At 43.1% G+C, this 72,089-nt stretch overlaps 2 protein-coding genes and 1 long non-coding RNA gene across 6 annotated transcripts; all 3 read right to left on the bottom strand.

The window, feature by feature from the left end:
* Nucleotides 1-8,738: 8,738 nt before the first annotated feature.
* Nucleotides 8,739-9,941, bottom strand: LOC127339593 (3'-5' exonuclease-like). Its single transcript, XM_051365427.2, has one exon. The coding sequence runs from the start codon at nucleotides 9,632-9,634 to the stop codon at nucleotides 8,957-8,959; it is 678 nt and encodes a 225-aa protein (XP_051221387.1). The 5' UTR covers nucleotides 9,635-9,941; the 3' UTR covers nucleotides 8,739-8,956.
* A 1,165-nt stretch (nucleotides 9,942-11,106) lies between these two features.
* LOC127342264 (uncharacterized) lies at nucleotides 11,107-19,021 on the bottom strand. Of its 4 annotated transcripts, XR_011755342.1 has the most exons (8): nucleotides 18,740-19,021; nucleotides 18,504-18,658; nucleotides 17,025-17,418; nucleotides 16,727-16,876; nucleotides 15,893-15,960; nucleotides 12,789-14,996; nucleotides 12,242-12,688; nucleotides 11,107-11,362 (listed from the first exon to the last, which is right to left on the bottom strand). It is a non-coding gene; the product is annotated as an uncharacterized lncRNA (long non-coding RNA). The 4 variants fall into 4 exon arrangements; XR_007876469.1 differs by lacking the exon at nucleotides 12,242-12,688; XR_007876466.1 differs by having other exon boundaries at nucleotides 11,107-12,454.
* Nucleotides 19,022-20,523: 1,502 nt separating this feature from the next.
* On the bottom strand, nucleotides 20,524-22,602 carry LOC127339594 (MEIOTIC F-BOX protein MOF-like). The gene is made up of 2 exons (XM_051365428.2): nucleotides 21,631-22,602; nucleotides 20,524-20,894 (listed from the first exon to the last, which is right to left on the bottom strand). The coding sequence occupies exons 1-2, from the start codon at nucleotides 22,600-22,602 to the stop codon at nucleotides 20,733-20,735; spliced, it is 1,134 nt and encodes a 377-aa protein (XP_051221388.1). The 3' UTR covers nucleotides 20,524-20,732.
* Nucleotides 22,603-72,089: the final 49,487 nt, after the last annotated feature.

Genomic DNA, 72,089 nt, shown 5'->3' on the forward strand with positions numbered 1-72,089 from the left:
TGCTGCACTAGCCAATTAAACCAAAAGTCTTGAAACCTCTTGGCTCTGATACCATGAAAGATTGCTGCACTAGTCAATTGAATCAAAAGTCCAAACTGATTGAAAGAGACTAGGCAGTGTATTTATATTCAACAGCACCGGATCGAGCGTTTGGGAGACGTGTTTTGTTCGTGCCGCGTTTGGGGAACGTCGCTCCCCAGCCGCGTCCCCCAAACGGCGCCCCCAAACTTTTTTTATAGAGTTTTCGAAAACATAACCATTTATTAAATATTGCATACAAATAAATATGTTTGCCGAGATTGTTTTAAAATTAAAATACAAGAAACAATAAAACAACTAAATAAATGTAATAAATGGGGCTAGATCAAGGTGGCACAGCATTTGTTGATAATCCTTTGATCCTCCACATATGCTCAACGAGATCATGTTGAAGTTGCTCGTGAATATTGCTGTCACGGTGCATGGCAGGAAATCAGCAAAATCTGCAGGCAATTCATGATCAACCTCCACAAGAGAGCCCTGACAGTCATAGGGACCAACATGTGTCCTGACATGATTCTTGCGATCGAAACGCCGGCAAATCCATCGGCGGCGGAGGGGTGGCAGGCGCGGGAGGGAAGGCGCGACGAAAAATAAAAGACACGAACCAACGGTTATGAAAATAGTCACCGACAGGTGGGAGCCCGCCTCACTTTTCGCGCTGTCCGGCGTGTCCCGAGCGTCCCCTATATAGCGGGGACAGACTCGAAGCACCGGACACCGTATTGGATCCCGAACAAAAAAAAAACTTTGGAGCAACTTTTTTTATCCGACGCGGACGCTTTGGAGGTGCTCTTATCATCACAAACATCGAGGAGGCAAAAGCGGTAATCAACAAGTGGAAGGAAACAAACGAGCTCGTGGTAGCAGAGGTGGAACAGGGTCCAGGAAGGGAGGAGGCTCTCGAAGGTTCTTCTTTCCACCGTCTAATCTTGCTTTGTCTTTTTATTGGTTACTAGCAAAAAAGCCCGTGCATTGCACCGGGATCAACAAATGCCGCACATCGCCGCCCCCTTCCTCGCGCCGCCAGCAGAAGCTGGTGATGGATCTCGGCGGGTCCAAGATCCAACAGCCGCCGCCACCACCATCCATCGCCGGAGGCCGTGGAGGAGGAGCCGCCGCCGCACATCCAGGGACGCCCTAGACACGGTGCACGCCGAAGCCGGAGGCTGCCGCCCCAGCCATCACCGCCGATCGCCGCCTCCAACAACCCCCCGAGCACTTTGGAGTCGGGGCCCGCCGCCACCGTGGCCAGCGCCGACGATAGTGGCGGAGGGGGAGAAATGGAGGGAGGGGCGGCGGAAGGAGGGAGATCGGCCCCCCGGCGGCACCCTGGGGAGCGCCACGGGAGGGAGATGTCTTTTGTTTATCATAAAGCATCAAAGGAAGAAACAGATTGACTGCCTCATCTAGATGGAGCATTGATTCTAAGAGCCAATCTCTGGATCTCAGTTGTTCTTACCGGCCATTCAGCATGGATTTGATGTTTGAACTCTTATATTTGGTCCCTAAAGCACAAACTGTCTAGGCCGGGGGCATTCAAAAAGTCTTTACAACCAAAGCTCGAGGACAATTTCCCGGACAAAAGAATGCGGCACCAATTTTAGTTCCGCCACGGCTCCATGCAGGCATAGGCTTCACTGCTTCAGCGAAGGGAGCATTTGTACAAAACTACAGATAGCAGTTTTGCCCCAGGTGGTTCCAAAACCGACCAATTTTGGTGCCATACTTGCAGGGTAATCAGGTCGAACGCGTCTCCATCCACGAGCAGGTTGCCCCTGCTGGTGCTGCACTGGACCAGCGTGAGCGGGAACCGGCACCAGAGCGGCAAGGACACCACGTCGTTGCACCCCTCCGCCCCTTGTTTTGCTGTCAGGCGGCGCGACCTCCATCCCCACGCTCAACCGGCATCGGCGGCAGCGGTGAGGGGACAATAGGGCTGAAACTGAAACTCTAGCTCGTGCTCCTCTACCAAGACGTCGAGGGCCTCCTTGGCTTTGCATGCCCTGCGCCGGAGATGGACGCCACGTTCGAGGCCATGGTGCGCGCTGACCGCTGACGCACGGTTTGAGGTGCTCGTGCCGGCGCAGAGGTCATCTTCATGGTCGCCGTCGTCATAGACTTGATCGTTGACATCCTCGTTCCTATGTTGGCAACATGGCCGCCGAACCAAGACCGGAGGTCGCAACCTGCACCGGAATAGCTGGAGGCGCCCGGCGCGATCTTGGCATGGCGCTGCCTCAAACTATGGTCGCGGAGGCCATCTTGAAGCTTGACGCCATCGCTGCCGGTGGCGACGAGAGGTCCGGTAGCGCTATCAGCAGCTACCACGTCGACGTCGCTGATGGCGGCAGCAGCTAGCACGTACAAGACATCGTCACCAATGGCGTCCATGGGCAGGTGTAGGTCTCCGTTGCCTTTGATTTCGGCGAGAGAAGGTCTCCGTCCTTCGCTTGACGGGATCGCATCGATCAACTCGTCTACTTATATACACACCAAAAGGGCACGTACAAACTACAAAAGGTCATGGGTAGCTAGTTACCTCCTGGTTAGCTAGGCTGTTTTGATTCGAACGGGCTCCTGCTTGCACGTTATCTCCGCGGGGAGAATTTCTTCGTTTCCTGTCAAATCCAATCCGCATGAGTCTTGTCAAGTCGCTCTTTTTTTTGAACTGTTTGATGAAGTCGCTCTTGATAAATCAAATGCGTGCAGGATCGAAGGGTAGGTGGAGTCACGGCCTAGCTATGAGGATCGTGGGCTGGGGTTGTTGGGTGTGCAGGGGGATTTATTTAGTCCGTATATATAGATGAATCAAGTTCAACTCATGGACGATTCTAATCCAACTCGGTCGGGAACAAAGAAGTTGATCGATCTACTCAGCTCGGTAACCACGATGGACGAAACCCATCTAGGCAGGACGGACCAAACGGACCAAACCGCGGAAACGCTTCTCCCTTTATTATTAGGTCGTGATTTGTTTCGTCCGTCCACCGCTTAGCTAGAAAAAAACCTTTCCCGCGTACAGAGTCCTATCCAGATACAAATCAAAACTGTCTAGCTAGCCCACCTTGGCACGGACCTATCCATGATCGATTAAAGATTTACGTGAGAACAAACCGTACGTATCAGATTCGGTCTCCAGATCAAATTGCACGTATGGTGCTGATATATACACCGCCCTCGGCCCTCCAACACAGGAACTCGAATAGCAAAATCCTCCGATCGTGATGAACTTCAAGACGTGCCTCGCCGTGTGGAAACCCGACAGCCATCAAGAAAGACGTCCACTTCCCCAACAGCGCCCACCGCTGCAGAAGTATGTCGACGGTGCCTGCGCCATGTTCTTTTCGGCCTCGCACGACGGTGTGTTCTAGGCAGAGTCAGAGGCGTCCGTCCACTGTAAATCCATAATACCGATTCAACAAGCGAGGCAGCGGTTTCTATACCTGCCAAGATGCAGATCTTTGTGACTCTGATGCTGAAATCGATGCCGATGAAGCTGACGCCGATGAACTGAAGCGCCGAAGCTGACACCCCCGCCGACAACCTCAACAACAATATCGGCAACTAAGCCTACCCCCGGCCTCCCCTCTGACCTCACGGAAGGCAAGAACGACAGGTGGAATGAATTGTAAATGGGTCCAAAAGCTTCCTTTGGGACGTCATCGGGCGCCCGCGACGTGCTCTGCCTGATGGATGCGATCCATCAAGTCTGACGACGCTTCAGTTCATCGTCGACGTTGCCGAGGCGCCACCCACATCGCCTGCGGATGTGTCGCGTCTGACCTCCCTATGCCGATATTCATCACCCTTGGCTTAACGTAATGCTCTATGTGGCGGCGAATATCCAGGAGATTACGGCCATTTTCGTACGCCGGTCAGATGTTTCAATCGTACATCATCATAGTTCCTACATCAGCGTAGTTCCTAAAACAATTCCAGGTCAATCTGGTATAAGCTTTTATAGTGGGCATGTTCCAAGCTTCAACCCATGGTTCCATATATAGGCGACTACACGTCAGATCATGTACACGAGGTTGACCATGATGACAACCAATACCCGTCCTAACCTACAATGAAGACTACGGGGCGATGGAGGTCCTTCCGGTCTTGAGCTGGTCATTCGTTCCTTCCCTGGTGCCTTGGATCGGAGCCCCAAATCCCAAGAGAAGTTGCGAGGTCAAGCTCGCCGTCATGCTGGCGGGCCTCCATGACAATGGTGGAGGATTGCTCAGCTATGGTCGAGACCAAGTACGCCGGCATATATCGGGATAATTGCTTGCTCGGTGGTGTGTCCTATGCCGCTCGTCCGCGCGCCGTGAGATTTCATGAGCGCCTCACAGTCGCAACTTGCCGCCACGACAGGCTGGATCCCGCCGTGGTTAAGATGGAAGAGCGTCCCTAAGATTTCATCGTCTTGGGTACGTGTGCTCATTACGCATGCGGAATTGGAGTTCAGCGGGGGTGTAGCATGTGTATAGAAATTCCATCACGTAGGTGTGGGTACGAGTTCAGCTGTGGGGACTGCTTCCAAGACAAGATCACAAGATCAACGTGAGTAGGTAAAAAGATGGCATATCAACTTATCAAGATAGGCATTTATAGATAGTTCTATAGTTGTTTTTACGAAAAGATATACTTCCATTGTTGTTTGGCTACCCGCAACACTCTTTAGGCCGTGAGCTACTATATGCATGATGTCTTAAACGGGAACTTGGAATTTTCCTTGTGAGCCTTATTTTATTACGATTTAATATATTTGTTGTTTATTCATTTTTCATGTAATTTAGCCAATTTTAAAATCAATCACTTAATTGTAGTATAATCAGAATTGCATGATATACATGATATGTGCACTTCTAGAAGATCCTGATGAACCGCATAGAAGATTAATAATTAGGTCCTAAGTTTTGTTTTGCTTACAAGAGGATTGATGTACAGTGCAAGACAGAAACTAAATTCAAAGCAAAACCAAAGTGAAATACTATAATATGTTTCGAGTGCTATAAATTAAATATTACTTTATTAGTTTGTGAGCACATATTAAATGAAATTATTTTTAAATCCGTTGCAACGCACGGGCACTTTTACTAGTACACACCAAAAGGGCACGTACAAACTACAAAAGGTCATGGGTAGCTAGTTACCTCCTGGTTAGCTAGGCTGTTTTGATTCGAACGGGCTCCTGCTTGCACGTTATCTCCGCGGGGAGAATTTCTTCGTTTCCTGTCAAATCCAATCCGCATGAGTCTTGTCAAGTCGCTCTTTTTTTTGAACTGTTTGATGAAGTCGCTCTTGATAAATCAAATGCGTGCAGGATCGAAGGGTAGGTGGAGTCACGGCCTAGCTATGAGGATCGTGGGCAGGGGTTTTTGGGTGTGCAGGGGGATTTATTTAGTCCATATATATAGATGAATCAAGTTCAACTCATGGACGATTCTAATCCAACTCGGTCGGGAACAAAGAAGTTGATCGATCTACTCAGCTCGGTAACCACGATGGACGAAACCCATCTAGGCAGGACGGACCAAACGGACCAAACCGCGGAAACGCTTCTCCCTTTATTATTAGGTATAGATGAATTCCAGCTATTCCTAGCAGTGGCTCTTCTCCCAGTTTGTCGAATCAAGGAAGTTTTTCTTTTACGGTTTCACCATCAGTAGACATATTTCAACCTGTCTTGGATATTTGATGGTCACACTCCAAACCTGCGTTGTAGGAGCAATTTAGGCTAACATGATTGGTTGCACGGCCACTCGCGACAGGGATCCAGTCAAAGGTTTGCTGTTTTGTTCAGTCTATTTTATGACTGAATGGTTTTAGTGGTGAATCTGTGGAACACACTTTTAGCGGTTGTCAAAATCATATGCAAGGATCTTATAACTGTTGTTAGTATGTTACCAGTCAATATCTAAAATCTTTTCTAGAATCATCTGATGGTCTTCTGTTGAATGTATTCAATTTTCTGGTACGAATAGACAAGACAATTCTGAATCACACATTTGTTAGCTCTGTATGTTTGTAACAATTTTTGTCCTGCTCATATGGTTACCTTTGAAAGTACATTCTCATGTTGCGCCGATATTTTAAAAATAATAATTTCCGTTATAAAGATTCCTACTAAATTGTGTATTTGTGTGACACGTTAACTTTTGTTTTCTATGTGTTTTGTTACACTTTTTTCAGTACAGAGCACGCATGTGTGATCGGCCTCGGTATATTTATGTATATTTCCTTTACATTTGATCTTCAAATTATTGCCACCGTTGAACTTCCAAATAATATTTTATCTCTACCGTAAGAGTTTTCAAACATGACATTGTTTGACTGAGAATTAAGCTAATTTTAGCCACACCTATAGATGGTAACAACTAACAAATACAGAACACGTAACCTCAACATGTACCACTCTAAGAGCTTCTCTAACCGATTCCTTATAATCGGTTAGAGGAGTAAAAGGCGGTCGAAACCGCACCTAACCAATCCCTTATACAGTTAGAGGAGTAAAAATTAAAAGAGTAGGTCGCCGAAACTGCAAAATCGGTTAGAGGAGGCCAACCCAACAGCTCTACATCGCTGGAATCGTTCGCCGCGTTGAAGGTTTTTTTAAGAAAGAGGTTGGGGATAAAAAAAGGTGCAGTGAAAAGCAACACGTCCGTGACAAAGGCCGACGGCCAAGGTCAATTTGGCTGTGGGCATGGTTGCTCGTCCTCCCCTTGTTTCGGTCGGTGTTCAGCGGGAGACAAAGTCGACGATAGCGGCAAAGATGCTCGATGAGCAGGAAGATAACAAAAGCAAGAGGAAGGTTGCGATGACACCCAAGGTTACTCCTAATCCACCGGCGTTTCCAGCCACCTCCACGTGTCGTCGCACAACGCGTGCAGCCGCCACTGGGATCAATGTCAGCTAAATGATTGATGGAAGGCAGAGAGGTAAAATTTTCCCTCCATTTCTTTGGCCACCGATGCACCCATAGATGGTAAAAATAACTAACTAATACAGGAGCATAGTAAATGAAAGTAAGCCTGAACCAATTACCTGGAGACGTGCCACTCTAAGGGCCGTGAAGCCAAACAAACATGAACCACCTAAGAGCATCTTCAATAGACGCGTGAAAGGCGTCTGTATGGTAAAAACCGTCAGTTTAGCGCGCCGAAATAATTCGCTCTAACCGACGTGCGGTGCGTTAATTTTTTCCCAGCGCGTGAAATTGCGGTCCAGCGCGCTGGATATTTGGTGTCCGCGGCACCACGCGTGGTAAAGGAAAAGGCAATCGCGCGAAGTTCAATTGCCGCTCTGAAACTTCCGCGCGCCGCTCCGCCGCCGCCGAAATCTCCACCCTTTCTCCTCCGACGGATTCGCGGCGCCTACCAGGCGACTTCGACGTGGAAAACGACGAGGCGCCTCTTCCCTGCGGCCGTCGCGCATCCAGGCGTCCGAATCGCCGCTCCACCATCGCCAAATCACCGCCGGGACTTCGATGTATCCAGAGCACCCGGAAGGTGCTCGAAGGTATGCGCCGGCCTTCTTTGAATTAGATTTTTTAGTTCGTTTGTTGAATTTGTTGCGCTTCATGGATAGTTGAGGTCTTCATACGATTCATCCGATGAAGAATGGGATATTCAAGAAGAAGAAGAGATGGCAATGCTATGGGCTATGCACGCAAAGAAGAGGCCGAATCATGGTGGTTCCGTTCTTGGTCGACAGAAATTGTGGCGGGATAGGATAGAAGGACACGAGAAGCTGATGCATAGCTATTTTGCGAAGAATGCCACATTTCTAGAGAGCTATTTTCGTCGTTGTTTTCGGAAGAGCATCAACTTGTTCAAGAGAATTGCAGAGAAGCTCAAGAAGTACGACATGTTCCTTGAGCAACCGAGGAATGCCGCCGGAGAACTAGGGCATAGTATAGAGCAAAAATTCACCGCTGCTTTGCGTATGTTGGCATATGGGATATACCAAGTGATCTAGTTGATGACCATTTAGCGATGGGAAAGAGCCAAGCTATTAAGTGTGTCAAGCGCTTTGCCGTTGCAATGGTGAAGGTGTTCGGCGAGGTTTATTTGCAAGCACCCAATGACGCTGATACGACAAGGCTTCTTGAGTTCAATAAAAATCGTGAATTTCCAGGTACGTTTGGTTCCATCGATTGCATGCATTGAAGTTGGAAGGATTATCCCGCCGCATGGCATGAGTTCAAAGGCCACAAAAAGGATTCCACCATAATCCTTGAAGTTGTAGCTGACTACAAATTTTGGATTTGGCATGCTGCCAGGTACGTTGAACGACATCAACATTGTCCAACGATCACCTTTGAAGCGATTTGCCAACGCGCGCTAAACTTGTATAACTGTTTTACCGCGTGGCCTTGGAGTCTTGGAGATGCTCTAATAAACGACACGTTGAATACATAGTTAGACATTAGAGCTTTGAGTATTATATATGCCTGTCTTGGATATATGCTTACGCTGATTTAAATTAATTGTTGCAGGTTATGCAAAATGTACGTTGCCTAAATTTATTTAGATTCACCGAACCTACGATAACTAATTTATATCAAATAATTTAGATTAAAGGGAGTGCATGTGTCAAAAGAAAATCAAGTGTTGGACAAAAAGTATGCAAGGATCGAAATTAATCCATCAAGGCAAATACCACTGCAAAAAGGATACTAATGTCGATGCGGAATAATAATCTAGCACATCAAGTAAAACAAGGATGTCTGAACAAAATAGAAAGCATCCAGACGCAACAAACATAAAAGCTATTTAGACTGCAATGCTAGCAACCAGACATGCTCATCACATAAGAGAAACTATTACAGCAACGACGGGGCTGCAAATTGGATTTTCTGACACGTGAAATCACTTGAACCTTGATCGCTGCATGCTGTGAGTCTGGCTTCTACGCGTCCGATTCAGAAGCAGAGTCCCTGTCCACATCGGGTGTCCGGCTTGAGTCCCAGCCGAACCCCGATGTAATGCGAGATGCAGGCGTCGATGGAGGCGTATATCACCTGATTCTTCGACAGCGTGCGGCGGTGCCACTTGCTGATGCCCACCCAATTCATCTTCCTCACGCCGCACCACCCAAGGACCTGATCCGCCATGCGCTCCATGGAGGCATTGCCCATGCCCGTCACGAGGCGAAGCTCTTGCGGGCGCGCCACCTCCAGGCCGTGGTAGTCCCTCAGCTTGCGGCAGTCGGAACCGATGTTGTACGCGACGAAGCCCACACGCGCGTCGTCGAGGAAGCGCCGGAGAATGGCAGGCACGGCACCGCCGGCCTGCGCGATCTGGAACACGAGGCACCGGCGCCCGCAGCAGAGCTGCAGCGTGCCCGGCCGCGGCTCAGCGCCCAGACGGCGGAAGGAAGGGGTCCACTGCATGCCCATGCCGACGGTGAATCCGGCGCCGGAGCGAAGGCGACGGGTTTTGCGCCACAATGTTGAGTACACCCACCGGCGCGCGACGCCCGGGTTTGCGGTCACGGTGGTGTTGACCGTGGCGTAGCCGGCGACACGCACCTCGTAGATACGGTGCTTCGGGGAGGAGCGGATGACGCGCGCGGACACGGCGGCAGTTCTGGCGACCATGGCTCGGTAGTTGCCAAGGACGGATGAAGATCTAGCTAGGTTGGGGAGCGCGGCTGGAGTCGATGGTTTCCTTCACGGAGGGAGGTGATTGCAACCACGGTACGTGTATACATGCTGTTCAAAGACTAGACGGAGTGCAGAGGTGTCCGTTTCTGACAAGGAAAAGGCTTGATGCGATCGCGCACGGGCGCGCCATTGTCAATCCCTTGAACCGCGCGTACGTCAGCGGGCCTGCCGCACGCACGCCTTGCACTGCACCCACGCTTCGTAGTGTCTGTCCGTCTGAAAGACAGGAGGATATGGCGTGGTTAGAGCAAAGCACCAGTCACAATCCGAGCAAACACGCGCAGCTAGCTACACTACTAGCCTAGCAAGAGTCATTTTCCACATCCTCGATTGACTACACCTACATGCACGCAAGCTACTCATTCATTGTTGCAAGCTAATCTGCAGGTGCATCGGTGCGAATTTTGCAGCAATACGTATAATACTATAGTTGTATTCCTTAATTATTCCTTCACAGTAGTCAGCCCAGTGCTGCTCCTAGATGCACTAGTATTGCCCAATAATATCTAGAAAATCATTCCGTTTCAGAAAATCGGATCAGGAATATGCTGAAATCCTACTACACTGTAATGAAAGAACATCCAGGAAAAGGAGAGACAGAGAGAAGCTACAGTAGCTTGTGAAAAATATCACTGTACCAGCAAGTACATACTGTAGCATACTACATGACCATGACTAGGGGCCAAGCGGCTGTCCAAACATGTCATTGCCTCCCAACCTTTTCTGATCGTACGAGCTCTAGAGAGGAAAAACTAGGGCGATTTGTACTGTGTTGTGCCTGTGCGACGGCTCAAAGGCTATTTATAAATACACATTTTCTTGTTTGTTATCGTGCAAGTTCTGAGATCTGGAACCCAACAATAGCCAAACCAATGTGCCAAATATCGGCTAGTCATTTGGCTTGAAACCAAACTAGATTTAGATGTGCGCCTTAGCGCACGACCCCGTGGTACTCATGTCACTGGAAATTTTGTGCAAAGACGATAAAATCCATTGTATATGATTAAGATTAGTGACAATGTCCTGAATGTTAATGAGAATGTAATTGTACATGTAACAACATTCTGAAATTAGGTCATCTAACACAATCGTGAGAATATGTTTGATGGAGGGCATATGAGTTCCTACTTCCTACTTCCTAGGTATATAGCCGATGGAGTTCCTAGGTACATTGTGGTCTTTTATTGGCTGCTGACACAGATCATTGGTGGGTCAAAATATTAACCATGAAATTAAACTTTCCAAAAAAATGTAGCAATTATGCAAAAACGGTCAGAAACTAATCAATAAGCTTAGCTTAGAAAACCCTTTTTGCACATGAACAGTTTACCAGCCATATACTATTTATAACAAAAGACTGAAACACCTTATAAAGCAACTCAATGAAAGGTAGGCAACATTCCATCTTAAGCTATGCACTTAATTATAATCCGAAGAAAACATCAAACACAACTATCAACTCCCTTTTAGTTACAGCAACTAAAACCTTAGGCAGTTTGCAAAAAAACAAATGTAAGAATAGACTCAAACCAACCAATCTACGTAACAGATGAAGGAGGCAACCCAAAATATAACTGAGTATTTATCATCTTTCTGCACATATTGATGAATGAGCCAGTCATTCAATCCATGCTCTTATCATCTGAACCGGAGACCATGGCACTACATATCACAAAGAACAATGATACAAACTGTGTTAATGTAAAACCTTCACATAATTATTAGATTGTAATATGGAAACTACAAAGCCCACTATATATATTTCTAAATAAACCACTTGGCTACAAAACAAAAGCTCACAAACAAAGGTACGGGGCCATGCTTTAATGCATACTGGAGATACAAACCTTGCTACTTGACAATTAGGAACACATTTTCTAAGAAATAGTTTTATGGCAGGTCAACGAAACTATGATGCTGGAATTTGACACTCATTCGATAACACATATCTCAGGCCCATACATATTTTCCTGTTATGTATAAAGGGGTCTAGAAAGGAGTTAATTCTTCCATCCTAAATAAATATAATAACAAATCTTAGAAGTGCGCTTTGGCGCATGATCCCGTCAAGCTCATGCCGATATTTATTTTGCATAAGATATGATTGCACTTTTTTAGTTTTACGAAAGTAGCTTATGAACTGCAGTACACTATAAAAATTAGCTTTGAAAATAAAAACCTGTGCCAAGTAGACTTCAAAGAGCTTTGGTATTTTCAATAAAAGCCCCTTCTATTCAAGGAAAGGAATAATCTCTTCAATATATAAGCACAAGGCCTAAAACCATTGGTCAAGGTTACCTTGTTTCAAGTTGAATACAAAAACTATGCGACTTTGCAATATCAAATAAAGAACCATGCTAAACATAATTATCCCATTACAAGGAAGGTTATACTGGGGAACTAATACAATCTATTCTAATCAATGAATGGAAACTTGACCACATGATATATCAATCACTAACACCTATAGATAACCTAAGAAATAAATAATCCAGCCATACAATCACAATGCACCATTGTAAACAACACAATTAGCTATACCGTCTATAAGACATCCATCAGAGAAATAATCTAGGGCCTCACGCTTCAAATATTCGCTTCTTCTTCATCTGACTCTAGCAGCTAGTCATCTTCAGAGAACTCGGGGTCAAATAAATAAGCACATGTAGAACACTTCATTTAGAAGTGTGCCTTGCAGCGCAAACCCCATACATTCCTAACTGATAAACGTTTTGTAGAACACTTCATAGTAAGCTGACAGAACAAAGAGAATATGGTAATTCACGTGCCCTTCTTAACTTGTAAACTACTATGTGGATCAACAGTAGCAGCCATTTTTTTACAATACAATCATGAAAATGAAACATGAGTAAACAAAAGTTACGTAATACTGTAGTTTATAGGTGGTCAGACTACTCACAAAAACAGAATTCAGATATAATTTACATAGAAATGGTATCTGACATGACAAATAGGCTGCCCTGCCCACTACAAAGGAAATACAGATTAATGTAAAAGAGTTGTGCGTGAGTTCAGATTGAGAAAATGCTTGTATTTTCTGCAATGAACAGTAGCAGATTAGTAATACCTTTTTGTTGTCTCCATGATTTGCATCTGTGTTAGGTGGAACGACTCCAGCAGCCTGCTAACCTGTAGGAACGGATATTTAAAAGGCTACAACAAAATAATACGAGTACAAAGGACCTATAGTTCAGATGAAAATATAGCTTTCTTGTTAATGGCCAGCGCTGGTGCAAATAATAACTGAGTAGCATATTCCGGCTGAAGTGACGAGCTAGCACAGATAATTTCTTTCTAGGAAACAAAATTTCCAGAAGCAGAACGGTTGGTCATTTATGCATTGATTATAGCTTTCTTTCGATGTTGTACAAGTTGCACAAATAACGACAAAGTGGCATATCATCGATGGGAAATGATTGAGTTTCTAATTCTATCGAGGAATCAAAATCTGTAGTAGCTTTGGAAATAAACCGACATGGAGTCAATTATTGGTGGTCGCCGACCACCGAGCTTACATATGACTTTCCAAAAAAACTGAGCTATCATCAACCATTATCCAAAGAGAAAAAAATCACAAATATGAGTAGCATCTTGTATCTGTAAAAACAAGCACACTCCTTCATTTCAATGGAATGCTTGTGCAACCTGAACCAGTTTACATTACCAAATAGACAGGTTAGTTTCCTTTAGGACTGATTAACTGCAGATACTTATTTGGGTGCCCTCAACAAATTACTATGACCATATCTAGGAGTAGCTCAACTCAAGTGGGTAGTAAGCAGTGGCAATATCCAGTTACTAAAACAATTAAGAGTAGGTATATATGATAGAATCTGAATCCATTATTAGAAGGTACAAAAGCTACTTGAAAGATAGAATTGTTTGAGAGTAACTAAGTATTCTGCTTTCTGTAGATCAAAAGGACCCTTGTAATATAAATCAAGGCTTGCCACGCACTAAGGTAGGTATAGACCGAAAGTGGTGGACCGAGTGTTTCCGGTACATATCTTGTAGTCGAAACGATGGATGAAATCAGAAGCAAATGAATCTAACATACTGAAACCAACAAATAGGAATAACTTCAACATGCCATAGCCAAATAAAACATGCCGTAGCTGAGTTAACAGGGAGAGCATATTATGCATAATGATCAGTGCATGTTTGTACAATAATAGTCCACATAATAAGATGAGGGGTGGCCTCTCTACTGGATAAGTACATCCAAACATTTTCTGTCAGCCTGTGATGTTTGACACATCCCATAACAAGGACCCAAGAATGGGGGACAAAAGAATAAACAATGTAACAGAAGACCCCACTACATAGCATAGCATGGGGTAAGGAAGTTCAAATATATTGTAGTGTTTATCTAGGACACATGAATTTTATGTAGGTAAAAGGCAATGAAAAGCCGTTCTAGTTGGTTATCATGACGGCAGACAGGCTACAAAACAATTGCATTGAGAATATCTTAGTGGACACATGTACTTCTAGAACAGGATATGTATAGATATATGGGTTAACAGATAGGTTGATAGTACCTCGTAGGTTTTTTGTGTTTCTCTACATATCCGGGTTCATGCAACGGCGGAGATGGTTCATATGGTTGACAGAAACACTACGGTTCTTATGCTTCATATGGTTACTAGAAACACTGCGGTTTTGAGGTACAGACTAAAATGAGACCAAGTATAAGAACTGAGATAGGGGGCGTGTTTTGATGAACAATGCCCAACTTTCCAAAGGGTGACTTTTTAGGCTTATTGCTTTGTAAACCAGTGGGTGGGTAATGAGGTTTTGGACTTTTGGTTGATTAGCACTTGGAGAAAAAGCAGGAAGAAGGATGAATGCAATGGGCTTGGAAACCAAACTTAAATGAATCTGAATATAACACAATAAAATATGAACTTATAACCAATAAATAGCAATTACTTCCAACTCTACAATTCACACCAATTGGGAGGCAAATGATGACTCCAACTCAAATATTCTGATGAAAACATGCTAACATAAGAACTTAATTTGATCAAAGCTAATATGTTTCCCAGCAATCCAGTAGCAGTTTCAAAAGAAACAATGCCAACTTTATGGTTTATCCTTCCTATGGATAGAACTGATTCACAATAGCAGCCACATCAAATCATAAGGAATACTTCATTACTTCAAGGGAAGGGTTTATCTAAGATAAAGGATTGAACCTTTTTTTTCTCGGTTGGCTCTTCAAACAACCTTGGTGCTACGAAAGCAATGAAAACCTAGTGTTATTTGGTATTTTCTGCAATATAAGCATAATTTATGAGTTGAAAATATCTTTCTCCCATCAGCATGTGCACATGGGTATATACACACGGAGCGTATATATCCAGAATTTATTAAAGCAATAAAGAAAACATTGTAGATATGTATTTAATAACCAAAGCTAGAAAAAAAATTCAGCTGATAGTTATTGGAATGCATATATGATTATGAACACATCCATAGTAAGGTTCAAATATAAACAAAAAAACACAATAGTTGCAAGGAAGGAACAAAACTGGATCATAACAAGTGAGAGCCAATCAACACCTGAAGACAAAGAAACAAAAAAGTAGGTGCTTGCCTAGAGCTTGGAGTTCGATATGGCCGAGGCAATTTAGCCATGGAGGGTATAAATGCTAATTAAATACTAATATTGGTTTCGTAAAACTAAGAAAAGAACCATAGGGATGTATAAATGCAATTAACTACCACATAACTTTTCATTGAATGTGTCATTATCTTTAGAAAATGTGTGTCACCCTCAATGACCAAGCCCTTGATCATTCCCACGTCAATAAAATAAATGAGGGGATTTAACGTGTTGTTCTTCTAACCTTTTCCATGCAATTTAGAAACCAGTAGTTCTCACTAACTTCAACGATCCTATTACAAGGAAGAAATTATTTGCAAAGAAGAACCAAGTTCATTACTCAACTTTGCCATTAATTACGGAAAGAAGGTTCTTTATAAGGCACCAAATAATAACATATGGTAGTACTAATAAATGTTAGAAAACAATTTTGGGTATGTGAACAAACAAATACATCAGGATAGTGATGCACTAGCATCAAAAAATGCACAGGTACATCCAGAACAGTAATATCTGCAGGCTAGCACTTAGTAATAAGAGGATTTATTTTCCAAACCACTTACGCTTGGATTAAAGAAGCAATATGCTGCCCTATTTGTTGCGCCCATGCCTTCTTTCAAGTGCTCGATGACTGAATGGCAAAAAACAACATATACTTGTATTAGAATTTGAGATAGGCAGAACAAATGAGTTCAAAACGTTGGAAACATGAAGAAGTTGGCTTGTAGCTTGCTTAGCTACTGATACATGCTTCCTAGCCTCCCAACTTCCAATTCCAACTAAATGTTAGCAAGATCAGCAGGTAAAGCAGCAACAAAATCAACCATCAACCAAGCACATAGCCCTGCAGCAAGCAAGCACACACGCACACTAGCAAGCACACACGGTCACACACAACAAGCAACCATGACGAGAGCGGAAGAGGAATATGTCCATGGTTACGCAGTAACCAGGGATAGATGCAACCGGAAGAACTAAATGTTATTACTATTGCTTGGATTCTGCAACACCAAAATCGTTACTTAATATGACGTGGGCTTAGCCCAGTGATTGGGGTCGCAGTGACGCACCCTAACAACCAGAGTTTGATTCCTGCCAGGGACGAATTACTGGAATTGTCACAGCAAGTCCCGCTTCTACTATATCAATAGTGTTCGTTACTTAATATGGATAAATTTACATTAGAAAAAAGATGGATACAATTACTTAGACAACATAATGTGAACTTCCATCCTACGGTATAAAGAAGAGATGAGACTACTGACATGCTTAGATGTCTCTTTTTGAAAAGAAAAATGCTACCCCAAAATGTACGAAAACAAATGACGACCATTTGATAAACCCTTTATTGATATAATTGATAATTTCAAAGTTGCAGTTCAAAAAGGAACTCATACCTTAAGATGGGAAGAAAGAACAGTGAGACTGTATGAATGGCCAATCGCCTCATAATTGAACATACAATTATCAGTCTGAGTTGCTTGTATCCAGAATGCAGAAAACAATTGATTTGTTTGATCTTGAGTCAGAGGGACGATCTTGGTTTCCTGGAAGATACAATTAAAATGGCAATCATGATTAAATAGATGCATATCCCTCTACGTGGTCTCACCTGACCCAAAATAAACATCACCAGAAAACAAAGGACAAATGTAGGTGAATTGGTGCTGAAATACTCTTGGGGGCAGGGGGTACCTCTGCAGAATTAGCTAGTGTTGCCCATCGATCAATAAAGAAGAAGACCAATTTTGAAAATATTCCGGACTTTTCCAGGCCCAAACATGTTTATTATCCTCCTCTTGCATGTTTCTTTCTATTCCGTTACCGTGCACTGTATTTCCAGGATTATCTGAAAATAAAAACTATTTATCTCTCCTTAACTTATCAAGTAGAGCAGTAGCTCATGCAAATACTGATGTAGCTCGAGACTGCCACATTTTTGTTTCATATAGGTATTCTGAATCACCCCTGTGATGGCTTGGACCTCGGACAATAACAGAAGAAAATATGTGATGCACCTCACACGAGTATCTGTATCTAGATGTTCCATGGATTTCAGCATCTGCTGGATGAGTGCTTATGGAAACACCTACTAAGAAGAGTTAAATTAAAATGTTAGTAGATAATGGCAGAAGTGGCCCACTGATGACTATTCAAAGATAAGCATTTTAGCAAGGATGGAAAGTAAGCACTAGTTAATTATTTGAAGTGTACAAGAGGTACACCGTTTCTGAACTTGTTTGTAGCCATATTTTTCAGTTAATTTATTCGATGAGCTGATTGAATAAATTTAGAACTGACCATAAGTTTGTTTGAAGATAGATTGTGTGGCAAAGTATCAGCAAACTTCCAATAATTGCTCTAGCAATAGCAGGCATAGAAGACACATTCTCCAACGTAATTGCCGTCATTACTGGATCCAAGATTCAAAAATACAATGGTCTCTAAATGATCACTGCCTTCTATGACGGAATGGCAAGCATGTCCACCCAATGCTACAAAAATCAGTATGATAATTAAACACTACTTGCAGAGTTTTTCTCAAGTCAAATCCAATGCAAATGGCATGTCATTGGTCTATTCGACATCTTTCAAACAAAAAGACGGTGAAAGAGGATATCCATATCATTTGCATGATGAATCACCGAGAATTACCCGAGGGAAAATCCTAATAGCATACATCCATCAATTGACTTGTTAGTGAAAACCATGTTACCCTCCTTCTGATCATATAGACATCACATGCAAAAAAAAGGTAGATCATGGATTCCTAATCAGAGAACCGAACCTTAAACTACACGAAATCTCAATGACAAGCTATCCTTCTCATCATGATACCTATTATCTCCATCATAAATTACCCCTATATACACTGAGATAAAATCTTCAGCGAATCTATTCCTTAAATGTGTTTTAATATAAATAAGTCCACCTACAAAATGAAAAACCCAGTATAGGCTGACTGCCTTCCATATCATTAGGAGGAAAAAAATAGACCTCAATTCAAGCAGCAGGTGTAATAAAAGCAACAGTTTTAAGTATAAACAAGTCTCATGCGCAGAATTAATTTTCATGCAAATCAACCACCATAATAGTGTTTTTTATTACTCTTTCCAAACAACACGAAGTTAACCAGCGAACAAGGAAAATAATGTACATAACGGAGTGATATACAAGAGGATTTTAGCATGGTCGGTCATGTCGCTCCACCTCACTCCTTTCAAGCCATCCACCATTCACGACGATGCAGCCATCCGCACACCATCTCCTTGTCGCGGATGCACAGGCAACATGCGTTCTTGAGATGCAGCCAACGGACAGAGCAATGCCTGCAGTGAACACGGTAAGGTCATGCATCAAATTGTCAAGGAAAATCTAGAAGGGGTAAGTCCAAATGATCGAAAGCTCACCACAACCAGTATCAAATTGGGGAGTGTCCATCATTTATCATCTCGCCATCCCCACGGAGATGCAACGCCACATGCTGAAGTGTTCCGACTGAGAACTCACGGTCTGCCTTCTCGTGTAGTGCGGCTGCAGCCCATATAAAACCTGCAAAGCAGTGAGACGACATTCAGATCCTAGTGGTGCACATGGTTTCCAATAAACTGGGAATAAGATTGCACTTTTAGGCAACAGGGTGACTGGGTGAGCATCATCAGCCATCCAGGACCATGCGACCAACTATCTTCCCCAACAGGGTGACTGGGTGAGCATCATCAGCCCTTGCACGCCTGGTGGCATGTCTGTGGATCGCTGTGAGGCCCCCGTTGGGGGGCATCATATATACCTTCAGATGGAAGCCAAAGGGTTTACCAAAATTTTGGCAGGAACTATGGGCTACAATCCAAACACCCATGAGTTGCCAATACTTTGGCTATGTCATGTATTTGGTCATGCCAATATTTTGGTAGGGCTAGAGGGGGCACAATCCAAACAGCCCCCTAAACTTCTCTCATTAGTTCACGTTATGTAGCTAACAAAATCTATACCTAATAATAAAGGAGCTAAGGTTTCTGCCAAATTTTTCGTCCAACTTTTCATTAGACCGTTTTGCCCTCCCACCAAATCGCATAATACGTCAAATTGCCACCATACCGGTTCGTCGTTTCTTTTCTCCCAAATCGTCCCTCTGTTCTCTCCTCCCCATCTTCCGCCCCGATCCGCAGAGCCCTCAGAAGAAACAGACCAGATCGATTGAGAGATCCCTGCCTCTCCTCCCGCTGGACAGGATAAGTTGGCAGGCGAAGTACAATATTTCGTTTCGATTAGGAGCCGTCGGACTCAGGACGGGCGGTGGCGCCCCATCACGCCGTTACCCATCAGTCGATCTCCGGCGGGATCCCTCGGCGCGCAGCTGGTTTCCGGTGCCCCGCACAACGGCAGGTCCCTCTTTCCCGCCGACGCCATATCCACAGCGCCGCCCCTCTTCCATCACTCCCGCAGTACCCCCTCACGCGCCGCCGAGCTCCTGATTCAACGGGCTCACCTCGTGCACCCGAGATGTCCCTGCAGTCGTGTGGTTAATGTGGCGCCGCACGGACACGGCGTGGCATGGTGCCCTGCGCGGCTCCAGCCTCCAGGTCCAATCTTCTCGATGCAGCAGCTCCTGTAGGGGATTCTGCGAATTTCCAGTCTATAGCACCACCAAGACCACTAAGCTTCCATCGCAAAGAGAGGAAGATACCACCGGCAGCAGATCCCATCATTTTTGACCTCCTGCTGGACGCCACAAGTGCAGATTCAGACCATGTTTCTTTTTTCCAAATTATGTTCCACTTATACATGTATCTTCCTCGCTTAGAGATGATTTTTTTATATGGTCTAATCAATATTTTGATGACTATAGTTTATGAGAAATTCGATTTGGCATGGCATGACGTTCTTTGCTAGGTAAGGAACTAAATTTGCCATTTCAAAATGCTGAGAAGAAATTATTTCAGTAAATAATTCCCTTGTCTGATTGTATGGTCGTGATCGATCTAGATCCAGCATTCCAAGTTGTTTGATATCTTAGAAAACAAGTAATTCATTCTATTCAGATCCCCGTACTTAGTCCGATCAAATTTATTCTATTCTACACAATATTACTCAATGTTTTGACCCGCTGCCATTGTGACGGCTGCATTCTCTCGGAGATTCCTAACAAAACCTTAGCAAGGTGTGGCTCATCTTTCGGCCACCTTGTGATTTCTATTGATTTCAGCTTTTCGCACCAGAAAACATATGGTTTTGCGGCGAAATCTTTTGTAGGTCGTTGGTCTCTCTTCCCCCTCTTCTTGACCGGAGGACCTAAAAACTGGGGTTCATATACAATGCTCAGTGCATGTGAGAGTACATAGTTAGAGCCAAAGTAAAGAATGAATTCTAAGAACCGATTAATGAAAGTGCCATGAACGTTAATCATACCGTGCAGTGGTGCAACCCAAGCTTCTCCAAGTCAGATGTGTTCTGGAAGATGCCCGGTAGCGCCTGGAACTCCACTCCAAGATCACATCGTTCTAAGATCAAGGTCTTCAAGCGATGGAGAACTGGAAACTCTTGGGATTCCTCCTCTAGCAACGCCTGGAAGATGTATGCATTAAACGTTGATAATTTCATATATACAGTGGTGAGGGATAAGAAATTATGAAGAATGCATGGAAGGAGAGAAATTTGTAGCTGAACTTTTGTTTTTGACAAAATTGCAACAAAAAATATAGAAAAAAGAGTGTAGGACAACGCTGGCATGTCTAGATCTCATTCGAATTAGATTTAACTGAATCTCAGTCAGGTGGCGTCATCTAAGTCTCAGTTACAACCTAGCTACTTGCAATCATGTGCAACTCTTAGGCTAGCACAAATCTCGAAGCAAATTCAACGGTGTAACTAGGAAAATCTCAATTGCAACCTATTTACAACTAAAAAAAATCTCAATTGCAACAAATTTGCAACTAGGAAATCGCAGCCCACTTAAAAATGTCATATCAACACGAATCATGAGTAAAATTCAGTGGCTACAGAGTCGACTCAGATTTAAATTTCAGATATTAAAATCTTATATTATGCGGGCTATACAAAATAGCAACAAAAATAAAATAAATGTGAATATTAAAATCATTAGATTTTATCTTATCTATTTTTTCTCTAATAGCATAACATATTAAGTTTTGCACTACAATGTGTAGGTATTGTTTAACACATTATCGAAAAAGGTATTGTTTAACAAGAAATTAGTACACAAAAAAGCTGTAGAAGAATTTTGCCCTACACGTGCTTAAAAAAACCCGTGGCATGCATTGTTCATGGCGTGCGTACTGACCGTCGTTGTGAATCCTGCCAGATGTAGTTTGACAGAGTTTGGGAGGAGCGCCAGGAATGCACGCATGGACGTCAAGAACTCGAGCTTTCCCTTCTTCCGCCGTCGCTCGCTCCGCTGCAAATGGTGGCTGGTGTCCGTTAGCCGGATCAACGCCTCCCTGACCAACGCGAGCGGCTCCGCCCCGGTGGCCAATCCCGCGACCACGCAGTGACGGTTCAGCCCGCCGTAGGCGAGTTCAAGGCGCAGGCGGACAAGGAGGGGAGCTGTGATCCTGAGGTTGGCGGAGGCGAGGTGGTCTCGGAGTTGGACGAGTGCAAGGTTCCGTAGAGTGGGTGATGCGATGCAGACGAGATCGTCCATCATCCGGAAGTTCTCTATGTGGAGGTCCTCGAGCACAGGGCAGTACGTGCCGAGGTCCTCCAAGAAGGTGGCCGACATGCCAACTCCGACGAGGTGCAGTTTGGTCAGGCGCCGGGTGAAGCCGGCAGCACACAAGCCAGCAGCCGACACGTCGGGCTGCGGCCGGGAGCCGTCCAAACAGGACCAGTGCGGCTGCCAGCTGACGGTGACGTCGTGGGCGGTGCGGATGTCGACGGCTGCCGGGCAACGTCGGAGCCCGCGACGGATCCACCTGCCGGAGCAGCTGTAGGTGACCCTCTGGCTGACCAGGTTCAGGCCAAAGGCGTCGAGATGCGGCGTCTCCGTCGGGATCGACGCCGGGAGGACGTGGTCGGCGAAGTCCTCGAAGCGCTCCCACTGCTCGCCGGCGAACTCCGACTCGTTGACGATGACGTTGCCGCGGAGCACGTCGCGCCAGAGGTGCCTCCACCGGCGCGACAGGAGGCTCGTCTGCACGGTCTGCCGTGACCCGAGGCGAGAGAGTATGTCGTGGAGGAGGCAGTCCGGCAGATCGCCCAGCCGGTCGGTGGCATCGTCGTGCTGCTCGACGCGGCGGCGCTTGCTGGAGTCCATGCCGATCTGATCGAGTGACCTCCGGCGGCTGGGTTTATCTATATCTATCTTTACTATTATCTTTACTATTATATTGCAGTTGGGGATTAGAATTTATTTCCTACCAATTGGATTGACATAAATCAAGGAAACATCCTAAGGAAAAAAGAAGTAAATATGTATTGCATCAATGAACGTCTCTGGTTGATATCCTCACCCATGCGTAAGAAAAGCTGCCATATCTTCAAATTAGCAATTACTCCTTTCCTATCAAAGAGAGTTTTCATAAGTAAAGGAATTGATGGCGCTAGCACATAAATCCCTGAATTTTTGCAACCATTATCTCGGCAATCAATCTTGGAAATCTTTCTCGACAATAATCATGTAAATCAATGTTTGAGGGGCGGTTCAAGGCCCTGACACAATTTTCATTTACCACTTGCCTTTTTACCGCCGCAGTCAACGTCGTGGGATTAGAAGGGTTCATCTTCTTTTTGGCGGCGGCCATGACTGAAGGCCTCATGCAAGAGAATCCATAGCAGCGCTCCATGGGAAAGACGACAGACAACAAAGTTGATAGCGAATTGATGAGGTGAAGGTGGTGGAGCGGGGCCGTGTCATCGCCGGCGGCCGCGTCGGGGCTTGGCCGAGGATGGAGCAACACCACAAAAAGCTGGAGGTGTGCACGGAGTCGCCTCGAGGAGCAGTCCCCAGGGTGTGACGATGAGCTCTGAAGGCGCTTCAACCACCTGCTCGCCCAGTACAGGCCTCACGCACACGATCCTTTTCGATGCAGTGGTGCCGTGAGACGTGCTCGGTGGCCTTTTTTGGATTGATCTCTATTTGCTATTTTAGGTTTGCAGTTACCCGGTTAATCATTGAATGTGATTGTGGAGAGGGCGTCACCTACTCACGCACAAGCGGCTTTAATTTGGAGTTGGACAAGGATCTAGCATGGCGGCCGGCTTTCGTGGTACGATGTGTTCATTAGAAGGTACGAGTCATTTCTCGGTTTGTTGAGGCTTCAGTTTTTCAATGGAGATTTTCTTCTTCTTTTCTCCATCCGATCAACACTAAAGCTTACTGAACTAAGAAGAAGCCTGCGTGGGAGTCCCATCACCATGTATTTGAGATTTGAGAATGCCACGAACTGTTAAGCATTCTCCGTATTTACTTGATTGATGGAAGACTTGCACCAGTAACTTCTTTTATATTCTAAAAATGAGGTAAATGGTAGATGTGGGGTTGATTCCTATGTCGTTTTTCAGAATGAGTTATCAGAAGTATTTTAGGAATACCAACACATAGCACTATTTGATTGGTTTTAATCACTTGACGTAGAAACTGAGTACGAGAGAGTTTCAGATCTCCCATTAGCTAACAGTGTCGGTGCTTTTTTGAGTTGTGCATTTGTTTTTTAACTGTGAAGTAGGTGCAATCAAATGTAAGGACCTACTACTGTTGTTCATTATCCTTATTTGAGAGTCTTGATTCATTAATGCTTCCAATTCTTGATGGAATTATACTGATGTGGATTGCGCGCTTCAAGGTTGTTCAACAGGCAACAAATATACTTGTGCCTTTCACTTTATTAAATATTTTCGCAGTTTGGGGAATTGCTAATATCTTTCCTCATGGCTGTGTATTGCAAAATAGTGGAACACAAACGCAGCGACCAATGCTGGAACACCGTCTTCAAATATCATGATTTTATTTTTCTTTATGTCTGCATATATATGTAGCTTTTTATGGATATACATGAGTATTACTCAATATCAATTTCAATCTTGGATTATTGAAAAGATAAATATGTGCCGTCAAGTTCTCAACTTTGGAGTTTGATTGCACTTTCATGCGCTATTGAAGAATCCAGGTTTTATAAGGGATACATACAATTCCTTCTCTTTTGCTTATCTTAACATCCCTTATAGATAGATTATTAGGGGTAACCTAAATTTATGGCATCCCGATCTCTTATTATTTTCTAACTTGAGGGGTGTGAGTTTCCTTTTGTCTTATCTGAGTTAGGTTTGGCTCTGCAGTGACTTGGAGTGCAGTTGATGTCAATTCATTAAATATGACAAAACAACTTATTGTACTCGTATGTGCACCATATAATAACGGAAAACCTCAAACGGAGGCTGAGCTACACGTAGCTCTTTATTTGCAAACACTTAGAATTTTTGAGTCAAAGTTTTGAAAAATTCAAAACATCATATATGTATATAATGGCTGCCGACAAGTATACAACCCTATATATGGTTTCTACTACCATACAAAGATAAGACCATCTTCTTATTTCCACCTTAGCACGTGAAGCTTGTATTCGAGTATTTAATATTCACAATAGTACTATAATATATAGCTAAGCCAATTTGCGAGTGTGTTGGATCTTTGAATGGGTGTTTGCGGATAATTAAGATTTAGTTGTTAGCATGTGGATCTAATTTGCTTTGTTGTTTAAAACCGTGAGTGAAGAAGAACACCCCTGCAAAAAAAAAAAAAAGAACACCCAGGCATGTTGACATCACTATTAATTTATCGTGGTTTTTTGTATTATATAGTTCACTATTCTCAAGTGTAGAATGTGAATACGTCTTTCCAAGGCAGAGGCCACAGGTTAGCAAGACATAGCTAGGGTGCATACATGGCAAATGTGATATCTTTCAGTTCTTTCCTCTCATGGATTTTCACCATCCAACCATTTCTATTTCTGGTAAGGTAGCCAACAAGTTATGCAGAAATTATTTTTATTTGCAAAAAATTGTCGGGTGTACCTATAAGAAAATTTTCAACACGAACTAAGTATTACTTTTCCTGATGCATAATTCTTTTTTTAAGCGGTGATGCATAATTCTTGTGGTTGAAAGACTTGTGTTTTTAAGCTGAGAAAGATATAGATTAAATGAAGTATCTATAGTAGACCACAATAAAATTATGTACCTATGTTCTTAAAGTAACGCAACATGTATTTTATTCTTCAAAACGAGTGATGCAAATTAAGATTGCCGCACACCCTCGCGCTCCCTGGTAGCTAGCTGGGAGGATTGCCGCACACCCTCGCGCTCCCTAGTAGCTAGCTGGGCCGCGGCCCAACATCAGGTAATTCGTTTTTTCTTTTTCGTTTCTATTTGTTTTCTGTTGTTTGTTTTCTTTTTTAAAAGATTTTTTTTAAATCTGAACATTTGTCAAAATTAAAAAAATTCAAATTAAAAAGAAATAACTTTTTAAAAATCTGAACATTTTTTCAGATTTGAACATTTTTAAATTTGAACAAAAATTTAGTTTACTCTATGAACAATTTCCGAATTTAAAAAAAATTTATATTTGAACAATTTTAGAATCTGAACGATTTTCATATTAGAACAATTTTCGAATTTCAACAAATTTCAAATTTGAACGGTTTTCAAATTTGAACGGTTTTCGAATTTGAACGGTTTTCGGATTTTAACGGTTTTCAATTTTAAACATTTTTGAATTTAAACATTTTTCAATTTGAACAATTTTTAAAAATTGAAATTTTCGAATCTGAAAAAATATAAACAAAACCGAAAATAGAAAACAGAAAACAGAAAACAGAAAAAAAAACCAGAAAAGAAAAAGGAAAAACGAACTGCTACAGGCTAAACAGACACTAATGGGCCTGGCCCATACCCGACCAGGGGGTGTGCGGTGGCCGGTAGCCACCGACCTGGTCGGTGTATAGGTTTTCCCGAGGATGGAATCCATAAGATCAATTTGGGAACGGATTAAAGGCACGAGGACGGAATCGATAAGATGAATTTGGGAAAAGCTAACATGAACTGAAAAGTGTGAATTCAGAGGTGGCGCAGATAGCACAGCACCGGGCACGCCTCGTCCTCCAAAATGACGGCAGTCCACCGGCGCGCGCTCTGCTTCCGCGTGCCCTCGGGGCGGTTCCACGTCCGCCGCCCATGTGGTCGCGGTGGAGCTCGCGGATAAGGACCGCGCTAGACAAGATATTGAAGGGTCCAACGACATTCACAAGGAAGGCCCTGGATGTGACATTCAATTGGGTTAGTAGGAACCAACCTTTGCTTTGGATAGTGGTTGGTGTGCCTGGACCGACAGACTAAGCGTGCGATTTCCCTTTCCGAGCTATGAAATGATTTACTTTTTCTTAAGCAGCGTGAAAACGGATTGCACCGGTGGGTTGACTGAGCAGCGAGAGCAGACTGGATCTTTTTCAGATAGAGGGATGCGGGGGACATGAAGGTGTACCAACGGAAAAAGCACGGATTGATTCTTCTCTATATCTAAAGCTCATGCCCCAATTAGTCCACCGATGCGCGCTCCGCTTCCGCAAGCCCTTGGGGCGGTTCCACTTCTGCGTCAGGCCCCAATTAGTCCACCGGCGCGCGCTCTGCTTCTGCGCGCCCTTGGGGCGGTTCCACTTCCGCCGCTCCGCCTCCGAGCGGAATACGGGGGGGGGGGGGGGGGGGGGGCTGCGAGTTGCTGCCGCCAATCCGGCCGACTCCCCTCGCGCAGTTGTCGGCCCCAGCCATGCGGTCATGGTGGAGCTCGCGGAAGAGCGAATGTGGCGGCGCCTTGGCTCAAATTGCTCGCGGGTATTGGAAGCGGCAGACGGCGGAGCGCCAGAGGGGAGTAAGGTTTTGGAACCGAGATCCCCTCCACGGCCTGTATAAAAAAGGGTTGCACGCTTAGTTTCTCGGGCCCTCGGGAAAGTTTTTCAGATATCGGCCCGAACCTAAGAATGATGTCCACCATCATCAAAGGATTGTGGTATTACAAGTTGTTATAGTGAGATACTTTGCAATCTACTATTATTATAAATAGGAGAAAATATTATCAACATAGATGGTTTGTCTAGCTACTTTCTTCCTCGGACCCGGTGCAACGCACGGGCACTTTTGCTAGTAAGTATAAAAGGTACTATCTCCATCCCATTAAGTTTGTCTAAGATTTATTATAAATTAGATGTATCTAGACGTATCTCTACTACCTAAAATATACAAAGGTGTTTCGTTTCCTGCCCACTACATCGGTCCATTTGTCCAGCCCGCTCGCTCCTTGACCCTCTCGCTAACTACGCGTCGCGAGAAAAAGAATCATGAAAACCGTCGCCCTCAGTCAACTCACCAAATTACCACACATCTCAATTGTCCCCCTCCCCGATGCCGACCGCCCCACTTTTTTCCACTCCCCGCATACCTCTGGCCTAGGTCATTGCCAAACGATCATCCCAATTCCGACGAGACCACCACACCCATCTTTGTTCTCTCCTTACCCATCTTTCGGATCGCAGAATTGGGTTTCTAATCGGGAGTGCGAGAGATAATGTTGCGGCTGGATGTCTTCCTCCTCTTGCCCTACGAGATACTACTACTGCTTCGGTGAGAGAAAATGCGGATTTGATCGAATCGATGGCCGCGAATGCTCCAACCCTGGCTCCGGTGGCCATATCTCTACGGGCAATGACGACGCAAAAGGTGGCTTCGGCGAAGGCCAGCGATATTAAGGGCATCTCCAGCAGTCCGACACAAATGACCGCGAAGGACACATTTGGTAGCGTGCAGACGGTCCGGCCTCGCTGGGGGAGAGAAGAAATCAACCTGTTTGGATTCCTGCAGCGCCCAATTATAGCTGGCGCGAAGCTTAAAGCAACCCCTTGAGGCAAGCCCAGCAACAACGGCCGAATCGAGCATTTCCATGGAGCCTGCCTCGCCCGAGCGCGAAATAGGCTCCAACCGCCCAATTATCTATGCGTGGGGAACCGCGGGAGACAGGGCAAAAAAACCTCGCCTGTTCATCACTCTCTCACTCTACTGTCGCCGCCTCTCTCTCCACTCACCTTCTGGCTCTCTCTCTGGGAACGTCACATCGGAAAGACCGATGGCCTCATCGCCTCCTCCACCGCCCCATCCCCCATCAGATCCAGCAAAGAAGCTCGTGTTGCGCTGTTCGGCCTTTCACCACGGCATCCCGAAGATAGATGTGACCGATTTGAGGCAGACGGCACCCGCCATTGACCCCACGGTCGCGCCGGCGATTAGGCGTCCATCGCCTATTTCGCACCGTCCCAGGCAACCGACAAGGGCCGCTGCGACCGCCGCCATGGGAACAACTAGATACATATCTATTTAATTGTAATTTAAACACTGCATGATTATAATTGGCAAAGTTGAAGATGAAGTTCGGTAAACATTGTCACATAAACAAGAAAGAACACAAGGCACTACATGAGCATATGGTTCAGTTAATCAAATGGATGAACTATAGAGCACAAGAGATCAAGGCAGAGCACTAGGAGTCTATACGATGGAGCTACAAAGAGGATTGCCGAGAAAAATTATGTAGTAGAGGTAATCAGAGAAGAGTTCTAGACGGAGATGCGAGCACAAGGACAAGCTAGAGGTATCATAGTAGTAGGAATGACTTGCCCTAGCGGAGCGCAGCTGAAATCAGCGACAGAGGTAGCACGACGGCTCCGTTCATGGTGGGGCATCACAAGTCCACCGGTCGCGACCAGCACCACATCGAGGGCTACCCTGAGCAGCTACGCGACCACCACCACCAGGGAGAAGCCCAGACCACGGCGAGCAACACCGTCGCAAAACCTAGTTAGGGTAAGGGTTGGGATGAGCGCGAGTGATCGAGAGAAACAAATCTGCGCGGATAAGAAGATGGCACAGAGCAAGACGCGTCGATTAAGACTGGCGGTAGCGGAGGAGATCGGTCGGAGCTCGTCAAAATCAAGCAACAATGGAGCTGGCGACTCAGGAGTTGCATGAGCAGAGGGGCAAGGCGAGCGAGCAAGTAAGGGGGAGAGAGTGGCACACGACCGACCGACTGGATCGGTCTGGTTCAGCCAGACCTGGTCATTGGTCTGACCGGTGGGCCAGGATATTCAAAGGATGTTGCTAGCCCCCGACCCGGCATCCCACTTGGAGGCACGGGGGAAGAGGACCAAACCCCAACACCACAGCTAGCCCTTCCCTGTCCTCCCTCCCCACCAAAGTCTGAAAATCTTTTTTTGTGAAACGACTTTGCAAGCATATAGAACATTCAGATATATGCGCCACAATTTAGTAGTTGTTTTAAAATTTCAAAATAAGTTTAAAATACATTTCAAAAACCAGGATAATATGCTCTTGGGCGCAAAACACCTTGCCCTAAGGGATTAATTAGTTATACATCGTGTTTAATTAATAGTTAATTTCTGCCCTCTCTACATGAAATCCCTAAATGTTCTCATTGATTTTGAGCATGTTTTTTTTAGAAAACAAATAAAATTATTGTATGCACGAGATGAAACCAAGCGGCACTACGAGCATATGAAAATAATCAGATAGTATATGCGCAAAAATAGAATCATTCTCAATTTAATGTTCTTGGATGGTTTGAGGGTCTACGACTCCGACGTGCCGAAGACGGTGCTGCGTTGCGTCGTGTGCCATGGCTCCCTAAAGCCCCCTGTTTCCCAGGTAAACGGAACTAAAGAACCAACAAAACTTCCCATTTCATGCCGTAGGCGATGTTATTTCAATACCAAACATAAGCATAAGTATGCACATGTTGTCAACTTATTACTAAATCTTACTTGCAAGACACATTTGCAAACACTTCAATTTAATTATGCTCTAGAAGCTTCCATGACTATACATGTCTAATAATATGCGAGAATTACTCCTAATTAAGATATTTGTTCAAGCCTAGGTTTTAAAGATTTGTATCATGATATTTAGTGGTATTAAAAAAATATAAACACATAGGTACATAGACAAACTCGTATGCATTCACTGCATAGTTTATGCAACTGTAAATTAATTCAAAGAAAACTTTGTTGCAATATAAAAATTAAATTTAGCATAAGAAAACTTTGGAGTTATATGCATTACACATGAATTAAAAAAAGCAATAAAGCTATTTTTATAAACATTTATGTTGTTATTACATCCAACTAAATGAATTGTACTCACTAATGCTATATTAAGCAACATAAGTTCAAACAAGTATAAAATTTTAGTATAAAAGTATTATTTACCCTGGGTCCAATTGGCTTCGTGTCGGGTTGTAGATATGCATAAGGACGACATGGCAGGTCGAGCAGCTTCTCCATGGCCAAGATCTTGATCCCAATCCCCTTGAAAAAATCAGTATCAACACCTGACGGCCCTTGCGCGTAGTAGCGATCTCCTTGGCCTTGGTGGTTGTAATGTCCCAGGTTTAGAGACGATCGAGGGGTAGATTTTAGAAAGGGATGTGCATTGCATTGTAATTTACGGGGAAATTTCGCGCTTTTAAAACAAAACTGCATCGAAGGGGGACAGGTTTCTCTCTCGACATCCTACAGGGTTAGGGTTTGGAGAGTGCGATGAACTTGTTCCTACTTGTCTAAATTAGGGTTTTGAGAAGAGAGAAGTGAAATTGCATTGAAATCATAAGTTGAATGATTGAATTACAAGTTAGGTTGTTTGAATGAATTCAAACCAAATTTGAATTTGAATTTCAAATTCAAACATCAAATGATTATCACATAATTCAAATTTGAGATAACTTAAAAAATAATTATCATTAATCAAGATTATAAGTAATACAACAATTACATAAAGCTCATTAAGGAAAACTTGAGCTTTATTGATAATCACACACATAATACATTGTCTTTACAATATTCAGATTTTGAATTATGGAATTACAACACATTACAAGGATTGAATAAATAGAAAAAGAAAAAGGAAAATTACAAGGTGTTTAAATGACCTAAACTACATTGTGATCTTCATGAATTCTTTGATCAAGATGATCTTGAGTCCATCTTGAGCATCTTCTTGATCCCTGCACACATACACAACAACCAAAGTATTAAGCCAAGTGGCAAAGCCACTTGGCAGGTTAGCAAACAATTGAAATGAAGAGGATATTATCAAGTCTCTGCCGAGCTGATCCATCTCACAGGCAGAACCAAGTCCAAGTGCACAGCATCAGCACACACACACAGCTAGGCTGCGCACACAGCAGTGTGCATGCAGCACACCACACACACAGCTGGTGAGTCACCACAGGCTGCCAGGCCCTGTTGTCGACCGGAGATGGAGGTGGAGCTCATATAAAGTCTCCACAGTAAACCCTAGCCATGCCATCGACAGAATTGCTTTGGTAAGCCACCAAGAACAGCCAAGAACATAAGAACAGGAAGAACAGCTTCACTGTTCAACCTGTGTAATCACACCACTGAATTAAAGCAAGCTTCACAAGCTCACCAGGAGGAGCAGGGCAAGCAAATCAACCAAAAGATCAACACAGAAGCAAACCCTCTACATCAACCACAAATCTAGGAGCTGGAGTGAGGTATACCAAGCATCATGAACAAACCAGATGGTTTTGTTCATATATAAGCATATGCACCAATCACACACAAGCAAAGGGGTGTGATACCCAATTTGTGTCATCATCTGGCTACTAAGCCATATGGTGCAAGCACAGGTAGTAAGGCCACTAGTAAATCATCTAATGGGAACAACAGCTATGAAAATCAATGCATAACTGAAGAAATCCAGCCAGAGATGAAAACACAGCTAGCCTAGCTACACACTTAGCACCTACAGCTAGTCAGGCCATCAGACATAGACAAGTCATTGTCTATTTGATTTCAACATCAAGAGCTACTGGCAATCCAATAAATGGATCACCCAGAAAGCATCTAGTAAGCCACAGCAAGCCAACATAGGTGGGAGCCACCCTAACAGAAAGGACTTACTGTCAGGGTTACCTCAACCACACAACCAATCCAAACAGTTAAGCCTTACACATGCATCATCACCCAAGTGGGTTCAGAATGGGCTAGGGTCCCCAACAATTGTTGGCATCCCTCTAGCCCAAGCAAATCAATTGATATGATCATCACTGTGTCACAGTTCACATCATTTATCCAAATAACAAAGCAAATTAAGCAGATAAATGAAACAGATAAGCTACTGATGCGCAGGGTCTTGCAGATGATCCAAAGGATCATTGCACACAGTCACTAATGCTTGGACAAGCACCAGCACACCCAGACTAAGTCTGTAGGAAGCACAAATAGCACTGAATGAGCACCAGTGAGTCACAGAGAGGGGCACTCACTAATTCACAAACAAGAAATTATCATATGATCATCAGGGCTTGCTATAGCATGCCAATACATGTTAGAGCATCACTGAGCAGCAAAGCATGAACCAGATAATAAAATGGCCACACATAATCAACAGTTGCTTCACAGATAACCAACTGGTTGATTTATAATTGTATCCAGAAGCACATCAAAGACTTGACGAACCCCCTGGATCATGATAAAAAAGTAAAGCACTTAGTGCTCATCACTAAATCATACCAATAAGCCAACAGTAATGCTCAGATGAGCATGCTTATGAATTTAAGCACAAGAACTAGCCACAGAAGCTCTGGCACTTGCAAAATTGCAAGAATTGCATACTGCAATTAAGCCATTGAAGCATATACGAATACACATGAGTGTCAGGCAAGCATAGAAACAAGAACAGAGGCACAGGGAAGAATTCTGGCAAGTGATGCAAGCTTTAACAGGCACATAGCTTAGCAATCTAGCACAGCAGCACCCGCAACACAGCAGCAGCGCAGCAGCAGTAAGCACGGCCACAGAGCAGCATAAGCACGGCTAGCCTCTCCACAAGGAGGAGAAGCTGTGACCAGAGCTAAGGAAGGAGGAAGAAGAACTAGCGCACAAGAGAGAGGGAGAGATGGCGAACGTACCAGGGTCGAGCAGGCAGGCAACCATGGCGGCCAAGGCGGCACACGCCAGGGCGCGGCGGCGCCAGGCCAAGCCAAGCCATGGCGGCGCCACAGCACCATCCCACCATGGCAGCACAGCCACGGCGGCACCATCAAGCCAGGAGCTCTGGGAGCTGCGGGATCACGCAGATCCCGTAACCCTAGCCATGGCGAAGAGGGTCGAGGACGAGCGGGAGCGGCGTCCGCTCCAGATCGACGCGGATGGAAAGGATCGCCGTCACAGGGCGGTTCCATTGCGCCCCATGGCGAGGGCCATGGCGGCCGGAGACCGCCGGAATCGGCCGGCGACGGTGAGGGCGACGCAGGTCGCCAGAGAGGAAGGGGATTAGGGTTAGGTCGAAGCGGCGCGAGGTGGTGAGGGAGTGAGCGACCGCTCGGGTCGGTTGGACCCGAGCTGGTCTAACCCAACCCACTGGGCTCCACTGACAGGTGGGCCCAGGGGCAATTGTGACTTTTCACAATTCAATTAAAAACCAGAAACTTTGAAATTCAATAGAAAATTGATTAGAGCTCTAAAAAAATAATTAAAAATATGAAAATTGATCAGCATAAAATTCTCTATTTAAATAAAATACCAAACAGAATTTTTGAAGAAAATTAAGAATAAGTCTTATTTTGATGATTTAAATAATAATTTAAATCACACATATTATTTTCAATAATGAAAATAAGTCCATTAATGCAAATGGATTTTAAAAACACCTTGACAACATTTCAAGGTTGTATTTAATCTAAGATAAGTATCTCCAAATCATTCTTAGTATTTACCTCTCACATAAAATAATAAGACATCGGAAAGGGGGGAACAAACCCTAAAAATGGAAAGCATGCATAATTGCTTCTTTAACCATTGCCCTTATTGGACAATGATGCTATTTTTCAGAGACAGAGGACAAGGGTCAGTCCACACCATCCAACTGCAAAACTTTGCAGTGTTCAGGCAAGTTCATCACTTGCACATGTCATTTGAGTATTTTTATCAAATTACTTGCAAAGTACTATGAATATCACTATTGCATTAAAAACCAAAACCACTACTTTCATAACTATGAATATGACTATGTGGTGGGCAATGAAACCATGGATTGTGTTGATATGGTGGAGGTTCCATTGCAAGGGTTTATATCCATCTAGGATTAAACAACAAATGCCGCCAGTGATTCTTGTGCCGTAATACCCGTGTTAACCATAAGATCCGGAGTGGGACGGAATAGTCAAAAGTGTTTCCACCTCTCGTTCATCAACGGATGCGCTTACCGTAGTACACCTGTAATCCAAGGGGGCAAGCGGTGAGGCTGGGGAGTCCTAAGTCCCCACGGCATAGTCCGTAGTACACTTGTCGCCCGAAGGAGCAAGCAGTGAGGCTGGGGAGTCCTAAGTCCCCACGGTATTACGGTCTATGATGGGTTGCAGCTACCGGCGTAGGAGTGTATGGTAGAGCCCAGCACTGTCGTCGTGGTCGGGGTCCACCTTGAAATCTACAGGAATAATGGGACCGGCGTGGACCCAGGGTCGGGGCATGCAACAAAGGGTGGGTGTTCGAGGTAGCGGAGGAACATGATTGGCTAGACCTTATACCGGGCCTCACACCGAAGGAAGTGTAGACGGGAAAGCTGCCCGGTTGGCACCAAGGTTAAGATCTCTTATGGGTAAAGCAACACACCTCTGCAGAGTGTAAAGAACTGTGACCTGTCACTCCCTGTTCCGGGAGAAGGAACTGCGAACGCGGCCGGAAAGGAGCTCCATGAAGTTCTAGTAAACCGGTGAAGGCTGACGGACATAGCTCTTTGGAATAAAAGCAATCTCTTGAAGAAATGTTTATCAAAACCTGCATTGGTATTAGACTTTCTGGTCTAATATCGTAGCTAGTGCATTAAACACCTCTTATCTATAATGAACTTGTTGAGTACGCTCGTACTCATACCACTCTTAAATCCCTTGCTTAGATTGTCTGAATCATTTGGAGGAAGACTACAACAACATTGAAGGAGCCGAGATCATCGGCTATGAAGAACCAGACCTCTCTGGAGGTATCGAAGGCGTACACTACCTCATCGTCTACGGATCCGGGGAGGCTTCCGGAGGAGACCAAGCCTAGAAACATCAAGTAGCAGTAGTAGTAGCCGAGCAGCCCGAACTCTTAGGATTTAGCTGCTCGAGAGAATAAATGTACAACTTAATGAGACATCTATATTGTAAGCTATGTTGGGTTCGCCTCGAACCTAGGAGTATCCCTCTTAGGACCCAAGAGGAGCTCCGAGACGATATGTGTATGATATGTGTAATATTAATGAATGAGTTATGGACCTGCTATGTTCTGCTGTACTACTCTGAGGGATGTAATATTTGCGGAATGGTACTTCGTGAATGTTATATCAACGACTGGCATACTACAACATGCAGTGGTATGCAGGGTCACCACAGTTGGTATCAGAGCAAAAGCTTTGACCTTAGGTTGGAACCTAGTAAATGGGACCAAACGTTAGGAGTCAAATAGGATTAGTAAAGAATTCTCTAAAAATATGGTGTATATTCAATTGAGAATAAAACAATCATATCTTTTAGTGCGATAATTATTTATTATCTCTATTATGATGCATTATTACTAATCTTATAATCTTTCTATTTCTACAGCCAACATGGCAAGTTCACGTCCGGGACGAAACGTGAAAGTGATGGATTCCACACTGAGTGAATACGAAGGAGGACTTGCAGATATTCTACGGGCCATGTTACTTGAATTTGGGTGTGATCCCCAGATCCAAGTAAAGAAATACATGTACTACGATGGTACTGTATTGGCCAAGTGTAGGGTAGGACTGCGACTTCCCGAATCTTTGGGAATGAGCGTAGTAATGCCAGCAGGTGAAGCCAGAACTATCAACACAGCCTACCATATAGCTGTTATGAGAGCCATAACCGATATTCGGGAGCATAAGACGAAAGAGCTTATGGGTTCCGAATTCACCCACATTCCTCATATGCAGGAGGAAGAGGATCCCATGCTTAACCACTACAAATATGCAAAACGCAAACCAATAGCAGCTGCAAAATACATGGACAATAGCCGCAACTTGCTATCATTGCTCTTTCAACTGAATCATCATTTGATAGGAGCAATTGATACGATGCTAGAGGAGTTTACTGAACCCAAGGAGGAGATTAGGGGGAAAGAACCTATGGAGAATGTGGTGCACACACCAGTTTACTCAGCTGGTGATTACATTAGTATCGATCCTCTTGAGCGGGAAACTACACCCGTTACACCTGGGAACTATCTTGGTAGTTCCTATGGGGGATATGAGGGTGGAGAGGAATCCGGAAACAATCAGCGTTCCGAGACTCATATAGAAAACTCCACGGGTTGGCGTTGGGGATCTGATACTGGAACTCATAGTACTTCAGTGTATTATGACGGGGAGATGAATGATGACGCCACAACCCAGAACCAGAGTTATCCTAGTACTGGAGGAGTTGATGGAGGGTATCCGACACAGGTTGAGTCGGATACAAATGTCGGAAATACTTATGGTGGAGCTACAGGGGAGTACACCCGATGGGTGGACTATGATGCACTTAACGATCAGTTTGTGAACACTGATTTCTCCCTAGGATCATCATCAGATTCTGATTACCAGCCGACGGGGAGACCTTATGTTCCAGGGTCTATTAGGAGGACAACACGTTCGACCGGATGGAAGCCTGGGATGTACCGGGAGTGAAGATCGACTAGAGTCCACCAAGGAAGGCGGGACTACAATACACAAGTACCACGTGTATTGTAGTGTGTAATATTTGTAGAAATTGTACATATACTTTAATAAGTGAGTTTGCATACTCACATCGACATGAGTATTGTAATAAGACCACTTAAGTATGTATATACATGGTATATGTTTTGTATGATTTGGATTTGCTTCTTGATTTCCATTGCGTGACTAGTTCTGTGCATAAAGTTGAGCTCAGAAAACTTGCGCATGGAGTAATTATGAGTATCATCTTGTGTTGCAGAACTAGGGGGTTATGTCGGGAGCGATAGGTGAGGAGACCGAAGCGCAGCGCATGGAGCGCGAAGCAAAGCAAAAGGAAGAGGCTGAGGAAGCAGCCAGAAATCAATTTCCACCACCACCACCACATATGACGCAACAGAATTTCGTCCAGTACATGCAACTGGTGGAGGAGAGACAACGTGTAACGTTGGAGCAGCAGAACAAATTCTTTCAGGAGTTGCTGCAACAGAACCGGGTAGAGAGACCCGAGAATCAGGGAGTCACCTTATCAGACTTCCAGAACACCAAGCCTATATCTTTCGCATACGCGCCCGAGCCAATGGACGCGGAGGATTGGCTTATGGACACCGAGCGAAAGCTCAATACTGTTGGTTGCAACGACCAGGAGAAGGTTCGTTATGCTACACACTTATTGTGTGGACCTGCCGCATCATGGTGGGACAACATCGTAGCCGTTTATCCGGCTGGAAAAGTATTTACCTGGGAGGAGTTCGCGAGGAAGTTCAGGGAATCCAATGTCCTTGAAAGTATTGTGGAACTGAAGCGTCGAGAGTTTGAAAGCCTCGAGCAGAAGGACAAGGCCATCCTGACTTATGTCAGGGAATTCTCAAAGCTGTCCCGGTACGCTGTTGATGAAGTCAACACCGAGGACAAGAAAAAGAAGAGGTTTTTGAGGGGGTTAAGTCCCCAGTTCAAGGTACAGCTCCGAATGATGAGAGCAACGGAGTTCCAAGAGTTGGTGGATGCAGCCATCACTCTGGAAGATGATTTCAAGCAACTGCAGGAGGAAAAGAGGAAAAAGGCCAAGTTTGAGCCTAAGAGGTTTGTTAGTAACAAGTCCAATACCAGCTTGAGTTTCAAGCCAAGGTACAACAACAACAACAACAGCAGCAGCAACTACTACGGTAGCAGGAAGAACCAGGCATTCCAGACTGCAAATCAAATAGTTTGCAGAAGTTGTGGACTCACAGGGCATTTTGCCAAGGATTGCAAGAAACCAAGGATTATATGCTTTGGTTGTCGCCAGGAGGGGCACATGTTGAAGGACTGCCCCAAGAGAAATACGGGAGGAGGTCAGTCAGGAGGAGGAGGAAGCCGAGGAGGAAATAATGGAGGGAACTGGAAGAATAAGAAGCCCTTCGGCAAGCTGAACTGCACTAGTCTGGAGGAGGTGGTCAACTCCGATCAGGCGGTGATAGGTACGCTCCAGATACTCACTCATCCTGGCAAAGTACTTTTTGATACTGGTGCAACTACATCATTCATTTCTCAGCAATTCATCATCAAACATGGGATTAGTTGCACTAAGTTAGATACACCCATAACCATACTTTCTGCGGGGGGAACGATAGTAGTAACCCATACCAAACAAAAACAAGTCATCATGATCAATAAGTGCGCGTTTGACGCAGACCTGTTCATTTTACCGATGAAGGACATTGATGTCATTCTTGGTATGAACTGGTTAGAAGCTAACGGAGCATTGATCGACTGTGTGAACAAGACAGTATCTTTGAAAAGCCCCGATGGAAGTAGAATGATTTACCAAGGCGACAAACATACACAGATTGAAGTTGAGCTACAGTTGAACAACATGAAGGAGGTGAAGTTAGAAGATATACCTGTAGTGAATGAATTCCAGGATGTGTTTCCTACGGAATTACCTGGTATGCCACCAAATAGGGAGATAGAATTCACTATCGACCTAATTCCAGGAACAGCTCCGATTGCAAAAGCACCATATAAGATGGAGCCTAAGGAGTTGAAAGAACTTAAGGAGCAACTGGACGACATGGAACAGAAAGGATTCATTCAAGAGAGTGTTTCACCATGGGGATCACCTGTGATCTTCGTGGATAAAAGAGATGGAGGAAGAAGGATGTGCGGAGACTACAGGAATCTGAACAACGTCACAATCAAGAACAAGTATCCACTTCCAAGAATACAAGATCTATTCGATCAAGTTAGAGGCGCGGGAGTCTTTTCCAAAATTGATCTAAGATCCGGTTATCACCAGATAAAGATCAAGAAGGAAGACGTTCCGAAAACTGCCTTTGTTTCAAGGTATGGACATCATGAATACCTTGTAGTACCTTTTGGATTAACCAATGCCCCAACAATTTTCATGAATCTCATGAATAAGATTTTCATGCCATATCTAGACAAGTTTGTCATCGTATTCATTGATGATATCTTGATCTATTCCAAAGACAAAGCAGAACATGCTGAACATCTGAGGTTAGTGTTGCAAACACTAAGAGAACATCAACTCTTTGCCAAGTTTAGCAAGTGTGAATTTTGGCTAGATCAAGTGGAATTTCTTGGTCATGTCATCAGCAAAGATGGAATCGCTGTTAACCCGAGCAAGGTAGCAGCAGTTCTAGAATGGGAAGCACCCAAGACTGTCAAGGAAATCCGAGGATTCCTAGGAATGGCAGGATATTATCGGAGATTCATTGAAGGATTCTCCAAGATAGTGATGTCTACTTCCCCCTCCTTTTCCTGTAGACAGTGTTGGGCCTCCAAGAGCAGAGGTTTGTAGAACAGCAGCAAGTTTTCCCTTAAGTGGATCACCCAAGGTTTATCGAACTCAGGGAGGAAGAGGTCAAAGATATCCCTCTCATGCAACCCTGCAACCACAAAGCAAGAAGTCTCTTGTGTCCCCAACACACCTAATAGGTGCACTAGTTCGGCGAAGAGATAGTGAAATACAGGTGGTATGAATATATATGAGCAGTAGCAACGGTGCCAGAAAATAGCTTGCTGGCGTGTAGTTGATGGTGGTAGTATTGCAGCAGTAGTAACACAGTAAAACAGTAAACAAGCAGTGATAGCAGTATTTAGGAACAAGGCCTAGGGATTACACTTTCACTAGTGGACACTCTCAACATTGATCACATAACAGAATAGATAAATGCATACTCTACACTTTTGTTGGATGATGAGCACATTGCGTAGGATTACACGAACCCTCAATGCCGGAGTTAACAAGCTCCACAATTATGTTCATATTTAAGTAACCTTATAGTGTAAGATAGATCAAAAGACTAAACCAAGTACTAACATAGCATGCACACTGTCACCTTCATGCATATGTAGGAGGAATAGATCACATCAATATATCATAGCAATAGTTAACTTCGCAATCTACAAGAGATCATGATCATAGCATAAACCAAGTACTAACACGGATGCACACACTGTCACCATTACATCGTGCAGGAGGAATAATACTACTTTAATAACATTGCTAGAGTAGCACATAGATAAATTGTGATACAAACACATTGCAATCATAAAGAGATATAAATAAGCACCTCACTATGCCATTCAACAGTGAATAAGTATTCTGTGAAATATAGCCTAAGAGACCCACACGGTGCACACACTGTCACCTTTACACACGTGGGACAAGGAGTCTCCGGAGATCACATAAGTAAAACTCACTTGACTAGCATAACGACATCTAGATTACAAGCATCATCATATAAATCTCAATCATGTAAGGTAGCTCATGAGATTATTGTATTGAAGTACATAGGAGAGAGATGAACCACATAGCTACCGGTACAGCCCCGAGCCTCGATGGAGAACTACTCCCTCCTCATGGGAGCAGCAGCGGTGATGAAGATGGCAGTGGAGATGGCAGCGGTGTCGATGGAGAAGCCTTCCGGGGGCACTTCCCCGTTTCGGCGGCGTGCCGGAACAGAGACTCCTGTCCCCCAGATCTTGGCCTCACGATGGCGGCGGCTCTGGAAGGTTTCTGTGGTTTTCGTCGAACGTATCAGGGTTTTCGATCCAGGGGCTTTAAATAGGTGAAGAGGCGGCGCAGGAGGGTCGAAGGGGCGACGACACCATAGGGCGGCGCGGCCAGGGCCTGGGCCGCGCCGGCCTATAGTCTGGGGGCCCAGTGCACCCCCCTCTGGTCCTTCCCGGGTGTTCTGGATGCTTCCGGTGAAAATAGGAACCTGGGCGTTGATTTCGTCCGATTCCGAGAATATTTCGTTACTAGGATTTCTGAAACCAAAAACAGCAGAAAACAGGAACTGGCACTTCGGCATCTTGTTAATAGGTTAGTTCCAGAAAATGCATGAATATGACATAAAGTGTGCATAAAACATGTAGATAACATCAATAATGTGGCATGGAACATAAGAAATTATCGATACGTCGGAGACGTATCAGCATCCCCAAGCTTAGTTCTGCTCGTCCCGAGCAGGTAAAACGATAACACAGATAATTTCTGGAGTGACATGCCATCATAACCTTGATCATACTATTTGTAAAGCATATGTAGTGAATGCAGCGATCAAAACAATGTATATGACATGAGTAAACAAGTGAATCATAAAGCAAAGACTTTTCATGAATAGCACTTCAAGACAAGCATCAATTAAGTCTTGCATAAGAGTTAACTCATAAAGCAATAATTCAAAGTAAAGGCATTGAAGCAACACAAAGGAAGATTAAGTTTCAGCGGTTGCTTTCAACTTGTAACATGTATATCTCATGGATATTGTCAATGCAAAGCAATATAACAAATGCAATATGCAAATATGTAGGAATCAATGCACAGTTCACACAAGTGTTTGCTTCTTGAGGTGGAGAGAGATAGGTGAACTGACTCAACAATAAAAGTAAAAGAATGGTCCTTCAAAGAGGAAAGCATCGATTGCTATATTTGTGCTAGAGCTTTGATTTTGAAAACATGAAACAATTTTGTCAACGGTAGTAATAAAGCATATGTATCATGTAAATTATATCTTATAAGTTGCAAGCCTCATGCATAGTATACTAATAGTGCCCGCACCTTGTCCTAATTAGCTTGGACTACCGGATCATCACAATGCACATGTTTTAACCAAGTGTCACAAAGGGGTACCTCTATGCACTTTGTACAAAGGTCTAAGGAGAAAGCTCGCATTGGATTTCTCGCTATTGATTATTCTTCAACTTAGACATCCATACCGGGACAACATAGACAACAGATAATGGACTCCTCTTTTATGCATAAGCATGTAACAACAATTAATAATTTTCTCATTTGAGATTGAGGATATATGTCCAAAACTGAAACTTCCACCATGGATCATGGCTTTAGTTAGCGGCCCAATGTTCTTCTCTAACAATATGCATGCTTAACCATAAGGTGGTAGATCTCTCTTACTTCAGACAAGACGGACATGCATAGCAACTCACATGAAATTCAACAAAGAGTAGTTGATGGCGTCCCCAGTGAACATGGTTATCGCACAACAAGCAACTTAATAAGAGATAAAGTGCATAATTACATATTCAATACCACAATAGTTTTTAAGCTATTTGTCCCATGAGCTATATATTGCAAAGGTGATGATGGAATTTTAAAGGTAGCACTCAAGCAATTTACTTTGGAATGGCGGAAAATACCATGTAGTAGGTAGGTATGGTGGACACAAATGGCATAGTGGTTGGCTCAAGTATTTTGGATGCATGAGAAGTATTCCCTCTCGATACAAGGTTTAGGCTAGCAAGGTTATTTGAAACAAACACAAGGATGAACCGGTGCAGCAAAACTCACATAAAAGACATATTGTAAACATTATAAGACTCTACACCGTCTTCCTTGTTGTTCAAACTCAATACTAGAAATTATCTAGACCTTAGAGAAACCAAATATGCAAACCAAATTTTAGCATGCTCTATGTATTTCTTCCTTAATGGGTGCAAAGCATATGATGCAAGAGCTTAAACATGAGCACAACAATTGCCAAGTATCACATTACCCAAGACATTTATAGCAATTACTACATGTATCATTTTCCAATTCCAACCATATAACAATTTAACGAAGAGGAAACTTCGCCATGAATATTATGAGCTAAGAACACATGTGTTCATACGAACCAGTGGAGCGTGTCTCTCTCCCACACAAGCATGATGTAATCCAATTTATTCAAACAAAAATAAAAAATAAAAACACACAGACGCTCCAAGTAAAGCACATAAGATGTGACCGAATAAAAATATAGTTTCAAGAGAAGGAACCTGATAATTTGTCGATGAAGAAGGGGATGCCTTGGGCATCCCCAAGCTTAGATGCTTGAGTCTTCTTGAAATATGCAGGGATGAACCACCGGGGCATCCCCAAGCTTAGAGCTTTCACTCTTCTTGATCATAGTATATCATCCTCCTCTCTTGACCCTTGAAAACTTCCTTCACACCAAACTTCTCATAAACTTCATTAGAGGGGTTAGTACATAATCAAAAACTCACATGTTCAGAGGTGACACAATCATTCTTAACACTTCTGGACATTGCCCAAAGCTACTGGAGTTTAATGGAACAAAGAAATCCATCCCACATAACAAAAGAGGCAATGCGAAATAAAAGGCAGAATCTGTCAAAACAGAACAGTCCATAAAGACGAATTTCTAATAAATACTTCCGTTGCTCAAATCAGAAAACTCAAAACTAATGAAAGTTGCGTACATATCTGAGGAACACGCACGTAAATTGTCATATTTTTCTGATTTTTCTACAGAGAAAACAGCCCAGATTCGTGACAGATAGAAATCTGTTTCTGCGCAGAAATCCAAATCTAGTATCAACCTTCGATTAGAGGCTTCACTTGGCACAACCAAACACAAAACTAAGATAAGGAGAGGTTGCTACAGTAGTAAACAACTTCCAAGACACAAATATAAAACAAAGTACTGTAGCAAAATAACACATGGGTTATCTCCCAAGAAGTTCTTTCTTTATAGCCATTAAGATGGGCTCAGCAGTTTTAATGATGCACTCGAAAGAAATAGTATTTGAAGCAAAAGAGAGCATCAAGAGGCAAATACAAAACACATTTAAGTCTAACATGCTTCCTATGCATAGGAATCTTGTACATAAACAAGTTCATGAAGAGCAAAGTAACAAGCATAGGAAGATAAAACAAGTGTAGCTTCAAAAATTTCAGCACATAGAGAGGTGTTTTAGTAACATGCAAATTTCTACAACCATATTTTCCTCTCTCATAATAACTTTCAGTAGTGTCATGAGAAAACTCAACAATATAACCATCACATAAAGCATTCTTATCATGAGTCTCATGCATAAAATTATTACTCTCCACATAAGCATAATCAATTTTATTAGTACTAGTGGGAGCAAATTCAACAAAGTAGCTATCATTATTATTCTCATCATCAAATATAGGAGGCATATTGTAATCATAATCAAATTCATCCTCCATAACAGGTGGTAGCAAAAGACTACTATCATTATAATCATCATAAATAGGAGGCAAAGTATCATCAAAGAAAATTTTCTCCTCAATGCTTGGGGACTAAAAAGATCATGAAAACCAGCTTCCCCAAGCTTAGAACTTTCTATATTATTATCAACAATGGTGTTCAAAGCGTTCATACTAATATTACTACCAGCATGCAAATAAGATTCCATAGGTTTTTTAATTTTCGCATCAAACAATCCATGTTTTAAATCAGGAAATAGAATAAGAAGATCATTCTTGTCCATTATGCCAAACTAGTGTAAACAAGAAACAAAAAGTTGCAATTGCAGGATCTAAAGGAAATAGCTTTGAGTACTTACAATGACGGAAAATAGCTTAGTAGCCGAGGTCCGGAGTGTGAGTACCTTTTACCTTTCCTCCCCGGCAACGGCGCCAGAAAATAGCTTGATGTCTACTTCCCCCTCCTTTTCCTGTAGACAGTGTTGGGCCTCCAAGAGCAGAGGTTTGTAGAACAGCAGCAAGTTTTCCCTTAAGTGGATCACCCAAGGTTTATCGAACTCAGGGAGGAAGAGGTCAAAGATATCCCTCTCATGCAACCCTGCAACCACAAAGCAAGAAGTCTCTTGTGTCCCCAACACACCTAATAGGTGCACTAGTTCGGCGAAGAGATAGTGAAATACAGGTGGTATGAATATATATGAGCAGTAGCAACGGTGCCAGAAAATAGCTTGCTGGCGTGTAGTTGATGGTGGTAGTATTGCAGCAGTAGTAACACAGTAAAACAGTAAACAAGCAGCGATAGCAGTATTTAGGAACAAGGCCTAGGGATTACACTTTCACTAGTGGACACTCTCAACATTGATCACATAACAGAATAGATAAATGCATACTCTACACTTTTGTTGGATGATGAACACATTGCGTAGGATTACACGAACCCTCAATGCCGGAGTTAACAAGCTCCACAATTATGTTCATATTTAAGTAACCTTATAGTGTAAGATAGATCAAAAGACTAAACCAAGTACTAACATAGCATGCACACTGTCACCTTCATGCATATGTAGGAGGAATAGATCACATCAATATATCATAGCAATAGTTAACTTCGCAATCTACAAGAGATCATGATCATAGCATAAACCAAGTACTAACATGGATGCACACACTGTCACCATTACATCGTGCAGGAGGAATAATACTACTTTAATAACATTGCTAGAGTAGCACATAGATAAATTGTGATACAAACACATTGCAATCATAAAGAGATATAAATAAGCACCTCACTATGCCATTCAACAGTGAATAAGTATTCTGTGAAATATAGCCTAAGAGACCCACACGGTGCACACACTGTCACCTTTACACACGTGGGACAAGGAGTCTCCGGAGATCACATAAGTAAAACTCACTTGACTAGCATAACGACATCTAGATTACAAGCATCATCATATAAATCTCAATCATGTAAGGCAGCTCATGAGATTATTATATTGAAGTACATAGGAGAGAGATGAACCACATAGCTACCGGTACAGCCCCGAGCCTCGATGGAGAACTACTCCCTCCTCATGGGAGCAGCAGCGGTGATGAAGATGGCGGTGGAGATGGCAGCGGTGTCGATGGAGAAGCCTTCCGAGGGCACTTCCCCGTTCCGGCGGCGTGCCGGAACAGAGACTCCTGTCCCCCAGATCTTGGCCTCGCGATGGCGGCGGCTCTGGAAGGTTTCTGTGGTTTTCGTCGAACGTATCAGGGTTTTCGATCCAGGGGCTTTAAATAGGCGAAGAGGCGGCGCAGGACGGTCGAAGGGGCGACGACACCATAGGGCGGCGCGGCCAGGGCCTGGGCCGCGCCGGCCTATAGTCTGGGGGCCCAGTGCCCTCCCTATGGTCCTTCCCGGGTGTTCTGGATGCTTCCGGTGAAAATAGGAACCTGGGCGTTGATTTCGTCCGATTCCGAGAATATTTCGTTACTAGGATTTCTGAAACCAAAAACAGCAGAAAACAGGAACTGGCACTTCGGCATCTTGTTAATAGGTTAGTTCCAGAAAATGCACGAATATGACATAAAGTGTGCATAAAACATGTAGATAACATCAATAATGTGGCATGGAACATAAGAAATTATTGATACGTCGGAGACGTATCAGATAGCAGGACCAATGACAAAGCTGTTAAGAAAGAACACACCATTCGTGTGGTCAGAGGAGTGTGAGAAGAGTTTTCAAACTCTAAAGGAGAAACTCACCACGGCACCGGTGTTAGCGGTTCCGGAAGTTGGCAAAGATTACACCGTGTACTGTGACGCATCCAAGCATGGATTGGGTTGCGTACTGATGCAAGATCGGAAGGTAATATCCTATGGATCGAGGCAACTCAGACCTCATGAAGTGAACTATCCAACACATGATTTAGAATTAGCAGCAGTTGTATTTGCACTCAAAACTTGGAGACATTTTCTCTATGGAGCCAAGTGTGAGCTCTATATAGATCATAAGAGTCTCAAATACTTCTTTACTCAGAAGGAACTCAACATGAGGCAGAAAAGATGGCTAGAATTAATCAAGGATTATGATTTGACCATCAATTACACTCCAGGAAAGGCCAATGTTGTAGCAGATGCCTTGAGTAGGAAGAGCACCGGAGGAGTGGAACAAGAAATATCACCGGAGTTGAGGAAGGAAATAAGTCAAGCCCAAATACAACTTTGGGAGAAGGAAGCTCATGAAGGACTATCGGCTTTACAAGTAGCCGATGAGCTAAATGTTAACCTGAAGAATGAGATAATGATGGGTCAGCTGGACGATCCATTCATCGTGGAGGAGATGAGAAGAATAGATGAGGGAAGACCATCAGAATTTCACCGTGGAGAATCGGGATCATTATGGTTCCAGAAGAGAATTTGTGTTCCGGATATTGCTGAAATCAAGGAAGTAATACTCCGGGAAGCCCATCAAACACCATACTCCATTCATCCGGGTAGTACAAAGATGTACGTGGATCTAAAGGAGCTATTCTGGTGGAACAACATGAAGAGAGAAATAGCTCAATACGTGGCGGAATGCCACACCTGTCAAAGAGTGAAGGCTGAACATCAGAGTCCTGCAGGGAAGTTACAACCTTTACCCATTCCAGAATGGAAATGGGAGGAGATAGGAATGGATTTCATCACCGGACTACCCATGACCAATAAAAAGAAGGACATGATATGGGTAATCGTGGACCGGTTGACGAAAAGTGCACACTTCTTAGCGGTAAATCAGCAGGACAAAGGAGAGAAACTCATCGATCTTTACATCAAAGAGATCGTGAGTAAACATGGAGTGCCCAAGAAGATCGTGTCGGATCGAGGATCCGTGTTCACGTCAGCATTTTGGAAGCAACTACACGAAGCTTTAGGATCCAAGTTGGACTATAGTACCGCCTATCATCCTCAGACAGGTGGACAAACGGAAAGAACTAACCAGATTCTAGAGGATATGCTTAGGGCTTGTGCCCTAGACTTCGGAGGATCATGGGAGGAGCACTTACCACTAGCAGAGTTTTCATACAATAATAGCTATCAAAGCAGCATCAAGATGGCACCGTTCGAAGCTCTGTATGGAAGAAAGTGTAGATCACCGATATGTTGGTATGAAGCCGGAGCAAGCAAAGAGTTCAACCCTGACTATGTTAAGGAAAAGCAACAAATCATTGACATTATCAGGGATAGGCTCAAGATAGCCCAGAGCCGACAGAAGAGTTATGCCGATCAAAAGAGGAGAACATGGGAGCCACAAGTTGGAGACATGGTATATCTTAAGGTGAGCCCGATGAAAGGACTTCAGAGATTTGGAGTAAAAGGAAAGCTAAGCCCTAGGTACATCGGACCTTTCAAGATTCTGAGTCAAAACCGAGGGTTAGCCTTTGAATTGGAACTACCGGGAAGACTATCTCAGGTTCACAACGTATTCCATGTGTCACAACTCAGAAAGTGTTTAAAAACCCCAGATGAACCAGTATCACATGATGAGCTCGAGTTACAACCAGATTTGACTTACATCGAGAAGCCAGCAAAGATTCTCGAGGAAAACTGGAAACAACTCAGGAATAGAGCTATAAAGTACTGCAAGATACAATGGAAGCATCATCCCGAGAGGGAAGCCACCTGGGAAAAGGAGGAAGACCTGAGGAAAACATACCCCGAACTTTTCAGGTATTACAACCACAACTTCGGGACGGAGTTTTCTTTAAGGGGGAAAGGCTGTAATGTCCCAGGTTTAGAGACGATCGAGGGGTAGATTTTAGAAAGGGATGTGCATTGCATTGTAATTTACGGGGAAATTTCACGCTTTTAAAACAAAACTGCATCGAAGGGGGACAGGTTTCTCTCTCGACATCCTACAGGGTTAGGGTTTGGAGAGTGCGATGAACTTGTTCCTACTTGTCTAAATTAGGGTTTTGAGAAGAGAGAAGTGAAATTGCATTGAAATCATAAGTTGAATGATTGAATTACAAGTTAGGTTGTTTGAATGAATTCAAACCAAATTTGAATTTGAATTTCAAATTCAAACATCAAATGATTATCACATAATTCTTGAGATAACTTAACAAATAATTATCATTAATCAAGATTATAAGTAATACAACAATTACATAAAGCTCATTAAGGAAAACTTGAGCTTTATTGATAATCACACACATAATACATTGTCTTTACAATATTCAGATTTGAATTATGGCATTACAACACATTACAAGGATTGAATAAATAGAAAAAGAAAAAGGAAAATTACAAGGTGTTTAAATGACCTAAACTACATTGTGACCTTGATGAATTCTTTGATCAAGATGATCTTGAGTCCATCTTGAGCATCTTCTTGATCCCTGCACACATACACAACAACCAAAGTATTAAGCCAAGTGGCAAAGCCACTTGGCAGGTTAGCAAACAATTGAAATGAAGAGGATATTATCAAGTCTCTGCCGAGCTGATCCATCTCACAGGCAGAACCAAGTCCAAGTGCACAGCATCAGCACACACACACAGCTAGGCTGCTCACACAGCAGTGTGCATGCAGCACACCACACACACACAGCTGGTGAGTCACCACAGGCTGCCAGGCCCTGTTGTCGACCAGAGATGGAGGTGGAGCTCATATAAAGTCTCCACAGTAAACCCTATCCATGCCATCGACAGAATTGCTTTGGTAAGCCACCAAGAACAGCCAAGAACATAAGAACAGGAAGAACAGCTTCACTGTTCAACCTGTGTAATCACACCACTGAATTAAAGCAAGCTTCACAAGCTCACCAGGAGGAGCAGGGCAAGCAAATCAACCAAAAGATCAACACAGAAGCAAACCCTCTACATCAACCACAAATCTAGGAGCTGGAGTGAGGTATACCAAGCATCATGAACAAACCAGATGGTTTTGTTCATATATAAGCATATGCACCAATCACACACAAGCAAAGGGGTGTGATACCCAATTTGTGTCATCATCTGGCTACTAAGCCATATGGTGCAAGCACAGGTAGTAAGGCCACTAGTAAATCATCTAATGGGAACAACAGCTATGAAAATCAATGCATAACTGAAGAAATCCAGCCAGAGATGAAAACACAGCTAGCCTAGCTACACACTTAGCACCTACAGCTAGTCAGGCCATCAGACATAGACAAGTCATTGTATATTTGATTTCAACATCAAGAGCTACTGGCAATCCAATAAATGGATCACCCAGAAAGCATCTAGTAAGCCACAGCAAGCCAACATAGGTGGGAGCCACCCTAACAGCAAGGACTTACTGTCAGGGTTACCTCAACCACACAACCAATCCAAACAGTTAAGCCTTACACATGCATCATCACCCAAGTGGGTTCAGAATGGGCTAGGGTCCCCAACAATTGTTGGCATCCCTCTAGCCCAAGCAAATCAATTGATATGATCATCACTGTGTCACAGTTCACATCATTTATCCAAATAACAAAGCAAATTAAGCAGATAAATGAAACAGATAAGCTACTGATGCACAGGGTCTTGCAGATGATCCAAAGGATCATTGCACACAGTCACTAATGCTTGGACAAGCACCAGCACACCCAGACTAAGTCTGTATGAAGCACAAATAGCACTGAATGAGCACCAGTGAGTCATAGAGAGGGGCACTCACTAATTCACAAACAAGAAATGATCATATGATCATCAGGGCTTGCTATAGCATGCCAATACATGTTAGAGCATCACTGAGCAGCAAAGCATGAACCAGATAATTAAATGGCCACACATAATCAACAGTTGCTTCACAGATAACCAACTGGTTGATTTATAATTGTATCCAGAAGCACATCAAAGACTTGATGAACCCCTGGATCATGATAAACAAGTAAAGCACCTAGTGCTCATAACTAAATCATACCAATAAGCCAACAGTAATGCTCAGATGAGCATGCTTATGAATTTAAGCACAAGAACTAGCCACAGAAGCTCTGGCACTTGCAAAATTGCAAGAATTGCATACTGCAATTAAGCCATTGAAGCATATACGAATACACATGAGTGTCAGGCAAGCATAGAAGCAAGAACAGAGGCACAGGGGAGAATTCTGGCAAGTGATGCAAGCTTTAACAGGCACATAGCTTAGCAATCTAGCACAGCAGCACACGCAACACAGCAGCAACACAACAGCAGTAAGCACGGCCACAGAGCAGCATAAGCACGGCTAGCCTCTCCACAAGGAGGAGAAGCTGTGACCAGAGCTAAGGAAGGAGGAAGAAGAACTAGCGCACAAGAGAGAGGGAGAGATGGCGAACGTACCAGGGTCGAGCAGGCAGGCAACCATGGCGGCCAAGGCGGCACACGCCAGGGCGCGGCGGCGCCAGGCCAAGCCAAGCCATGGCGGCGCCACAGCACCACCCCACCATGGCAGCACAGCCACGGCGGCGCCATCAAGCCAGGAGCTCTGGGAGCTGCGGGATCACGCAGATCCCGTAACCCTAGCCATGGCGAAGAGGGTCGAGGACGAGCGGGAGCGGCGTCCGCTCTAGATCGACGCGGATGGAAAGGATCGCCGTCACAGGGCAGTTCGATTGCAACCCATGGTGAGGGCCATGGCGGCCGGAGACCGCCGGAATCGGCCGGCGACGGTGAGGGCGACGCAGGTCGCCAGAGAGGAAGGGGATTAGGGTTAGGTCGAGGCGGCGCGAGGTGGTGAGGGAGTGAGCGACCGCTCGGGTCGGTTGGACCCGAGCTGGTCTAACCCAACCCACTGGGCTCCACTGACAGGTGGGCCCAGGGGCAATTGTGACATTTCACAATTCAATTAAAAACCAGAAACTTTGAAATTCAATAGAAAATTGATTAGAGCTCTAAAAGAATAATTAAAATATGAAAATTGATCAGCATAAAATTCTCTATTTAAATAAAATACCAAACAGAATTTTTGAAGACAATTAAGAATAAGTCTTATTTTGATGATTTAAATAATAATTTAAATCACACATATTATTTTCAATAATGAAAATAAGTCCATTAATGCAAATGGATTTTAAAAACACCTTGACAACATTTCAAGGTTGTATTTACTCTAAGATAAGTATCTCTAAATCATTCTTAGTATTTACCTCTCACATAAAATAATAAGACATCGGAAAGGGGGGAACAAACCCTAAAAATGGAAAGCATGTGATACGTCCAAAACGTATCTACTTTCCCGAACACTTTTGCTATTGTTTTGCCTCTAATTTGTGTATTTTGGATGCAACTAACACGGACTAACGCTGTTTTCAGCAGAACTGCTCTGGTGTCTCGTTTTTGTGCAGAAATTCAACTTTCGGGAAAATCCTCGGAATTTATGCAGAAGGCCCTATTTTCCCAGAGAACTGACGGAGCCAGAAGGACAAACCAGGTGGAGGCCTGAGGGCCCCACACCATAGGGCGGCACGGCCCAGGGGGGGCCCGCGCGGCCATGTGGTGTGGCCCCCTCGGCCGGCCTCCGACGCCCTCCTTCGGACTATTTATCGGCCTCGACCTAAAAACGCACGGGGAGAAGTTGAAGTCGCCAGAAACCCTCCAGAACGCCGCCACATCGCGAAACTCCGTCGCGGGAGCCAGAAGTCTCCGTTCTGGCACTCCACCGGGACGGGGAATTGGAGGAGATCATCGCTGCCATCACCGCCAACGCCTCTACATAAACCAGCCATGTTTCCCTGATACGTCTCCGACGTATCGGTAATTTCTTATGTTCCATGCCACATTATTGATGTTATCTACATGTTTTATGCACACTTTATGTCATATTCGTGCATTTTCTGGAACTAACCTATTAACAAGATGCCGAAGTGCCAGTTCCTGTTTTCTGCTGTTTTTGGTTTCAGAAATCCTAGTAACGAAATATTCTCGGAATCGGACGAAATCAACGCCCAGGTTCCTATTTTCACCGAAAGCATCCAGAACACACGAGAAGCACCAGGGAGGGGGCACAGGCCCACCAAACCCTTGGCCGGCGCGGCCAGGGGGGGCCCGCGCCACCCTATGGTGTGGGCACCCCTTCAGCCCTCCTGCGCCCCCTCTTCGCCTATATAAAGCCCCTGGATCGAAAACCCTGATGCGTTCGACGAAAACCACAGAAACCTTCCAGAGCCGCTGCCATCGCGAGGCCAAGATCTGGGGGACAGGAGTCTCTGTTCCGGCACGCTGCCGGAGCGGGGAAGTGCCCCCGGAAGGCTTCTCCATCGACACCGCTGCCATCTCCACCGCCATCTTCATCACCGCTGCTGCTCCCATGAGGAGGGAGTAGTTCTCCATCGAGGCTCGGGGCTGTACCGGTAGCTATGTGGTTCATCTCTCCCATGTACTTCAATACAATAATCTCATGAGCTGCTTTACATGATTGAGATTCATATGAGTTTGTATCACAATTTATCTATGTGCTACTCTAGCAATGTTATTAAAGTAGTTCTATTCCTCCTGCACGTGTGTAAAGGTGACAGTGTGTGCACCGTGTTAGTACTTGGTTTATGCTATGATCATGATCTCTTGTAGATTGCGAAGTTAACTATTGCTATGATAATATTGATGTGATCTATTCCTCCTACATATGCATGAAGGTGACAGTGTGCATGCTATGTTAGTACTTGGTTTAGTCTTTTGATCTATCTTACACTAAAGGTTACTAAAATATGAGCATTATTGTGGAGCTTGTTAACTCCGGCATTGAGGGTTCGTGTAATCCTACGCAATGTGTTCATCATCCAACAAAAGTGTAGAGTATGCATTTATCTATTCTGTTATGTGATCAATGTTGAGAGTGTCCACTAGTGAAAGTGTAATCCCTAGGCCTTGTTCCTAAATACTGCTATCGCTGCTTGTTTACTGTTTTACTGTGTTACTACTGCTGCAATACTACCACCATCAACTACACGCCAGCAAGCTATTTTCTGGCATCGCTACTGCTTATTTATACCACCTGTATTTCACTATCTCTTCGCCGAACTAGTGCACCTATTAGGTGTGTTGGGGACACAAGAGACTTCTTGCTTTGTGGTTGCAGGGTTGCATGAGAGGGATATCTTTGACCTCTTCCTCCCTGAGTTCGATAAACCTTGGGTATCCACTTAAGGGAAAACTTGCTGCTGTTCTACAAACCTCTGCTCTTGGAGGCCCAACACTGTCTACAGGAAAGGAGGGGGAACGTAGACATCAAGCTATTTTCTGGCGCCGTTGCCGGGGAGGAAAGGTAAAAGGTACTCACACTTCGGACCTTGGCTACCAAGCTATTTTCCGTCGTTGTAAGTACTCGAAGCTATTTCCTTTAGATCCTGCAATTGCAACTTTTTGTTTCTTGTTTACACTAGTTTGGCATAATGGACAAGAATGATCTTCTTATTCTATTTCCTGATTTAAAACATGGATTGTTTGATGCGAAAATTAAAAAACCTATGGAATCTTATTTGCATGCTGGTAGTAATATTAGTATGAACGCTTTGAACACCATTGTTGATAATAATATAGAAAGTTCTAAGCTTGGGGAAGCTGGTTTTCATGATCTTTTTAGTCCCCCAAGCATTGAGGAGAAAATTTTCTTTGATGATACTTTGCCTCCTATTTATGATGATTATAATGATAGTAGTCTTTTTTTGCCACCTGTTATGGAGGATAAATTTGATTATGATTACAATATGCCTCCTATATTTGATGATGAGAATAATAATGATAGCTACTTTGTTGAATTTGCTCCCACTACAACTAATAAAATTGATTATGCTTATGTGGAGAGTAATAATTTTATGCATGAGACTCATGATAAGAATGCTTTATGTGATGGTTATATTGTTGAGTTTGCTCATGTTGCTACTGAAAGTTATTATGAGAGAGGAAAATATGGTTGTAGAAATTTTCATGTTACTAAAACACCTCTCTGTGTGCTGAAATTTTTGAAGCTATACTTGTTTTATCTTTCTATGCTTGTTGCATTATGCTTCTTGAACTTGTTTATTTACAAGATTCCTCTTCATAGGAAGCATGTTAGGCTTAAATGTGTTTTGTATTTGCCTCTTGATGCTCTCTTTTGCTCCAAATACTATTTCTTGCGAGTGCATCATTAAAACTGCTGAGCCCATCTTAATGGCTATAAAGAAAGAACTTTTTGGGAGATAACCCATGTGTTATTTTGCTACAGTACTTTGTTTTTATTTTGTGTCTTGGAAGTTGTTTACTACTGTAGCAACCTCTCCTTATCTTAGTTTTGTGTTTTGTTGTGCCAAGTGAAGCCTCTAATCGAAGGTTGATACTAGATTTGGATTGCTGCGCAGAAACAGATTTCTATCTGTCACGAATCTGGGCTGTTTTCTCTGTAGAAAAATCAGAAAAATATGCCAATTTACGTGCGTATTCCTCAGATATGTACGCAAGTTTCATTAGTTTTGAGTTTTCTGATCTGAGCAACGGAAGTATTTATTAGAAATTCGTCTTTACGGACTGTTCTGTTTTGACAGATTCTGCCTTTTATTTCGCATTGCTTCTTTCGCTGTGTTGGGTGGATTTCTTTGTTCCATTACCTTCCAGTAGCTTTGAGCAATGTCCAGAAGTGTTAAGAATGATTGTGTCACCTCTGAACATGTGATTTTTTGATTATGTACTAACCCCTCTAATGAAGTTTATGAGAAGTTTGGTGTGAAGGAAGTTTTCAAGGGTCAAGAGAGGAGGATGATATACTATGATCAAGGAGAGTGAAAGCTCTAAGCTTGGGGATGCCCCGGTGGTTCATCCCTGTATATTTCAAGAAGACTCAAGCGTCTAAGCTTGGGGATGCCCAAGGCATCCCCTTCTTCATCGACAAATTATCAGGTTCCTTCTCTTGAAACTATATTTTTATTCGGTCACATCTTATGTGCTTTGCTTGGAGCGTCTGTATGTTTCTTATTTTTGTTTTGTTTGAATAAATTGGATTACATCATGCTTGTGTGGGAGAGAGACACGCTCCGCTGGTTCGTATGAACACATGTGTTCTTAGCTCATAATATTCATGGCGAAGTTTCCTCTTCGTTAAATTGTTATATGGTTGGAATTGGAAAATGATGCATGTAGTAATTTGCTATAATGTCTTGGGTAATGTGATACTTGGCAATTGTTGTGCTCATGTTTAAGCTCTTGCATCATATGCTTTGCACCCATTAATGAAGAAATACATAGAGCTTGCTAAAATTTGGCTTGCATAATTGGTCTCTCTAAGGTCTAGATAATTTCTAGTATTGAGTTTGAACAACAAGGAAGACGGTGTAGAGTCTTATAATGTTTACAGTATGTCTTTTATGTGAGTTTTGCTGCACCAGTTCATCCTTGTGTTTGTTTCAAATAGCCTTGCTAGCCTAAATCTTGTATCGAGAGGGAATACTTCTCATGCATCCAAAATACTTGAGCCAACCACTATGCCATTTGTGTCCACCATACCTACCTACTACATGGTATTTTCCGCCATTCCAAAGTAAATTGCTTGAGTGCTACCTTTAAAATTCCATCATCACCTTTGCAATATATAGCTCATGGGACAAATAGCTTAAAAACTATTGTGGTATTGAATATGTAATTATGCACTTTATCTCTTATTAAGTTGCTTGTTGTGCGATAACCATGTTTACTGGGGACGCCATCAACTACTCTTTGTTGAATTTCATGTGAGTTGCTATGCATGTCCGTCTTGTCTGAAGTAAGAGAGATCTACCACCTTATGGTTAAGCATGCATATTGTTAGAGAAGAACATTGGGCCGCTAACTAAAGCCATGATCCATGGTGGAAGTTTCAGTTTTGGACATATATCCTCAATCTCAAATGAGAAAATTATTAATTGTTGTTACATGCTTATGCATAAAAGAGGAGTCCATTATCTGTTGTCTATGTTGTCCCGGTATGGATGTCTAAGTTGAGAATAATCAATAGCGAGAAATCCAATGCGAGCTTTCTACTTAGACCTTTGTACAGGCGGCATAGAGGTACCCCTTTGTGACACTTGGTTAAAACATGTGCATTGTGATGATCCGGTAGTCCAAGCTAATTAGGACAAGGTGCGGGCACTATTAGTATACTATGCATGAGGCTTGCAACTTATAAGATATAATTTACATGATACATATGCTTTATTACTACCGTTGACAAAATTGTTTCATGTTTTCAAAATCAAAGCTCTAGCACAAATATAGCAATCGATGCTTTTCCTCTATGGAGGACAATTCTTTTACTTTCAATGTTGAGTCAGTTCACCTATTTCTCTCCACCTCAAGAAGCAAACACTTGTGTGAACTGTGCATTGATTCCTACATATTTGCTTATTGCACTGATTATATTACTCTATGTTGACAATATCCATGAGATATACATGTTACAAGTTGAAAGCAACCGCTGAAACTTAATCTTCTTTTGTGTTTCTTCAATACCTTTACTTTGAATTATTGCTTTATGAGTTAACTCTTATGCAAGACTTATTGATGCTTGTCTCGAAGTGCTATTCATGAAAAGTCTTTGCTTTATGATTCACTTGTTTACTCATGTCATATACATTGTTTTGATCGCTGCATTCACTACATATACTTTACAAATAGTATGATCAAGTTTATGATGGCATGTCACTCCAAAAATTATCTGTGTTATCGTTTTACCTGCTCGGGACGAGCAGAACTAAGCTTGGGGATGCTGATACGTCTCCGACGTATCGATAATTTCTTATGTTCCATGCCACATTATTGATGTTATCTACATGTTTTATGCACACTTTATGTCATATTCGTGCATTTTCTGGAACTAACCTATTAACAAGATGCCGAAGTGCCAGTTCCTGTTTTCTGCTGTTTTTGGTTTCAGAAATCCTAGTAACGAAATATTCTCGGAATCGGACGAAATCAACGCCCAGGTTCCTATTTTCACGGGAAGCATCCAGAACACACGAGAAGCACCAGGGAGGGGGCACAGGCCCACCAAACCCTAGGCCGGCGCGGCCAGGGGGGGCCCGCGCCACCCTATGGTGTGGGCACCCCTTCAGCCCTCCTGCGCCGCCTCTTCGCCTATATAAAGCCCCTGGATCGAAAACCCTGATGCGTTCGACGAAAACCGCAGAAACCTTCCAGAGCCGCCGCCATCGCGAGGCCAAGATCTGGGGGACATGAGTCTCTGTTCCGGCACGCTGCCGGAGCGGGGAAGTGCCCCCGGAAGGCTTCTCCATCGACACCGCTACCATCTCCACCGCCATCTTCATCACCGCTGCTGCTCCCATGAGGAGGGAGTAGTTCTCCATCGAGGCTCGGGGCTGTACCGGTAGCTATGTGGTTCATCTCTCCCATGTACTTCAATACAATAATCTCATGAGCTGCTTTACATGATTGAGATTCATATGAGTTTGTATCACAATTTATCTATGTGCTACTCTAGCAATGTTATTAAAGTAGTTCTATTCCTCCTGCACGTGTGTAAAGGTGACAGTGTGTGCACCGTGTTAGTACTTGGTTTATGCTATGATCATGATCTCTTGTAGATTGCGAAGTTAACTATTGCTATGATAATATTGATGTGATCTATTCCTCCTACATATGCATGAAGGTGACAGTGTGCATGCTATGTTAGTACTTGGTTTAGTCTTTTGATCTATCTTACACTAAAGGTTACTAAAATATGAGCATTATTGTGGAGCTTGTTAACTCCGGCATTGAGGGTTCGTGTAATCCTACGCAATGTGTTCATCATCCAACAAAAGTGTAGAGTATGCATTTATCTATTCTGTTATGTGATCAATGTTGAGAGTGTCCACTAGTGAAAGTGTAATCCCTAGGCCTTGTTCCTAAATACTGCTATCGCTGCTTGTTTACTGTTTTACTGTGTTACTACTGCTGCAATACTACCACCATCAACTACACGCCAGCAAGCTATTTTCTGGCATCGCTACTGCTTATTTATACCACCTGTATTTCACTATCTCTTCGCCGAACTAGTGCACCTATTAGGTGTGTTGGGGACACAAGAGACTTCTTGCTTTGTGGTTGCAGGGTTGCATGAGAGGGATATCTTTGACCTCTTCCTCCCTGAGTTCGATAAACCTTGGGTATCCACTTAAGGGAAAACTTGCTGCTGTTCTACAAACCTCTGCTCTTGGAGGCCCAACACTGTCTACAGGAAAGGAGGGGGAACGTAGACATCATTCCCCCATCCATGTGTGAGTAATTCCCCCGCTGTAGGCCGAAGGGGATGGTAGGGATTGGATGAGATTGGTCATGTAATAGCATAAGATTGTTAGGGCATAGTGCCTAGTGTCCGTAATTGGTACTTTGATGATATTGTTGCAACTTGTTATGCTTAATGCTTGTCACTAGGGCCCGAGTGCCATGATCTCAGATCTGAACATGTTATTGTTTCATCAAGATAATCATTGTTTATGGTCTTACCTATGAGTTGTATACACATGTCGCTGTCCGGAACCGATGGCCCCGAAGTGACAGAAATCGGGACAACCGGAGGGAATGGTAGTGATGTGAGGATCACATGTGTTCACGGAGTGTTAATGCTTTGCTCCGGTACTCTATTAAAAGGAGTACCTTAATATCCAGTAGTTTCCCTTGAGGCCCGGCTGCCACCGGCTGGTAGGACAAAAGATGTTGTGCAAGTTTCTCATTGCGAGCACGCACAACTATATATGGAACACATGCCTATTGATTGCTTTGTACTTGGACACCGTTTTATTATTATCTGCAAATGCCCTGCTATGATTGTTACATGAGTTTCTCTCATCCATGCAACGCCCGTCATCCGTCCCCGTGCCTACAGTATTTTAATCCTGCTGTTTACTAAAATCATTACTGCTGTCTTTGTTACTCTGCTGCTGTTATTTCACTACTGCTACTGCTATAAAACTGTTACTACTGATAAACTCTTGCGAGCAAGTCTGTTTCCAGGTGCAGCTGAATTGACAACTCCGCTGTTAAGGCTTCCAAGTGTTCTTTGTCTCCCCTTGTGTCGAATCAATAAATTAGATTTTACTTCCCTCGAAGACTGTTGCGATCCATTATACTTGTGGGTCATCAAGACTATTTTCTGGCGCCGCTGCCGGGGAGCATAGCTTTATTTGGAAGTTCACTTGGATTAATATTGTTCGCTGCAAATTCTCCATCATGGGTAAACCTCGCGATACTAAGGTCGCCATACTACCATCCACTACAAGAAAAGGTACAACTCTGAGTACCTCTGCTGCTCTTGATTCACCATCTGTGATTGATAAACTTGTTTCACCGCCACATGCTTCACATGCGGGTACTTCTGCTGAATCTGAAAACTCTCATAATATTGATAATATTTCTGCTGTGCTTGATGATAGTGGTTCATTGGGATCCTTTCTAGATGCTACAATTGCTAGGTCTAGACAAATTGAAAATACTGAAACTCCTAATGCTACTACACCTGTTAATTCACCTGAACTTGATTATTTTAGTGATGATCCTGATGAAGATTATGTGGAGCTTAATGATGATTTTATTGAAAAATGCAATGCTACTACTGATGCAAGAAAAATTAAAAAGTTGCTTGCAGAACATGCTGTTAGATATAAATAGTCTCCTGATCCTAAATTTGCCACATCTCCTATAAACATTAAGGATAAAGATTATGATTTTTCTCTTGATCTATCTCATATAGCTATTGTTGAGAAAACACCCTTTTGTGGTACTGAAAAAGAAAGTGCTGTCGAGCACATGACTGAGTTATCTACTCTAAGTAGCTTGTTTTCTGATGATGTCAAGATGCGTACTTACTTTGTTGCTAAAATCTTTCCATTCTCATTAAAGGATGACGCTAAAACTTGGTATAATAGTTTGCCACCTAATTCTATTAAAAGTCCAAAAGAATTGCTTGATGTTTTCTTCCGTAAATACTTTCCTGCTAGTGCTCAACATATTGCTTTGCAGAGAATTTATAATTTTGACTAGGAAGATGGAGAGAAATTGCCTGAGGCTTGGGCGAGATTTTGCTCTCTTATTAGAGCTCGGCCTGATCATGATTTGGAAAAGCATGATTTACTTGATATATTTTATAGTGGACTAACCATTGAGTCTAGGGCATACCTGGATAGTTGTGCTGGTTGTGTTTTCAGGAAAAGAACTCCAGACGATCTTTGAAGAATTATTGGCTAAAATAGGCCGGAATCATGATGATTGGACTACGCCTGAACCAACTCCAACGCCAATATTAAAGAAGAGGGGTTTAATTAAATTGAATGATGAAGATATGAGGGAAGCCAAGAAGTCTCTCAAGGAGAAGGGTATTAAATCTGAAGATGTGAAGAATCTTCCTCCCATAGAAGATATATGTGAGATAATTCCCCCGTCATCCATGATTGAGGTAAACTCCCTTCAACGCTTTACTAGGGAAGATATTCCGTATTCAAAACCTCCTGCACAATGCTTAGATGAGTTTGATAATTATATTGTTAAGCAAGAAAATTTTAATATGAGAGTAGAGAATCATTTAATGGAAAATTCTCGAGCTATTAGTGAATTGCATGATATTGTAGAGAGAACCTCCAATGATGTTAAGATGCTTGTTAAACATTTTCATATGATTCAAACGCAAATTGATCAACTCACTAAAGTGCAAAATGACTTGTTAGGGAATAATTCTAAAGAGAAACATGCTTATGAAGTAACAACTAGAGGTGGTGTCTCTACCCAGGATCCTCTATATCCTGAAGGGCATCCCAAAAGAATTGAACAAGATTCTCAACACATTGAACCTAGTGCTCCTTCTAAGAAGAAAAAGAAGAAGAAACATAAAAATGTTGTAGAATCCTCTGAACCTGCTAATGATCCTAATAGTATTTCTATTTCTGATGCTGAAACTGAAAGTGGTAATGAACATGATAAAGATAATGATAAGAATGATGCTTTTGATAAAGAAGAGGTTGAAGAAGAACCTGAAAAGCATGCTAAAAATAAAAAGTACACTAAAGAAGATTTTATTGCTGAGAAACATGGTAATGAAAGAGAACCTTGGGTGCAAAAGCAAATGCCTTTTCCTGCTAAGAAACTAAAATCAAAGGAAGAAGAACATTATAATAAATTTTGTGATTGGATGAAACCTTTATTCTTGCAAATCCCTTTGACTGATGCTATTAAATTGCCTCCTTATTCAAAGTATATGAAAGATATTGTTACTAACAAAAGGAAAATCCCCAATGAGGAAATTTCCACTATGCTTGCTAATTACTCTTTCAATGGCAAAGTTCCGAAGAAGTTGGGCGACCCAGGTATACCTACTATTCCTTGTTCTATTAAGAATAATTATGTTAAAACTGCTCTATGTGATTTGGGAGCCGGTGTTAGTGTTATGCCTTTTTCTCTTTATAAGAGACTTTACTTAGATAAGTTGATACCTACTGATATATCTTTGCAAATGGCTGATAAATCTACTGCTATTCCTGTTGGTATATGTGAGAATGTTCCTGTTCAAGTTACTACTAACTGCTTGATATTAACTGATTTTGTTGTGTTGGAAATGCCTGAAGATGATAATATGTCTATTATTCTTGGGAGACCTTTTCTTAACACCGCAGGGGCTGTTATTGATTGCAATAAAGGAAAGGTTACTTTCAATGTTGATGATAAAGAGCATACCATCTATTTCCCCAAGAAGATTGATAAAGTATGTGGAGTCAATACTATTTCTAATGTGAGAACTATCAAAGTGGGAACTATTGATTGTCCTATATATGAGCCTAAAGAAGAATATCAAACTCTCGTGATTGGATCCATATCAATACAATTCAAGGTAACATGATTGATTTGAGGTTTATTTCTTCTTATGCTATGTAAAATTTATTTGGTGGCAAGACTTGATCAACCTTGTTAACGAATACTTTTTATATGCATAGAGGAGGTAAACAACATCTCTTTCTTCCTCCACTTGCTCTAGTTGCTGTAGCATTTTTAATTTGCAAAGTTCCTTAGTTATTTAGAGATTTCAAAAAATTTCCTGGCCAGTAATAATAAATTAAATACCCAAAAATGTGCATTTTTCAAAGTTTTCAAAAATTCACAAAAATTATACCGTTGGTCCTATTTTTCGACGAGGCACCTGGGAGCACCAGAGGATGACCTGTGGGGCACCAGAGGGTGCCACACCACAGGCCGGCGCGGCCAAGGTGGTGGGCGCGCCACCATGTGGTGTGGGCCCCTCCTTGCCCCACTTTGCCATCTCTTTCTCCCAGCACCTTCTCTCTCCCGAAAAAACTCGTACCAGGTTCCTCTCACTCGCGGTTTTGCTCAAGAGCTCCAGATTTCTCGATCTCTTTGCTCAGCCCAGATTTCTTGCTGAAATTTGGCACATTTGCTCCTTGGTATGTGACTCCTCCACCCATCCAAGTAGAATTTTGTTTGGTTGAGTATATCATGAATATTTTGCTGCTGTAGGTAACATGTTTAGTGAGCTTGCATACTTGTTCTAAGTGGTAGAAACTAGTTTTGATGCATGATTAGTACTCTAGCAAGTTCCTATGGTAGTTTCCCTCAATTATATGTCACCAAACCATATTTTATATCACTTGTTGAAAATTTCAGAGAAGGGATGAAGAAGTTCAACTTTGGAGAGTTGTTCAAGAAAGGAACAACCAGCACCGGGAGGCCTTCTAGGGCCGCCACCCGGATTAGGCGATCGTACAATGAGGATATCATCGCGCCTAGCTTCGCGCCCGAAGAGGACAACGGGGCTCCTAATGCTTCGTCTTTTCCATGCTATGATTTTCTGAGGAATGCAGGGATATTGGAGGATTTCTTCATCCTTGTCAACAGGGCGGGGTTAACCACCTATGTGGGAGATGAAAGGGAGCAATATTACATGCTCACCAAAATCTTCGTCGAGAGCTTCAAGTTCCACAACAAGCAATATGAGCCGACAGTTGCATTCAAGATCTATGGTAATCCTGTTACTATGAAATTGGAAGATTTTTGTCGTGCACTGGATATTGCCCCTGTAGGTACAGCAAGTAGGATTGATGACAACCCCCGGGACTTGTTGGAGCTCTATCGAGGGATTACCGATGATGATTGTCGCACCATTCAGCGTGGCAAGATAAGGAACATTCAACTCCCCGCCATTAAGTATTTTACATATTACATTGCTACTAGCATTCTTGGTAGGGAGAACACTAGCAATATTTCTAGTTACCATCTTGCTTTCTTGAATATTGCACTTACTGGTCAGACATCTTATCATCTTGGTTCTCTTATTGCTCGCCGCCTGACTAACAGGGGGCCTATTTTCGGAGGAACTATTGCACTGCGCGTTTTAACATATCTAAGGCTTCCTCTTGATCCTAATGATGTGCCATTGGCCCCTAGGAAACTTGATATTGCTGCTATGAAGAGTCATCATTTTGTTACCGCTGATTCTACTTTAGATAATATGGTCTATAGAATGTTGTTTTCTGACGGGGATGAGAAGGAAATCCCTCTTCCCCAACCAGGTTTGTTCAGTATTGACAGGCAATCATGGTCGTGCACTAAGGAGGAGGTGGATGAACATATGAAGATACAAGACTTCCACCAGCAGCATGACTCCGAGGACGCCGAGCCCTCCTATGATTACACCGTCATGTATCCGGGTGCCTCTTCTAGCACTTACCCGGAAGATGATCCATCTTCGTCGTACTACGGAGATACTGCCTCATGGGATCGATGGGATTGAACTCCACTTAGGCCAAAAGCCTAAGCTTGGGGGGAGGTATACCGGCATCACTCATTCTTTGCATATTATGATTGCTGGATACTTGTACATATTTGTTTTGTTCATTTGAGTGGTTTTCTAATGAGAGGAAGATGATATTTGGGGAAGTGCTGCCTGAAAACAGATTCTGGACTGTTACTAGAAAAATCCGTGCGCACAGACAGAACGTTATTTTGAGCTGCCAATTTTTGTGCAGGTTCCCCAGGTTGTTATCTAACTTTCATTAGTTGAACACTTTTCGAGCTGAGCAACGTAAGATTTTTGTAAAAATCGATTTCTGTACTGCTTTCAGGTTTTGGCAGATTTCTGCCATTTCGCTTTTCTGTGTTTCTTTTAGTTTGCTATTTCTTGTTCTTGCTTTGTTCCTTTCCCAAAACACAAAAAGACCAAAAATATTTCTGTTGTTTCTCTTCACCATTTGTTTGCCTTGGTTTTTTGCATTTGTTTCGCTTTATTTGCTATTGCCAGTTTGCTATAAGAAAACCCAAAAAGATTTTGCTTTGTTTGTTTGTTTCCTTTTGTTCTTGTTTGCAATTTGAAAACACCAAAAATATTTGCTGTTCTTCTTTGGTTTGTAAAGTTCATTATGAGTTCAATGGTCTTCGGTGGCTGGAGCGTGGTTTTCATTTCATATTATCCAAGCTACACAAGTGAAAAGGCAATAATGACGATCTACGACAATTGGATTGTGGTGAGAGGCTGGTATGAACTCTATTTGTTTTCATTTTTGTACATATACTCATCCATGTGAGCATGCTTAGTTGGTTCATGTGAGGTATATGTTATTTGAGAAAGTCTAGTAGTTCATGATCTCTCATGTTTAGCTCCAATTTATTAATATGAGTAGCATGTCATGGATGTTTGCTTGCATTGTTTTATTCATAAGTAAGTATGGCATTGTGGTATCCTCCTCTGAATAATTCATTTATATCGACTTGGCACATGCTCACGCATGCATATGACTAAACAAAAAGTCAATTAAGCCTCGATGATCTATATTGCTTCAGATTTCTTGTATCACTTTTATGCCTCCGTTAATTTATTTTGCCGCAAGCATGATTATGACAGTTACTGCTCTCTTGATTTGTCGCTCCCTAGTCTATTGCTAGCCTTCACTTGTACTGAGCGGGAACGCTGCTCGTGCTTCCAAACACATGAAAACCAAGTTATTCCAGAGTGTCCGCCATAAATACCTATGCATGGCATTTCAAACCATTCCAAGTAAATTCTCATGCGCTACCTTTAAAACCTTCAAAATGCTTCTCAATTTGTGTTTATGTTTCATAGCTCATGAGGAAGTATGTGGTGTTTAGCTTTCAACCTTGTCATTTACTTTTGATGGACTCTCATATGGACTAGTGGCACATCCTCTTATCCAATAATTTTGCAAAAAGAGCTGGCAATGGGATTCCCAGTCCCGAATTAATTAACTTAAATAGACACTCCTCCATGGTTTGTGATTGTTGGACGGCACCCGAAGGATTCGGTTAGCCATGGCTTGTGTAAGCAAAGGTTGGGGGGAGTGTCATCATCATAATAAAACTAAAATAAAAAGGCACTCCTTCATGGTATGAGATTGTTGGCAGGCACCCGAGGATTCGGTTAGCCATGGTTTGTGAAAGAAAGGTTGGAAGGAGTGCCAAATAAATATGCAATAATTCATGGGAGCCGCTCTTGAAAGTCCGGTTGGCGAGGTAGTTAGTGTACCCATTACCATTCGTTGACAACAACAAACACCTCTCAAAATGACTTTACTCCTGTCTTCATAAAAATGAAAAGCTCTAGCGCATGTTAATCCCTGCTTCCCTCTGCGAAGGGTCAATCTTTTACTTTTATGTTGTGTCTCCATTATTTCTTTGAGCACTATCTTGAGAGCACAACTGTCATTCTTAGTATAATATGCTTGTCTCAAAATATGATTGATTGTGGTATAACTTTGATGCATTTATCTTTTGACATTCACTACTTCTAGTCTTTCTATGAACTCCAGAGGTGCTTGGGCATTTATGTTTTGCCAATCAAATACAGGCAAGCGAGATACCACTTTATCATACTCTCTTATGAACATTGCAATCCTGCTTATATACATGATTCATGATGCTTATTATTAATTGTTGGTACCTCTCCATGATTGACATAGCTGTTAGATGATCTCATTTGCATGTATCTCATTATGAACTGCTTAAGTATTAGCCATAGCATGAGAATATATACATCATATGAGCAAATGTGTTCGTGAAAGTTCTTTTATCGCTCAGTTGTTAACTGAATTGCTTGAGGACAAGCAATAAGCTAAGCTTGGGGGGAGTTGATACGTCCAAAACGTATCTACTTTCCCGAACACTTTTGCTATTGTTTTGCCTCTAATTTGTGTATTTTGGATGCAACTAACACGGACTAACGCTGTTTTCAGCAGAACTGCTCTGGTGTCTCGTTTTTGTGCAGAAATCCAACTTTCGGGAAAATCCTCGGAATTTATGCAGAAGGCCCTATTTTCCCAGAGAACTGACGGAGCCAGAAGGACAAACCAGGTGGAGGCCCGAGGGCCCCACACCATAGGGCGGCGCGACCCAGGGGGGCCCACGCGGCCATGTGGTGTGGCCCCCTCGGCCGGCCTCCGACGCCCTCCTTCGGACTATTTATCGGCCTCGACCTAAAAACGCACGGGGAGAAGTCGAAGTCGCCAGAAACCCTCCAGAATGCCGCCACATCGCGAAACTCCGTCGCGGGAGCCAGAAGTCTCCGTTCTGGCACTCCGCCGGGACGGGGAATTGGAGGAGATCATCGCCGCCATCACCGCCAACGCCTCTACATCAACCAGCCATGTTTCCCCCATCCATGTGTGAGTAATTCCCCCGCTGTAGGCCGAAGGGGATGGTAGGGATTGGATGAGATTGGTCATGTAATAGCATAAGATTGTTAGGGCATAGTGCCTAGTGTCCGTAATTGGTACTTTGATGATATTGTTGCAACTTGTTATGCTTAATGCTTGTCACTAGGGCCCGAGTGCCATGATCTCAGATCTGAACATGTTATTGTTTCATCAAGATAATCATTGTTTATGGTCTTACCTATGAGTTGTATACACATGTCGCTGTCCGGAACCGATGGCCCCGAAGTGACAGAAATCGGGACAACCGGAGGGAATGGTAGTGATGTGAGGATCACATGTGTTCACGGAGTGTTAATGCTTTGCTCCGGTACTCTATTAAAAGGAGTACCTTAATATCCAGTAGTTTCCCTTGAGGCCCGGCTGCCACCGGCTGGTAGGACAAAAGATGTTGTGCAAGTTTCTCATTGCGAGCACGCACAACTATATATGGAACACATGCCTATTGATTGCTTTGTACTTGGACACCGTTTTATTATTATCTGCAAATACCCTGCTATGATTGTTACATGAGTTTCTCTCATCCATGCAACGCCCGTCATCCGTCCCCGTGCCTACAGTATTTTAATCCTGCTGTTTACTAAAATCATTACTGCTGTCTTTGTTACTCTGCTGCTGTTATTTCACTACTGCTACTGCTATAAAACTGTTACTACTGATAAACTCTTGTGAGCAAGTCTGTTTCCAGGTGCAGCTGAATTGACAACTCCGCTGTTAAGGCTTCCAAGTGTTCTTTGTCTCCCCTTGTGTCGAATCAATAAATTGGGTTTTACTTCCCTCGAAGACTGTTGCGATCCCCTATACTTGTGGGTCATCAGCATGCATAATTGCTTCTTTAACCATTGCCCTTATTGGACAATGATGCTATTTTTCAGAGACAGAGGACAAGGGTCAGTCCACACCATCCAACTGCAAAATTTTGCAGTGTTCAGGCAAGTTCATCACTTGCACATGTCATTTGAGTATTTCTGTCAAATTACTTGCAAAGTACTATGAATATCACTATTGCATTAAAAACCAAAACCACTACTTTCATAACTATGAATATGACTATGTGGTGGGCAATGGAACCATGGATTGTGTTGATATGGTGGAGGTTCCATTGCAAGGGTTTATATCCATCTAGGATTAAACAACAAATGTCGCCAGTGATTCTTGTGCCGTAATACCCGTGTTAACCATAAGATCCGGAGTGGGACGGAATAGTCAAAAGTGTTTCCACCTCTCGTTCATCAACGGATGCGCTTACCGTAGTACACTTATAATCCAAGGGGGCAAGCAGTGAGGCTGGGGAGTCCTAAGTCCCCACGGTATTGCGGTCTATGATGGGTTGCAGCTACCGGCGTAGGAGTGTATGGTAGAGACCAGCACTGTCGTCGTGGTCGGGGTCCACCTTGAAATCTACAGGAATAATGGGACCGGCGTGGACCCAGGGTCGGGGCATGCAACAAAGGGTGGGTGTTCGAGGTAGCGGAGGAACATGATTGGCTAGACCTTATACCGGGCCTCACACCGAAGGAAGTGTGGACGGGAAAGCTGCCCGGTTGGCACCAAGGTTAAGATCTCTTATGGGTAGATCAACACACCTCTGCAGAGTGTAAAGAACTGTGACCTGTCACTCCCTGTTCCAGGATAAGGAACTGCGAACGCGGCCGGAAAGGAGCTCCATGAAGTTCTACTAAACTGGTGAAGGCTGACGGACATAGCTCTTTGGAATAAAAGCAATCTCTTGAAGAAATGTTTATCAAAACCTGCATTGGTATTAGACTTTCTGGTCTAATATCGTAGCTAGTGCATTAAACACCTCTTATCTATAATGAACTTGTTGAGTACGCTCGTACTCATACCACTCTTAAATCCCTTGCTTAGATTGTCTGAATCGTTTGGAGGAAGACTACAACAACATTGAAGGAGCCGAGATCATCGGCTATGAAGAACCAGACCTCTCTGGAGGTATCGAAGGCGTAGACTACCTCATCGTCTACGGATCCGGGGAGGTTTCCGGAGGAGACCAAGCCTAGAAACATCAAGTAGCAGTAGTAGTAGCCGAGCAGCCCGAACTCTTAGGATTTAGCTGCTCGAGAGAATAAATGTACAACTTAATGAGACATCTATATTGTAAGCTATGTTGGGTTCGCCTCGAACCCAGGAGTATCCCTCTTAGGACCCAAGAGGAGCTCCGAGACGATATGTGTATGATATGTGTAATATTAATGAATGAGTTATGGACCTGCTATGTTCTGCTGTACTACTCTGAGGGATGTAATATTTGCGGAATGGTACTTCGTGAATGTTATATCAACGACTGGCATACTACAACATGCAGTGGTATGCAGGGTCACCACAGTGGTCATCTCCGGTGATAGCAAGACCGCACAAAACTGTTCCATGTCAATGCCGATGGAGAGGATCTTGATTACCATCGTGCGACCGTTGTAGCGGTTGCCAATGAACTCGCGGCTAATGCAATAGTCGATGTTGTGTGTAATCCAAGGTGTGGAACCCCCAGAAGGTCAACATTTAGGAGGGAGCACAGGAGGTCCTCGCGGACGAGCTTGTCGCGAAAAAGATCTGAGGGAGGAAGGAGGAGTGAAGTACGAAGCCTATGTGAGCGTGTCGCACTTGTGGTGTAGGATGGCGGGCAACGCCGGGAGGTGATAATTGTGGATGAAGACGGGGTCCATGTTGTTTCCCTTATCTCAAATATCTCAGCATTCCAAAATACATTTTTTCCATTAAAAAGCAAGACAACTTCTTCTATCAAGTCCCAACTTGAAGTAGAAGATGTGATTGTGGATGCCTAGATGAAAGAAATCCAGTTGTAGGAAGAGAAATATAGAGGTTCTAATACTGGAGTTGTGCACCATACGAACAATGAGTGACCTTTTGACATTTTCAAAAAGCTTCAAACACCAATTCGAAGATAGGTATTTCATCGAAATTCTCTGTATAAAAATATACTCTGAAACTTCAGTGTGCTGCGCAAATCAGTGGTACCATATATATATGAAGTTGTGTTATATAATAAGTGCATTCTCCATAAATATGGCAGCTTGTATCTATGCATCAATAATAATATCACAACTTCATTTTAAATCTTCTAATACTAATAAAGGAAACACAGAATAACAAAAGAAAATATAATCTGATTTACTTCACACGCAGCCAACATTATGAAAAATTTAATGAGGCGCATTCACTAAGAAAAATCCTAAATGGTGATATCTATCATACATGTATCTGCCAGGTCATGATAATGAACTTGAGGTCAATAGCGATGCAAACAATAGAAAGATATATGAATTACAGTAAAGACACATAGTTCAGAAAAGGACCAGTCTACGTAGAAAATATCAAGATATAAAGGAAGATGAAATATGCTCTTAAGGTATACACTACGATCACTCAAAATCAACTAAAAAGAACCAGGCAAGAATGCCCAGGCGTGTGTGTTATTTTCAGTGTAAAACTTTCCGTCTCTTGGCAGTTCTCCTGCCCAGAAAAGCTGATTATTTTTCATCTATATATCAACATGCTAGAGCTAATTGACTAAATTTACCTGTGGCAGTTAATTTGGAAGTAGCGGTGGATGTTTCTATTTATCAACACGCTAGAGCTTATTGACTGAACTTATTTGTGGCAATTAATTTTGAAGTGCTGGTGGATATTTTCACATCCTAAGGAGACCGCCATGTTTAACACTTCATCGATCGACAATATTGTCACCCTTCATGGATCGCACAAACATTTATTCTGTCTAGAGGGTTGGCCAGTTAATCTATATTAAAATAAAAAAGAAATATCTAGAATTAAAACTGGACAGCTTCATTCTCATTCATGTGTTGAACTTAATTTGGATCATTTCAATTAGCAAAGGCCTAAAATAATCACGAGGGATTTTCTGAAAATCACAAATGTGAAAGCATGGGAAGGGGAAATGTTGACATATGCAATTTAACCAAAAGAATCTATGTGGAAAAGAACTAAAAAGTATTAAATGTATGGCCTAATTATTGATACTTGAAAAAAACGGTATGAACTCATACTGGGAGAACGGTTGCCTAAGATCAACTTCACTGACATTTGGGTCAAGCTCTTCGACAAATAACTACAGACAATAACAACAATCATACATTTGGCTAGCCTGAAGAACCCATTTCATGACAAAGTCCTGATACTATGACTCGCTTTTTCAGCAAGGTTTCTGGTTCTACCACTTGTAGAAACAGAACTTAAAGATCTAATGTGTTCTTCATCAATGTCAAATAATGTCAGTTCAACTGAACACTTACACCTGATGCCATAAATGTCCTTGAGGGGGATCATATATAACTGTAACAAATAAATAGTTTATAAAAA

Source organism: Lolium perenne, chromosome 3 (genome assembly GCF_019359855.2).
Source record: "Lolium perenne isolate Kyuss_39 chromosome 3, Kyuss_2.0, whole genome shotgun sequence".
NCBI lineage: Eukaryota > Viridiplantae > Streptophyta > Magnoliopsida > Poales > Poaceae > Lolium > Lolium perenne.

Excerpts from the sequence above, each read along its gene's own strand:
- LOC127339594 (XM_051365428.2), bottom strand. The coding sequence starts at position 22,602 with ATGGACTCCAGCAAGCGCCGCCGCGTCGAGCAGCACGACGATGCCACC. Across the intron at positions 20,895-21,630 it reads TGGCAGGATTCACAACGACG|GCGTTGCTAGAGGAGGAATC; the intron begins GTCAGTACGCAC and ends TACATCTTCCAG.
- LOC127339593 (XM_051365427.2), bottom strand. The coding sequence starts at position 9,634 with ATGGTCGCCAGAACTGCCGCCGTGTCCGCGCGCGTCATCCGCTCCTCC.